Here is a 71149-nt window from a genome sequence, read left to right on the forward strand (position 1 = left end):
GCTGTCCCTGGGCGGGGCTTTGCAGGAAGGTCCTGCATAGAACATCTGGAGGGGTGAGGACAGGTCCACAGACAGCAGTGGGAGTGAGTCTCCATGCAGCCTCTGGCAACCAATCCCCACCAGAGGAAGAGGGCTCCTTAGGGAAATTGCTTATCTCATGTTGTAGATGAGCCTGGAGCAGCTTGTTGTAAAAATAGCAAGGAAGCTATCAAAGACCTCGAGGGTCATGTCAAAAGGACTCAGGAACCAGTGTGAAAAGGCTCTGACTGGCTAGAGGAGGGATACTTGAACATCCCTAAGAATAAGAGCTGTAATGGATTGAAACAATTCAAATATATTTAAACCCATGAATTCATTACAAAACCCAATAACTCTAGTCACTTTTGGGGCATGCAAAGCACCCAGGTTATTATTTTGAAAACTGATAGTGACTTCCTTGGCAGTCCCAGTGGTTAGGACTCGGTGCTTTCATTGCAGGGGGCATGGGTTCGATCCCTGGTCAGGGAACTAAGGTCCCACAAGCCTCGTGGCACGGCCAAAAAAGAAAAGAAAACTGATAAGGGGAAACAATCCAGGATTTGTCCTGCTGTTCCCATGAACTGCGCCTCAGTGTAGCCAAGGAGTCGGCGAGAAGTGTCTCCTTATAAAAGAGCTCTGGATGAAAAATGAAGAAGGAATGATAGAATTAGAATATTACCTGTTGAAACTGCCCATGAAGTAACTTTTCTAGTCATGGGTCATCCACAGCTGCTAACATCACAAAAGGAGACACTACCGAGTAGACGACATGCCTGCTGATATTTACAACACCGATTCTGGAAAAGCAAAACTGGACCCGGTCAAGGCTCTCTACCTTATAGCCAGTTCATAGGGGACAGAGGAACACGTAGTTCAAGGACACCATGGGGATGTCATCAGTACAATCCAGACCGGGGAAACTCAGTTCCTTCTACACACAAGGAACCAAAGTTCTTATTGTACAAACCTGTACAATAAAAGAGACTTAAGAGGTGGGTGGACCGATGGCAGCCCACAGGCCTTGTTTGGGTTTGCCGTGACCCCTCATGGCCTTGTGCTCCTCAGGACATCCTTTCAGCTGGGCTCCAGCTGTCAGTGCCAGGCCTTTCTTTCCCTCCTCTTGGCGTTCCCGAGAGAACTGGGTTGGCCCAGGTCCTCTCTTTGTTCCAGGCCAGGCCACAGGTCAGAGACCAGGCAGTGGACCACCTGCTGGGATCATCTGTCCATCTTTGACTTACTCAAGTGGAGGTGCAGGGCCATGGGGGACTCTCGTAGGGAGGGGTGATGTGTGCTGGTGTTTAGCACCTGGAAGGCAACTTGAGGACCCAGAGAGAGGTTTGATCAACTTCTGACCCAAAGCACTGATTTTCTTCTCATTTTTCCTAGAAAGTCTGAGTGCTAAAGAGACATTTCTGAGTCTGTTTAGCCAGTGATTTGGGAAGGGGGAGGGGAAAGAGGAGGGCCTGCAGGAGAGGTGGGAGCTAGGGGTCCGGGCAGTCCCCCCATGGATTTCGAGTGGGACCTCACGATGAATTGATGCAGATAGTTGCCTGGGCTTCCCCTTCTCGGTGGCGTATGTTCTGGAGTCTGTTCTCATACTTACAGAGTGTGTGTCCACGGAAAACTCACTCACTGTCTCTGTGCCTCAGTGTCTTCACTTGTCAAGCTAAAGTAGTAGAACCTACCTGTTAGGCCGTGGAGGAGATTTTGAACGTCAGATCGGTGAGTGTGTGGGAAGTTGAGGACAGTCCCCGGCACGGGGTGTGTGTACGGGTGACCCGAAGCCAGCTCCTGACCCCCGGGTGCCCTAACTCATTGTGCCGTCAGTGAAGGGAAGGGCTGGGCTCAGCACCTGCTGAGGCCGGTCGGGTTCACCAGGGACCCTGGAAGCCCTGGGGCGTCTGACACTGCCTCGGCTGGTCCCTCTGAGGTGATAGCAGTCGGGGGATAAGCCCAGAGGCACAGCGTGCTGACTCTCGGGGAATTTGCTGCCCACAGAGGAGGGAAGAATGCACCTCTCCAAAGCCGACAATCAAAGGCCCAGCAGGCCCTGTAGGAGGAAAATAACTCGGGCCATGGATTTTCTCTGTGAGATTTGGAGCCTCGCCATGAACGACATAGACGCGGGTGTGGTTAGCATCATGGCCTCCCCTGTGTGCTGGCAGGTGGTGGGGCTGATGTCACTCCCCAAAGGCTCTTTAACTGGTCGGTCCAGGGACCTGGCTCCCAGCTGGGCCCTGGGCCCTGTCACCTGCAGCGTTAGTCCTGTGAAGAGCTCAAAGAGCCACTTCAAGCTGTGGAAGGCTTTATGGGTTGTGTCTGTGGAAGTTCTTGTGAAACCGTGGTCACCTGCCACCCCCAACACTGCAAACCTACCGCTGCCCCTGGCCTTTGCACACGAAGGTGTCCACAGTCTCCCTAGACCCGCCGGGAGAGAGGGTGGAACTTCTCCGAACTCATCTCCTTCCTTGCCCGTGCAGACCCCACAGTGTGCCCGCACAGCCAGGCCCTGCAGGCTCCATCTCTTATTAATGCCCTTCATGGTGCCCGAGGAGAGGTGACAGGCAGGCCCCACTGACTCGGGGTCCTAGCAGGGGGAAGGATGCCCAGGGAGAGGGACGGGACGTGAAGAACTAGAATCTGGAGAGAGGATGGATAGAGGAAGGCTTTCAGAGAAGGACAGCAACCAGGCTTTGGCTCGTGGGCAGGAGGAAACGTGGGTCTGTGCCGCAGAACACTTGGGTGTGTGTTTTCCTGCCACTAAGTGATGAGGCTGTGACACAGAGAGACACGTCTGCCTCCTGGTCCTGGGCTTTCCCCAGCACGCGCCAGAGAACCCTGGAGACAGTGGGACATTGCTGACCATCGTGAGGGAGATGAAGTGCTTGCTTGGGTGCAGAGAGGCCAGAGGACGCTGGATTCCTGGCTGGGCAGGTTGCAGGCAGGGACAGAGCCATGGGGGGATGGAGAAGAGTGGATACTGGGAGAGGCATCTGGGAGGGACGACCTGGGGCGTGATGACTCTGCAGCAGAAAAGTCCAGCCCGGCTCTCAGGTGGGTCCCAAGCTGACACCCACAATTACACTGCCCTGTGCTGGGTCCTCCTGGAATCGTGGGGAACTTTTCCAGAGTTGAGGTCTCAGGTGAGGTTGGAATTTACACGTTGAACATTCCTTACAGAAACATGGACATGTCACTGGAGTGGAGGAGATGGGCTGATTCCCATCAGCTTCTGGTGACAGCAATTCTCTGCTGTTCATCCAAAGAGCATCTTATTTCCAGAGAAATAGGCTTATTTCCGCTGAAAGGAGCTTGTTGGGGAGGTGAATTCTTGGGCCTCACCCCAGATCTACTGAATCAGAAACTCTGGGGTGGGACCCGGCAAACCGAGTCTCAATAGACCTTCCAGGTGACCACACGGAGGCAGGCGACCACTGCTCTCCATCTGGCTGGGTCTGGCGCAGAGTAAGGTTTTGTATTTGCTCCTCTGGGGGCAGAGACCCAAGTGAGGTCGTGCACACAGTACCTGGGCTAACCCTGGAGCTGGCTGAGCTCCCTGGGGAAGAAGAGAAAAGGGCAGAAGTCTCCAGGGCAGGGAGCATGGCAAGTGCTGATGTCACAATGCCCCATTTACTCTGATTCCAGGCTCCTGGACCACCTGGGGGCAGCAGAGAGAGGATGGCTGGTGGCAGCAAATAGAGGACCGAGGGGAAGTGGGATCCAGGACTGGGGGACGTTTGCGGGGGAGAAGTAAGGCCTGGGCAGGAGAACCACCAGGAAACTGAAGGAAGTATGGGGAACCGCAGAAGCATCTCAGGTAACAGTTGGGTGTGTGTGGGGGTCCTATCTCACACCTTGGAACTACAGGTGTCCCGGAGAGGAGAGTCAGGGATGAATGTGAAAAAAGCACAGACCCAACCGGCCCGAGGCCGAGCCCTTCACAGCAGGAGCCGTCCTGGAGCCTCCGCATTCCTTGCCGGTTCCCGATTGGTCTGGTCGCACTCTGCCCGCCGCCCCCGGACTCTTGTAACCCTACTGAGGTCCGGAGTCTGATTAACTTTGCAGAGGACTCGGGCATGTTTTTAAAAACGGTCAGGTGACTCCACAGTGCAGTCAAGGCGACAAGTCTACTTGAGCAGCAAAACAAACCAAAACAAACACACAAAACATACCCACGTTTCCTGCTGGCGGTGTGGGGCGGGGCTCCTATCACGTTCCCTCAGAGCTCAGGACCCAGAAGATGCTCGGCCAGGACTGGGAAAGCATCTCCTTAACTCTGACGGTTAAGAACCTGTAGGAACCCATAGGGGAGAAGGTCGTTACAGCCATCCGGACAGTAAGGTTTTTAAAAAACTGGTGATGAATATTGCAGTTGCTTACTTAAAAATAATTAAGAACAGGAGGAAAAAGGGTCAGTAAATAAACACAACAGTCTGTAAACCTTGAGATCAGTGAGGCCACAGTGTAGACGGGCGAGGGGAAGGGGAGCGAGGACTCCTTTCCACGGGAGAGGGGGGCCTGGGCCCACAACCCAGACGCCCCCAGAGGCCACTGTCTCTATGCCGGCGGCAGCTCTGCTTCTGCTCTTGCTGAGCTGCGTGCAGTTGGTGAGAGAGAAGCAGGAAGGTGAGGGGCAAGAACGCAGGGAGCCAGAGCCCGGGGTTCAGTTCGGATTCTGCCCCGTGTCTGGGAGATGGTCACTGACCAGCCTGGGGTCAGGGAGCTGGTCCTGCACGCTTGACCCTCTGGGTCCCAAGGTCACAGTCTTCCTCCAGGCCTCCACCAGCACTTCGCTCCCTCCTTTTCAGCTGACATTATTTCAGGGGTGTCTTCTGAGCGCTCACAGCTGGGACTTGTGCAGGGTATAAAGATGCTTCCTCCCCAGTTGTGGATGGTCAGGCCCATATGGCCTGGGTCTGCCTGCAGGGCAGCGATTCCAGCGGCCTCTCTTTGCACTCTTGGTGCTTCCATGAGGGGTCTGGAGCCTTCAGGCTGAGCAAGAGATGGCCCCGGGGGTCCCTCCTCCTCTCTCTGGTCAGAGTGCAAGCCCTCGGCTGTCGTATTGGAATGGATTAGTGTGTGTGTGTCTTTGTGTCTGTGTGTGTCTTTGTGTCTGTGTGTGTGTGACTGTGAGTATCTGTGTATGTGCCTGTGTGTTTACATGTTTGTGTGTGTGTTTCTTTGTGTTTGTGTGTCTTTGTGCCTGTGTATTTCTGTCTGTAGTTCTGTGTGCCTCTATGCGCTTGTGTGTGTATGTGTATGTCTCTGTGTGTGTGTGTGTCTCCGTGTATGTGTATGCATGTGTTTGTGTGTGTACATCTGTATTTCTGTGTGCATGCCTGTGTGTACATGTTTGTGTGCGTGTGTGTCTGTGTGTGCATGTGTGTGCGCCTGTGTGTGCATCCCTGTATGGGTGTGTGCCCACCCTCCCACTTTCGAGCCCCTCCGAGGCTGTGCATTCTTTTTTTTTTTTTTTTGCGGTACGCGTGCCTCTCACTACTGCGGCCCCTCCCGCTGCAGAGCACAGGCTCCGGATGCACAGGCCCAGCGGCCATGGCTCACGGGCCTAGCCGCTCCACGGCATGTGGGATCTTCCCGGACCGGGGCACGAACCCGTGTCCCCTGCATCGGCAGGCGGGCTCCCAACCACTGCGCCACCAAGGAAGCCCCGAGGCTGTGCATTCTGTCCTTCCCGCCCGGAGGCTGTCAGTGGGCGCCAGGCTGCTGGGCCTTGGGGAGTGAGGAAGGAGTGGCAGCTGGTACAGGATGCTCCCTGGGGAGTTTTGGCAGAGAAAAGGAGGAAAATAGAAGTCAGGGAAGCTTGGGGTCAAGAGAAGAATTCTCTAGGGGAGGGGAGACTTGGGGATGTTTGAAAGCAGAAAGGGAGGGACATTTGGAAAATGCTGGTGATGAGAGCAGGGAGTAGGGCCAATGGGCGGGGCGTGCGGAGGGGACGGACCGTGGAAAGTGGATGTCAGCACAGCTGCTCTCCGTCCCGGGCTGGTCACCAAGCACCCAGATTGCTCACACGCCCAGACACTGTGCTGGTGCTGTTGGGAATGAGCCCTGACTAGCAAAAGGGGCAGGTAGAAGGTGCCAAGCACCAAGCCCAGGCCAGGAGCTGCTCTCTGCCTTTAACAGGCTCAGCATCTCATGCGACAAGGATGTATCAGCCTCTCACACCTGAAGGCTTGCCTGGCATATGGATCTTCACCCCTCCCCTCCCCACCTCCACCCCCTCCCCCTCCCCACCTCCATCCCCACCCCTCCCCTCCCCACCCCATCCCACCCCTCCCCCTCCCCCTCCATCCCCACTCCTCCCCCATCCCCCTCCCCTCCCCACCTCCATCCTCACCCCATCCTCACCTCTGTACCCCTCCCCCACCCCACCCCATCCCCATCTCCATCCCCACCCCAGTCCCCACCCCCATCCCCATCCCTGTCTCCATCCCCATCCACATCCCCATCCCCATGCCCATCCACATCCTCACTTCACTAGAGAAAAATGAGGCCAAGAGAGGTTGGTAACTTGCCCAAAGTTACACAGCTGGTAAATGACAGAACCAGGACTGGAGCCCAGCGCCATCTGACTCCAGTGTTCAAGCTCTGGATGCCTCTGTAGCATTGGGTTCCTGGTCCCTGGTCCCCCTCTGACCTCTGGCTCTGTTGCCTGCTTGATCTTCTAATATTGCTTTGCCTGCTCCTGAGTTGGCCCTTCACTGTTGAAACCTCAGCCAGCCTGTGTGCCAGTTCAGATTTTCCCACCAGCTAGTGGCTCCTGTTTCTTCCCCAGGACCTCATGCGGGAAGACAGGAGGGTGCTGATGACAAGGCATTTCCAGTTGGATCGGGCCAGTGTCATGCGTCATGGCCGCTGGTAAATGCGTGGTGGGGAGTGGGCTGCAGAGAGAGAAAATGGGGAGCCGAACCCAGAGCTCACAGGGCTTGGCGCTGTGGGGAATGTGCCGGTAAATCAAGGAGAAAGGAAGGACGGGTTGCCAAGTGGCGGGGAGCACGTGGTTGAAACCAGACATCAGGAATGTGTAGCAGGTCAGGCCGGCTGCCTGGCAAATACTTGGCCCACTTTGATTTTCAATTTTCATTGTTTATTTCTAGCATAAATGTTTATTTCACCTTTGTAATTCTCAAGGCTTTTAGGAACATGGGAAAGAATGACTTTGTTCTGTTTTTTGACACTTAGTTTTGGCTGTGGAGAGACAAGACCTAATTAGCTAATTACAGCCTAAAAGTCACTGGCTGGTGGCCAGGGCTTCTCTGAGGGGGAGGCTGCCTACAGGACGTCTCCAGGCTCTGCGTTCTTCTCCAGCCGCCCCGGCTCACCGAGACCCTGACCCTCCCCGACCCCGTGGCCCTCTGGTTTTTCGACCACACCTGATCCTTTCTTTCTTCATCCCACACCCTTCTTCCCAAGTCTCCTCTCTGATGCTAAAGAGACTCCCTCCCCCACATCCAGACCCACCCCAGACTGGTGGCCCTACCACCAGTGGCGGGGTTGTGGGTGACACCCAGTTAGCCTCCACAATCCTCCGTTTCCCCTTTCCCTTCCAACTTTTGCTCCAGTCCTGCCCACCCTCCCTACTCCTTTTTCTAGCCCTGCCATCCTTATATCTTTAAAGCATTTTTTAAAAATTGAGATATATCAATACATCAAGTGCACTGAGGCATACATTTCATATCTTTGTGATTTTTCAAAAGTGGACGCCTGACAACAACCATCCACGTCAGGAAGTAGGACAGTGCTACCCCCAGGAGCTCCCCTCCAGCCCCCTCCCATCACTTCCCTCTTCTTTAATCCTTAGAGGTAACTGCTCTCTTGAATTTATGGTAATCAATTATACCCGTGCTTTACGCTGAGGAAATGTATTCCTAAACACTATTTTGCCTGCTTTTTTTAAAAAATTGAAGTATAGTTCATTTATAATGTTGTGTTAATTTCTGCTGTACAGCAAAGTGATTCAGTTATACACATATAGACATTCTTTTTCATATTCTTTTTTTTTTTTTTTTTTGCATGTACAAAGCTGTTGGTTTATTCAGCTGGGAAGCGGAGGAAAGGCTTCTTTTGGGAATGAACAGCAAAAATGTGTTCATGAACAAGGCACTTTTACACACACACACACACACACAGGAACATATTATCGTTACATAACGATCAACATATTTTAATTTTTAGACCCCTCTACCTCTTCCCACCTTCCCCTAAAAAAAAGAAAGGAAGAAAGAAAGAAAGAAAAAGAAAGAAAGAGGTTTTTGTAACATTTTAAAAACTAACTTCATAGGACATCTACAAAGGAACAGTTACTGATACATTCAGTTACACTAACATTATATGGTTTCAGTTCAGTAACAATTTTCCATTAACAAATAGTTTTTTCTACCTACTACAATTCCCTCCTTTTTCCTCAAGAGGAGACCACTAAGGTTCAGCAGAAACTACTCATTAGGTTATAAACATTCTTCTCTCTCCTTAAAGTTGCTATACATTTATAGAATTTGTGATTCCATTAATGCTTCCATTTTTTGATGCCACAGTGTATACAGCACTTAATTATGGAGAATAGGAAAAAGCAAAACTAAAATAAGGAAGGATATATGATATATCTTTAACAATCTGTTTTCTGATTCCCTTTAGATGCCCAGTTAACCAGGATCACACAAAGGTTCACTCTTTATTGTAGGTGTGTAAAAAGACTTACTGGTCTCATGCATTTTATGTATGTTGATCTCTATGTTTTGACTCATCCAAATAAACACAGCAAGACTCATTTACAAGGATACATATGCTTTCTATTCAGCCAGAAAAAAAAATGTACAGCTAGATGTAGAAAAACAATGATGCTAAAAAAACTCTTCAACTTCAGACTGTATTAGGCTGAGATTTTCTGTAGTAAGTTTCTTTAAAGTTAGAAGTGTTCCTGAAAAGTTTGCAATGGATGTGGAAAGTGCATGAAGTACTGCTCCAGGAAACATCATACAGATGAAATACTTTAATCCACTAGCATAAATGCTCTCTTAGTTTTTTCCCATTGGTATTTGGAATGGGTTTTATTTGCTCTTGACTAAGGTCTGGATGCCAAGATGCAGGAAATATATTCCCTACAGAACAGGTGTCTGTTTAATCTCCAGGTATGATCTTATAAACCAGGTTAGCTAGAGACAGCCTGGTGGGAGCCTATAAAATGTTTATGCTATAACTGCAGGTCCCATAATAGGTCTGGGGCAGTGTAGGCTACTACTGCACTACTGCACTCCCTCCCCCCAAAATAGGAACTCCTAAAAGGTGCCTGCCATATGTAGGTCTACCAATATAAAAACTGGGAGATAAATCCATATTCCCACCATTTTTTAAATCTAGTTATTCAATTTAATTCAACTACCTCCCTAGAAATGAATATCAGAGAAAAGTATGCTCAGAAAGGTATTACTGGGAGTAGCTAACTTATCACTTTCCACAATGACTGTTCTGAAGGTTGGGTAACAAATAGGGTAGTGGCCTCCTTTTCCTTCCCATTAATAATTAGGTATCTAGTTAAGTCCATTAGATAGGCAGAGTAAATTGTGGGGAGAACTGAGCGTGGAGAATAGTCAACTTATCTCTTGTAATAAGGTCCCTTTTGACTAATTCTCTACTGAAGTTCTCATTTTAGGTCTTTCAAAGGGAATTCTCACAATGCACATCTTCTGTAGTTGAATTACAGGACTCTTGGGTATTACATTCAGTACTTGATCGTATTTTCGCCTATCAGGACAGGGCATAGTTTGGTGGAGAAGACGTTAGTTTCTCGACTGTGGGCTGTGGAACTGTATTCCTTTCTCAACTGGCAACACGAGAGATATGAGAAGGAACGGTGGATCTTTATAGTGATGCAGTTAGGAGTTTGTTAACTGCCTTTTGGAAGTCAGTGTAGGAGTGAGTAGTGTTGATGGGTTCAGTGCGGGTTGTTTCCTTAACTGTTTTAGTTAATCAGCCACAGCAACAACCAGAAACACACGAATTAGGAATTTGTTTTAGGTACTCAGGTATGGGAGTGGCTCTACTCAATGTTCGGCTTAACTGTTTGGTGGCAAAGTGCAGTGCTCCGTTTAGAGTGGCATGATCTCTAGAAAGCCGGCTGGGACTCAGAAGGGGCTTTTGAAAAGGTGGGACTCCACAAGAGTCTAGAGGAGGCCATTCAGGAACTGGTTCCATTTTGGGTACACAATGTCTTAGTCCAGTCTCTCGAAGTATATGGACTGGTGTGCTAGCATCCAAGAGTTTAGTTTAGCATGATACAACCAGGAATTAGGATTTAAAGGTTTCCAAGTTGTAGAATATTTTAAAAGGCACTTAACCTTCCAGGCAAGACTCTCAAGAGGTGTTAGATTGGGCACCACAGGGTCCTCTTCTTCAGAGGAATCCCACTCTTCCCCAGAACTCTCATTTAGGTAGTTAGTGTTTTCTTCTTCCTCACTTTCTGATTCTGATAAGGGTTCAGGAGAGGGATTTCTAGGACCTGTTAGAATTGAACAATGGTATAGAAAAAAAAGTACCAGAAAAAGTTACCAGTATAAGCCAGTAAAACTCTAACACTGGCAAACAGAAGCAGAAGATGAGAAATCCTTTCAATAGGATTCATTTGTCTGTTTCTCAGTCTGTTACACACACACAGTATGCCTCTGGCTCGCACCACTGTGCAGTTCTTCAAGATTATGTTGTATGTTCTTCACTTACAAAGAAGACAGCTTAGTTCTCAGGACCAGTTCAGTGTGTAAAAGTTAGTCACTTACCAGTGGCACAGGTCAGAGTCTCTCCTTCAAATCCTGGCTACCCAAGAAGAGAAGGGGTCCTCATCTAGGCAAGCTGATTTTCTTAGCATGGTCTCAACTGGTTGTGAAATTATGAAGAGACACTTTGTGTACTCTTTTTTGTTGGCAGGGATATTATATCTATTTGGTAATGAAAAGAAACTCAGTGGCCGCCTTCTTTGTCTGCTGGTGCAGAAACTTTTGTGCAGGGGGATGGTGGGACGAGTTGTCAAGGATCTGTCTGGTGTGCACAGATCCAGTGTTTTCCATAGGTAGTACAAATGCCCTTGGAAACTGGTGACTTAATTGTTGGACTATCTGGAAAGGTAGGCTTAACCTGTGAATGAGAAGACCAAGGAGGATCCTTTCTTCTTCCTTGCCTCATTCCCAGCTGCAAGACCTGACTAAGCCTAGCGCCACCAGCTCTGTTCCAACAGTCACTCCTCCTCAAGGCTCGCGTTCCCCATATTCTTTTCCATTTTGGTTTATCACAGGATATTGAATATAGTTCTCTGTGCTATACAATAAGACCTCGTTGTTTATCCATCCTATATATAATAGTTTGCATCTGCTAATCCCATACTCCTGATCCATCCCTCCCCACCCTGTCCTCTCCCTTGGCAACCACAGGTCTGTTCCCTATGTCTGTGAGTCTGTTTCCATTCTGTAGATAAGCTCATTTGTGTCATATTTTAGATTCCACATATAAGTGATATCATATGGTATTTGCCTTTCTCTTTCTGGCTTACTTCGCTTTGTATGATAATCTGGGTCCATCCATGTTGCTGCAAAGGACATTATTTCATTCTTTTTTATGGCTGAGTAGTATTCCATTATATATATATATATATATATATATATATATATATATACACACACACCACATCGTCTTTATCCATTCTTCTGTCGATGCACATTTAGGTTGCTTCCATGTCTTGGCTATTGTAAATAGTGCTGCAATAAACATTGGGGTGTATGTATCTTTTTGAATTAGAGTCTTCTCCAGGTTTATGCCCAGGAGTGGGATTGCTGGATCATATGTATTTGGCCTGCTTTTTGAACTGGATGTAAATGGACTTATACTACGTATACTCATTGGTGCCTGGCTTCTTTCAGTATTTTGTTTGTGAGATTCTGTCGTGTGGTTGCACACAGGTGTAGCGTATTTATTTCCATTGCTACGCAGTGTTCCATTGAATGAATGCACTGCTGTGTATTTTATCCATTTCACCCTAGATGGATATTTGGTTTATTCCCAGTTTTGGGGTATATTATAAGTAATGCAGTTATAAATCTTCTTGACTGTGTGTTTTCATGTTACACAGTTCTGAACTTGGGTGTGGAATTGCCGGGTCAAAGAGTGGGTGTATGTTTGTGTTCAGTAGATGAGGTCCAACTGTTTTCAAATTCATTCCCACTGGCAGTTATGAGCTTTTTCATTGTGCTACGTCTTCTTTCTACTTGTCAGCTTAAAAAGTTTTAGCCATTCATATGGTGGGGTATAGAGCTATCTCATTGTGGTTTTAATGTGAATTTACCAGAGGTTGAGTACCTTTTTCTTTGTTTATTTTGCCATTTGGAATATCATCTTTTGTGATATACCTAAAGTCTCTTGACCAATTTTCTATTTTTTTGTCTTTTTTTGGGGGTTGATTATAGGGATTTAAAAAATTTTTAAATATACTCTGTGTATAAACCCTCTTCTGTCATATGGACTACAAAAGTCTTCTTCCACACCGAGGTTTGCCTTTTTATTTTCTTAATGGTATCTTTCAGTGAACAGAAATTCTTAACTTTAAGAAATCTTTTCCTACATTGAGGGCATGAAGATAGCTTCCCATTTTACCTTCTAGAAGTTTTATGTCTTACTTCTAACATACAGACGGACAACCCACCCGGGACTGATTTTTGGGTACTGGGAGAGGGTAGGAGTTAAATGTAATGATTTTTCCACATGATTATTCAAGTGATCTAGCAGCATTTTTGAAAATAATGTTCTTCACTCGCTGCTCTGCAGAGCCATAGAGAAGTGGGTCTTTTCTGAGCTTTCTATTCTATGCCATTTGTCTATTTATCAATTGTGTACCAGTTCTAAACTGTCCTAATTATTCTGGCTTTATAAGTTTTGAAACTCAAGCATAATGCATTCTTCAGGTTTGTCCACCTTTAAGATTACCTTCTCTATTCTTAGCTTGCCCTATGTCCATATATTCAACACATTTTAGAATCAGCTTGTGAGTTTCTGCAGACACTCTTAGACGGGTTGAGATGACATCAAATCTACAGCCCAATTTAGAAGAACTGTCATTTTTACAGTGAACATGACATATCCCTCTATCTATTTAGATGTCTAAACATGTTTTTTCAATAATGTATAATTTTCTACAGAGAGGACTTGCACATCTTTTGTTGGATTTATTCCTGGATTTGGCATTTCTGAAGCAATTGTAAACAGTATCCTTTTAGTCATTTGTTTCTGGCTGGTATATAGAAACGCAGATGATTTTGGTATGTTGTCCTTGCCTCCAACAAGCTTGCTAAACTCACTAATTCTAATAGTTTATTTGTAGATTCACCCGGGTGTCTACACGTGCAGTCAGAGTCTTCCCTCCGTGTGTGCGGGGGATTGTTCTAGGACCCCTCGTGGTTATCAAAATCCATGGATGCTCAAGTTCCCTATGGCTGGCCCGGTGTCTGTGGGTTCAGCATCCATGGAGAGTGGGTGGGAGGCAACCGTACACCAGTTAAGAGCACTGGCTTTAGAGTCAGATTGAATCCTAACCTCAGCATTTGACAAATGTAAGGCTTTGAGAGGGTTGCTTGATGTTTCTGAGGCTCATTTCTCCCTCTACAGAACAGGGACACTATGTCATAGGTGTACAGCAATGAGGAGTGAATGACATGGAGCATGTCCCTCTGGCGGCAGTGCTGGCACTCACGGGCCTCCCTTTCCATTTGTTACTCCAGTCCTTGTCCCCATGCCCACCTTTCCCATGAGCTCCACAGCTCTCAAAATTCTGGCTTTCACCCTGTCCTCTTATGGAATTGCCCTCAAACTTGCTCCTAGGGTCAACGTCAACAGGCTTATTTGGTCCTTGAGTTTCTTTTTTTTTGCGATACGCGGGCCTCTCACTGTTGTGGCCTCTCCCGTTGTGGAGCACAGGCTCCGGATGCGCAGGCTCAGCGGCCATGGCTCACGGGCCCAGCTGCTCCGCGGCATGTGGGATCGTCCCAGACCGGGGCACAAACCCGTGTCCCCTGCATCGGCAGGTGGACTCTCAACCACTGCGCCACCAGGGAAGCCCCCTTGAGTTTCTTGACGTTTCTGTGGCCTTGACATGTCCATCTCTGTGATGTCTTTTTTCTGACACCAAGTGTGTGAGGTTTTGCACACCAAACAATTCTTCCATCCTCCACCCCGAGCTGGGTGTCCTACAAGTGAATTCAATTCAGATGCTATCTACCTGGAGAGCATCACATCCCACAGATTGAGGGCTCAGCCCCACAAAACTGCTCCCACTTCAGTTCAAGGGGCTGCCTCTACTTCTGACTAACTGGCTATAAATTTGGGGGTTCCCATCACCTCTTCCTTTGGTTTGCTCACAGAACTCAGGAAATGCTTTACTGATGTTCAGCAGTTTATTGTAAAGCAGAGGTCCCCAACCCCTGGGCTGTGGACCGGTACCGGTCGGTGCCTTGTTAGGAACTGGCCCGCACATCAGGAGGTGAGCAGTGGGTGAGCGAGCAAAGCTTCATCTGCCACTCCCCACCGCTCCCCACTGCTCTCCACTGCTCCCCATCGCTCCCCACCGCTCCCCACCGCTCCCCACCGCTCCCCACCACTCCCCATCACTTACCATCGCTTGCATTACCACCTGAACCTTCCATCCGCCCCTGCCCCCGCCTCTGGTGGAAAAATGATCTTCCACGAAACCGGTCCCCAGTGCCAAAAAGGTTGGGGACCGCTGTTGTAAAGGATACAGGTCAGATACAGCCAAATGGAAGAGATGGGGGTGACACAGGGTTTCCATGCCCTCTCCAGGGGTGCCATCCCCAGCACATGGATTGTTCACAAACCTGGACACTCCCTGAACCCCATCGTTGAGGGATTTTTATGGTTTTCTTTATGTAGCCACCATCGATTAGCTCATTGGCCATTGGTGATTGAACTCAATCTCCAGTCCCTCTCCCTGCTCCAGGGGCTGGTGGGGTGGTGGGTACCAAAAGTCCTAACCTTCTAATGACCACCTTTCTTGCCACCAGCCCCCATCCTGAAGCTATCAAGGGCTCCCCCACTGGCAATCGTATTAGCACACAAAAGGCAATAAGCTCCAAAGGTTTTAGGATCTCTGTGCCAGGAACAGGGGACAAAGACCACATATTTTTTTATTTTACCACAGTCTCCTTGGCAGGTAATTTCCCTTGACTTCCTGAGACGGCTCCTCCAGTTCTTCTGCCTGGTCCCCTCTCAGGCTCCTCTTCACCTCTCATGATTTAAATGCTGATTTTTTTCATGGTTCCGTTCTCATGCCTCTTCTCAACTCACCCTATGAAAATGAGACATATGACAATCTTTGGCCTCATCTTTTACCAAATCTCTGTGCCTATAACCATGGCTGCCATCTTGGATTCCAGGGTCATCTGGACAACCGTCCAGTGGGCACGACTACCTGCTTTTTCTATGATGCCCCCCATAAAGATAAGCACCCTTTCCCCAAACCTGCTCTCTTTCTCTTTTGCTTGTCTCCATCGCCCAAGTCAGAGGCCCGAGCATCTTCCTAGACTCCACTCTCTCCTTCATCCTTATAGTTAGTTGTGGTCACCTTCTGTCGCCTTCTGTTCATTCTCACTGCCACTAACTTGCTTCAGTTTCTCCTAATTTTTCCCCCAGTTGCTAAACAGCTTATTTACTGATCTCCCTCTGCCAGTCCTGTTGGCCTCCAGTTCATTATCATAGCAAAGCCATAGGAATCTATCATGATATCCCGAGATGTTATATGTGTATAACTCTCCACGTATCAGGGACTTAACACAGTAGATGTTCATTTCTCATTCCTGTAGAATTCAGTTGGGTGTTTTGTGGTCAACTGCCATGTGGTGGTCCAAGGATTCCTTCTATCTTGTGGATACAAGGTGGGGGAAATAGAGTTCTTGGCTGGGCAACTGATTCCCAGCATCCATGCCCTGAGCTGTTATCCTCCTCCTCCTCATCACCGGGAGGGACAGTAGCAGCAGCAGCTGCAGCAGCACCTATCATCAGAGTAGAAAGGAGAGGAAGTGACGGATTCAGGATACTTCTACAGGCTGAGTTAACATGACTTGATAAATTGAATCTTGAGGATGAAGGAAAGAGAAAAAAAAGACTCATTTTCTGTGAAAATGGTTTGTGGGTGGTGCCCTTAAATGAAATGGGGAAGACCAATGAAGGAGCAGGTTTTGGGGTGTGTGTGTGTGTGTGTGTGTGTGTGTGTGTGTGTGTGTGTATCAGAGCAGGGTAGCTCTGAGCAGTTTTGAACAGGGTAGTTGTGAGGCACCTATAAAACATCTGGGAAGGGTGGGGTAGGACGTCTGAGCCTGGCATTCAGGGAAGAGCCCAGGGCTGGAGACACACAGGTGGGAGCCACAGCACAGTGATGGGGTCACCCTGGGAGAGGGTGCTGACGGGGAAAGGAAGGGGAGCCCAGGATAGAGCCCCGGGCCTCTCGCTTTAAAGGTGGAGCAGGGGGACGGGATCTGACCAGGAGCCGGTGAAACTGGGAGAGAGTGGAGGGATGGGGCTGAGGGAAGAGGAAGTTTCAGGAGAGGCCGCGGGTTCCATTGCTGCCAGCAGACAAGCCAAGCACCAAATTACAGCGTAGATGATGGATTTTGGCCGCATGGAGGTCATTTTCCAGCAGGACGAATGAAATTTTACTCTATCCGTTGGTAATTCAATGTACAGATCAGCTCAGTTAGAGAATCTGGTTGTATCCTCTCCTTGCTGCCTGTCAAGCATTGGGTGAGGTGGGAGCCCCGGGGGCAGCAGGGCCTCCAGCCCCTCAGAGTGGCCTCCAGAGGGGCCGGCTGTGGCCCAGGGCTGGTGGTTGCTCCAAGTGAGAAGAAATCCCATTGTTTTCTTGCTCCTGCCTCAGCTTCAGAATAAAGTTTTAGAAACCACCCGTAAAGGGGGATCAAACTGAGGTGGAAAGAGTGTTTCTAAAACCGGAATCAGAATTTCCACTGACCCCAGAGTTTGGTGCAGCAGTTTTGAATCTAGACACACATTCACACACCATTTCTCCGACTTCCCGGAAGCAAATATTAACCTTTCGGTCTTTCTCTGTTACCCAGCGGGAGGGAGGTGGCAGATGAGCACTTTCTTGTGTGCCAGCATCACCAGGCAGGCTTGTTGAACTACAGGTCCCCGGGCCCCATGCCAGAGGTTCCAATGCGCCTGGCCAGGGTGGACCAGGAACATGCATTTCTAACAAGCTTCCAGGTGCTGCTGCTGCTGGTGCTTGGACCACCCTTGGTGACCTCTGGGCTGGGTCATACACTCATTGAGAGCTGGGAAGGCATCAGTGGGAGGCATCAGTAAGTACATTTAAGTATGCCTTCTGTGGATCCCTCGGGGCTGAAGAGTGGGGTGAGGGCTGTGGTGAGGCTCAGGGACGCGTAGGGCGGCCGTCACCAGCTTTGCTGCCGCCCCTGAGCTCCCTGGCAGCCCCACCAGAGCTTCCTGCGACAAAGCAGCCGTCCTCGGACTCTGCACCACCTTCTTGAAGCCTTCCCAACTCGCAGCTTTCCTCCTTCACCTTGACTGTCAGAAACGTTAGCAGTTCAGGTGAGGCCTGCATGTTCGTGGGTGGACTTTAGGCAGAATTTTAGGCAGAGGGACGTGGTGACACAGTGCCCTCTTCCTGGGACCCCCATGTAGCCCTGGGGAAAGCCAGTCCCTCGTCTCCCCACTCCAGGGCCAGAGGAAATGGGGTGGGGCCCGGCCTGTGGCTTTTGAGAGATGGAGTCCGTCAAGGCTCCATCAAAGCCAGATGGATACCGGCGTCCACAGCTCGCCCGGCACACGCGGCTCCAGGTTGCGGGCATTGCGCCCTCGCCGTGCACACAGAGCCTCCTTTCTTCCTCGAGGAAAAGTGACTCTTTCACGGCCTGCGCAGCTGAAGGAAATGGAAAGTCCCAGAGCATCCTGAGCCCCTCTGGGTTCCACGAGGTCCCCCCTTTGCCTCTTCCAGCCTCCTCCCAAGTTCACAGACGTGCAGGCCTCTGCAGGCAGGCAGGGTCCTGCCGGCAAACGGGGGTTCTGGAACCGAGGCCCAGGTTGGAGGGAGGGAAGGGAGAAGCCCCCCAGCCCGGGCTCTAGGCTGGACCACAGCCCCTCCTGGCCCGCCCGCCGTGGCAGCCCTAGCAGAGCCGCGCTGAGAAGCTGCTGATCCCTCCCCACTGGCTCTGCATTCCTGGGTGATGAGGGAGGGATTCCAGTGTTTACTCTGAACAATGTTTTCCTCTGTCTGAACCGACTGGGTGTTAAATTCTTCCAGATTTCTGGCTTCATGTCGCAACTCCAATGGGACAGAAACAGGTTTACGGCAGTTGGCAAGGGCGTGAAAGCAGGCTCGTCCGGGGCACCTTCTGCGTCTAGAATTTCCATGGGCGGATGGAAAGACCGCCAGCCACCCTGTGGGCGCTGCGCCTGCCTGCGAGGGGCTGGTGGCGGCCTCGCCCCAGCTTTGCGCCCTGCCTTTCGCATTTCCCGCCCTAGAGGGCAAAGTGAGCTTTCTCTTCTGAAACGCGGCGGGAAGGGAGAACCAGCTGGGTATTGAAGGCCAGGGCTTGCTGTGTCTTCTCAGCTAAGATAAACCCAGAAGTTGGGCTCATAAGGAATTCATCTGGTAGGATGTTGGGAAACTGGCCTGCTGTGTGGGGAAGAGGTCAGCACTCGGTGGTGGGGGAGGCAGGGAACCCTTATTTTCACAGAGAAGTCTAGTGAGGTGAGGCCTAGAGAGCTGGGCTGGAAAGACCCCAACACAGCTGGTTGGGTCTCAGGACCGAGCTGGTAAGTGCCTGTGATAACCTGTGGCTATTACGGTCGTTTATTACCGAGCAGGACGACCACACAACTACACAGGGCCGTGGAGACGCTCTTCTCTTTAGTCAAGATACAAGAGACTTTCGGGAAACCAATGGGGTCAATTCAGAGATAAAGGCGCTCTTCCCTCCGAGCACAGTGACCCGTTCCTTCATTCTTCATCGACGATGACTTGCTCTCTGTGGGGTCCTGGGTGAAGCTCCCGCCTCGGGGCAGCTGCCCTTCAGCCTCTTGAACTGGAACAGCCCAAATCCACGTCAGGCAGGGGGCAGGTAGTGGCCTTGAAGCCCGCGGCATTCTCACCCTGCGCTCTCAAACCCTGGAATCCTACTCTTGAATCCCTTTTATGGTGTGTGTACGTGTGTGTGTGTGTATGTGAGTGGGTGGGTGCGTGCATGCACACACATGCGCTCATGCACGCACAAGTAGGAGAGAAAGATGGGTGGCCATCCACCCAGGTCCACGGCCCAAAGAGTATTTATGTAGGGGTGGATAAAATAGTTGCTTGATAGAACTTGACTTTATAATCTGGCTGCTTTCACAAAGCCATTTTGATGCCAAAGTCATTTTTCCTTGGTCTTAAAAACAAACCACTAAAAGCTCTGCTTCCTGAACCTCTCAAGAATGTGCGGGAAAAGCACCCTGGCACCATCTCTGAGCCCCCGCTTCCCAGCCTACCCCGTCCCTCACTCCGACCCTGATCCGTCCGGCCTCGGCAGTGTGTCCACAGTATTGAGGTGGCCTTGTTGAAACTGGCTTTGTTGGAGGATGGCTTCATTTCCGTGGTGTTTGATAGCCATGAATCCTTGACGTGCATGTGTTCCCTTGTAGCAGGAATTGCACTGTCCCCCCCGAGACGGGGGCAGAGCGGAAGAGGGAACCATGCAGAGGAATTGCTCCCATGGCTGGCAGATTCCACGTCTCTGTTCAGTCTCAGGACTAGGATCCTTCCTGGAAAGTCTGATAAGGGCCTTGTACTGGTTACCTCTTGCTGTGTAACAAATTACCCCCAAACTTAGTTCCTTAAAACAGACGTGTTATCTCACAGTGTCTGTGGGTTGAGAATCTGAGTGAGACTTAACTGCGCCTGTATCTCCAGGTCTCTCCATAGGGGTGGGCGCAGTCGTGGTTTTGCCCAGGGCTGTGGTCCCATCCAAAGGGCTAACTTGGGAGGGTCCCCACACAAGCTCACTCGTGTGGTTATTGGAGAGATTAAGTTCCTCACAGGTTGTTGAACTAAGGGCCTCAGTTCTTTGCTGGCTGTTGGCTGGAAATGCCCCTCACTTCCTTGCCTCTGGCTTCTCTGTAGGGCAGCTCATAATAGGGCAGCTGGCTTCCCTCAGATGAACAGAGACAGAGACACAGAGACACAGAGACAGAGACAGAAAGAGAGAGAGAGAGAGAGAGAGAGAGAGACAGAGAGCAAGCTCAAGATGGAAGCCAAGGTTTTTGTGTAACCTCATCTGCGATGTGATGTCCCATCACTTGACCACATTCTATTTGTTAAGTGAGTCGCTAGATGCAGGGGGAGGGGGTTTCAGAGGATGTGAATTCCAGGAGGGGGGATCCTTGGGGGCCATCTGGGAGGCTGCCTACCGAGGCCTGTGGGCCCAGTTGCGGTTGAGTCTGTTCAGCCCATGGGCTCTGCCACCCCACACTTATTCTGATAAGCCCGTGGCTGTGAGGGGCAGAGGGAAACGAGTTCCATGGTCACCCTTGCTCCTCCTGGGGGTAAGACACAGCATTCTAAAGACTTCTCAGGGGCCAGTGATTCTGCGCTTCTAAACTGGCTACACTTACACTCCACTCTCCCCTCCCATCCCACCTCCACCCCAAGGAAAGCGAATGAGCCTCAGGCAGCATCCACAACAGCGACCCCTGCTGTGGTCTCTTCCACTCTCTGGATAAAGCTCTGCGACACTGCTACTCTCTCTGGAACTTATCTAGTTCTTGCCTTGGGTTCGAATGTTACATCATATTCTTGTTACCAACACGAGAATGTAACATCGTATTCTCGTTACCAACACGAGCCCGGGTCACACGCCCGAGAGGGAAGTTTATACCATTAGTTCAGGATTCCTGGTCTTCTCTACAAAAGCAGATGGTTAGAGAGAGCTTACTAGTCATGAAATCCTTCCACCTGACTTAATTGGATCTGAGTAACATCCCCTGAGGCAGGGTGTTTCTCACAGAGAAACGGAAGTTCGGAAGAATCAAGTAACCTGCTCAAGATTGGACAGAAGAAGTGATGTTGGTATTTGTTGTTCTCTTTCTGGCTTACTTTGCTTAGTATGATAATCTCTAGGTCCATTCAATATTCCGTGAATGGACAACCATAATGGAAAAGAATATGAAAAAGAATATATATGTATAACTGAGTCACTTTTCTGTTCAGAAGAAATTAACACCACACTGTAAATCAACTATACTCCAGTAAAATTAAAACAAACACTCCACGTCCCCTTTAAGCTGCTTGCATACCCAGTTCTCTAGATTCTTCCCAACAGGAATCTGGCGAGACTCCTTGGCCCCGGTTTGCTCATTAAGTCATTCTAGGCCGGAGCTGCGGTGGCCCGAGAAGAGAAACGGGGCTCCGCTGGGACCAAGGGTGTCAAAGCTGAGGGTCACCTGGCGGGCACACCCAGGGATGTCACAGACTTAACATGGGGCGTGTGTGTGTGTAGGTCATAGACCCCTCCTTGCCCCCGGGGCTCAGGGCCGTGCACCTGTCTGTGCACCTGAACACACGTGGCTGCAGGTGGACCCCGATGCCTCAGAGCTGCCGGCCTCAGGGATCACCTCCAGAGGGTGTCCTTTCCATCAGCAGATGGTATAAGCGGAGCTGATGGGAGTGGGGCGGATATGGGGGTTGAGTGAGACTTTGGGACAGAAGTGTGGCAGCAGCTGTGTTGGGCGCCCCCCACCCTGAGCCCATTCTGCCCCCTCGCCCTGCTCCAGCCTCTTCGCGGATGTCACAGTCCTGCGTGTTAATGAGGGTGAGAACAGTCCAACCAGTCACCCTCACATGCGCCCGGGCCCCGGGCACTGTGCTTTACATGACACACCTCATGACAGCGTCCTTGTGGCAGGAGAGTTCCTGTCATTGACCCTATTTTACGGATGAGATCGTTGAGTCTTAGGAAGTTTAGCTATCCCGTTTTGGGTCACACAGCTGAGCAGCAGCTGCCTGTCCTGCACTCTTGCTCTTAATTCTATGCTTTACTCCAAACAATGATTTCATAGGCAGCCTTGTCCCGTTAGGAACTTTGGCTAATTCTTGTATGTCGCCTTCTGGAGATTTTGAAATACATACACAATAAGATCACAGAAACACGAAAGCAGCAAGGAGAGAGCTGGTTTTCCTGCAAGGCTGCACGAGGGCGGGTTGGCAGGGCCAGGCCTTCACTGGGAGAGAGTATCCACCCAGCACACGCCGTGGAGGACCCGTTCCCGGATTGTAAAAGTATTCCATGCATCCCTCCGCTGTGCCAAAGACACACATTAAAGCCCTTGTTTAACTGGATTTCTGACTCAACAAAAACTCCTTTTGTCAGTACCTCAGAATTTCCTGGCATGTTACCCACACATATTTTCTATGTGGATGGCAGTTATGGGTCGCTGTGCTCTATTTGTGTATATTTGTGCCTAGAAAGATTCATTTGAAACTAGTAGCACAATATTTCTCCCTGATTTCAAAAGACCTCTTTCTTGATCTCTGGGGAACTGATCATTGCTATTTTCTCTTTTAACCATAGGCAACAGTTTCCTGTGTATTCAACTGTCCATGTTCCCTCAAACCATCCACGGTAGTTACATGATAGTATATTTTGCCAGTTTGCCTTCCTCAAACTGTTTATCCAGAAACCTTGTGAAATGAGCCACGCCAGGGACTTTCAGAAGCTTCCATGCGGGAGAAGTGGGGACCAGAGGCAATCAGAACGATGTGAGCAAGCCCAGGGAGAGAGACACCTATACCAAGTCACGCACAATGGGATAAATGGCTCTGGTAGATGAGGCACAGATAGGACACTTGGGAGGACAGAGGAGGGGCAGGCGTAAGCCCACCTAGGGGGCTGGTCAGCCTCCCAAAAGAAGTGTCATTGGAACAGTCCCGGAAGGAGAGACAAAGGGACTAGAGAGGGGGGCCACACATCTAAATGTATAATCATTCTGAGGGAAGAAAAGGCCATTTCACCCACTAAGAGAAGATGGCCGACCCCCCAGTTGCCGCGTCTGGCGGTGGTGACATCTGACATGTCTGGTAGGTGCACAGGGGTTGGAGCACGTGTTGGACCAGGTGGGAAAGGAAATGGAGGTTCTGAGGAAAATCGGAGTAGGGCCTGAGTTGGAATTTGGTCCGTTCAGGCCCTGTGGACTTTCCGTGTTAGACAGGGTTTCAGTGAAGCCTGAATCCTGGCCTTGGTGGCCCCAAGCTACTGCCTTGCTGCTCTTTTCTGGGCACTTCCCATGCAGTGTCTCATTCAGTCTTCACAATAATCCTACAAAGGAGAGGGCTGTCATTCCCACTTTGCCTATGGAAAAACCTAAAGCTCCGAGAGGGGGGGAAGTGATTTGCCCAGTTAAAGGCAGTAAGTGACAGCGCTGGGAAGTAAACCGAGGCCTTTCCATGCACCATGTCTGTTCCTCGTATTTATTAGGTCATGTTCCATGTTTTGCCATCTGACCTCTTGTCGTGGCTGTTATCAAGTCAGCCAGCTCATGCTTTCCTCTGGGTCCTGTACAAGGGGAGCTGCCTGGTGTTTGGATTCCTAATAATCCTTAGAGATTCTGGGGAAATTGCTGTGGCAACTGCAGTGACATCCTTTAATTTAATGATCCAAGTGCCTGGGGACAGAGCAGTGGATGCGATGGGTGAGATCCCTGTTCTGTGGAAATTGCCTTCTAGTTGGTTCAGAGAAAATAAACAAATGAGTAAATCATGAGACCTGTCGGTCAGGGGTAGAGCTACACAGAGGATTAGAATGGGAGCCAGAGTTGTGACTGCGGGCTGTTTCATGCTGTCCTGAAGTCGTCACTGAAGAATTCACACTTAGCTGCATCCTGACTCCTAGGAAGGAAAAACCATGCGAAAATCAGGGAAAGTGCCTCCCAGGCAGGGCGAGCAGCTGGAGAAGGACCTCGACATGGGAAGCTTGGTGTGTCTGAGGCGAGAAGGAGGCCCCTGTGGTCGGGGGCAGTGAAGGCTGTCAGGGTGGGTGGGGCTAGACCAAAGGGAGCTTTGTAGGTCAAGGGAAGGGATTTGCCTTGTGCCCTAAATGGGACAGGAAGCCATTGGAGTGTTGGCAGCGGGATAATCTAATCTGATTTATGTTTACAAGTGATCACTCTGTGTCCCCCGGGGAGAAGGCCTAGCAGGGAACAAGAGTAGAAGAGAAGCAGGGAGACCAGTCAGCCGGTAGGCAGCTGTTGATTCTTGGCTAAGGATGGAGAGGTCGGGAAGTCAGGTAATGGGAGAGGGTGATGGTGGGGGCAGTGGGTAGGGGGCAGGATGATGGATTGCGTGTATTCAGTGAAGCAGCAAGAGGAATCAGGCAACCCTGATTTTTTTTTTTGGCCGCACCCTGCAGCACGTGGGATCTTAGTTCCCCGACCAGGGATCGAACCCACACCCCTTGTGTTGGAAGTGTGGAATCTTACCATTGGACCCCAGGGGAGTCCCAACCCCAATTTTTGAACTGGGCAATTCGGTGAATGGTGGTGCCTCTCTCTGAGATGGAAAAGACCAGAGAGGAATGTTTTTGCGGTACACAGGCCTCTCACTGCCGCGGCCTCTCCTGTTGCGGAGCACAGGCTCCGGACGTGCAGGCCCAGAGGCCACGGCCCACGGGCCCAGCCGCTCTGCGGCATGTGGGATCTTCCCGGACCAGGGCACGAACCCGCGTCCCCTGCATCGGCAGGAGGACTCTCAACCACTGCGCCACCAGGGAAGCCCGAGAGTTCCTTTTGAGCCATGAAAACGTTGAGATCCTATTAGACACACCAGTGAAAATGTAAAGACAGCAGCTAGGACGTTTAGGTGTGGACTTTGGGGAGGGGGTCAGGCTGGAGTGAAGACTCGGCAGATAGATGAGATGCCAAGCCACAGAACCGATGGATGTCACCTTGGCACCTGAATTTGGGGTGAAAGAGGAAGGAGGAGTTGAGTTTCTACTCTGAGCATCGGGAAGGATGCTGATACTATTGACAGGAACAGGGTGTGGAGACAGAGGAGGCGTCTGTGGACCTGTTGGGTGGTAACCGCTACTGACTTTGGTCTTGAACAACTTTGAATTTGATGGAAATACAAGTGCTTAGAGGAAGTTGTTTAATAAGCAGTTAGAGACAAGGGTCTAGTCTCAGGGAAGAGATGGGTCCCAGGAGCATGTTCTGGTTCATTGTTAAGGTCCCTGTGGAAGTGAGGATACAGAGTGATAAGGCTCAGGTGGAAAGATTAATTTTGACCAAATTCAAAAGAAAATGAATCATCATTCAGGATGCCAACAGCTTAATTTATAATGGGACCTGTACCTATGAGTTAGTTGGGTTATTGATTTTTAGAAGATTGCTGAGAGCACAAGAGCAAAAGGGGCCCCTTTAATCAACTCAGATAGCCAACGAGCCCCCGTTGTGTTCCATCACTTCTCAGAGAACCAGCCCTGCCTTCCCAAGTCCCTGCTCCCCCGCACAGCGTGGAGGAAACGTGCAAACTGTGGAAGGATCTGTCCCACACGTCCTTGCTTTCTTAATAGAAAATATGGGACACAATTCGACAACTTCTTGATGGCGCAGGGACCTCACTGAGGACCTCTGTGCTTTTTATTGGCTGTGGTCATGCTGGGACAGCCTCGTCACGGTGGGGGGCTGGGACGGGGAGTTGAGGCTGGTGGCCCTTCACTAAGTGGCCTGCGCTCCTTGTGCTTTTATAGGAACTTGGTTTCCTTTTCGAAGTTCTTTCATTCCCTCCCTGGTCGCACGGTGTCTGGACCATCGGCTGGAGTATTTCATCCCTCCTGGTTGGGAGAGGCTCCTATGCTTGGAGCCCTAGGGACCCACCCCTTGAAAGTTTAGACAGTATTTTTCATTGATCCCATTGCTGTTTCCCTGCTAGCACATCCAGTCTTAACAAAGCATCACACAGCACAGGAACTCAATATTTTGTAATAACGTGTGTGTGTGTGTGTGTGTATGTATATGTGTACATACATACATACATATATACACATGAGTATACACATGCATACACACATACACATACATGTATACACGCAGACATATATACATGTATGTATGCATATACATGTATACATATTTACACACATATACATACATATATGTATATACACATACACATATACACATACATATATATTCTGTTATATATATAAAACTGTTATGTTCAGTTGTATGTATATATACATATATATAAAACGGAATCACTTTGTTGTATACCTGAAACTAGCACAACATTGTAAACCAACTATACTTCAATTAAAGGAAAAACCTAAATATCTGTGCAAAAATAAAACCCCCCCAAAACAAAGCCTCACAGAGCATAGCGTGCTTCTTGGGCGATATCCCTGTGCACAGCTGGTCTTGGCCTCAGGGAGCTGATTCTCTCTAACTTCTTCCCTGACCTTCTGTGACGGTGGCATCTGGGGCTTTAGCTGTGGTTCTCCTGCCTGAAGTCGGCTTCACTTTGCCAGTTGCCCACAGACTCTGTTTTAGCTTCTGGCCTCATCAGTGTGGAATGTGCTGCAGTAAACGATGGGCCTTGGAGCTGGTAGGAACCCCAGAGACCGTGGTGGCAAATATCCTGCCGCTCAGGGAGGATAGGGGATCAGGGAGGACACTACCCACCTCCCAGGACTGAGAGGGGAGAGGCTCTGGTGGTACCGAGAACTCTGGGGGACCAGAAACCTTCAGTGGCCAACATTTTCTGAGCGCCTTGCGACACACAGGTTTATAAAAGCAGAAGGGCACCAGGGAGCGCTTCATCTTTCACAGTCACTGCTCAGCACTCATAGCGGCTAAAGTTAAAAACACGAACGGAGGAATGATTAATAATATGATTAATAATGGTTCATTCATTTGATGGATGACTAAGCAGAGGAATCTCTGAGACCACAAGGGTAGATAGTTTAATGTTAGAGCAAAAATGGTGGATTCAAAGACGAAAGTACGTTTCGTGCCCATAACCATGTTAGAGCTAGGTGAGGGCACATAGGTCAGAGTCGTGTGATGGTAATGGGATTGTGAGATTAAAACATAACATTTCCAAACTTTCTCTAATGCTGATTTATAATGCCCGTTATGGGAAGACATGCAAATAGGGACTTCCTTAGTGGGCCAGTGGTTAGGACTTTGCTCCTCCACTGCAGGGGCCTGGGTTCCATCCCTGGCTGGGGAACTAAGATCCCGAAAACCTCTCGGCCAAAAAAAAAAGAAAAGAAATACAGCAAAATGCAGCTGACCGTCATTGACACGACATATGCCTTGAGTTGCTTTTCTGGGAAAGGGGATGATTTGCTCTATTTCCTGCTTACAATCTGCTAGTGAACGGGGGGCTGGTGACGTGGGAAGGAGTGTGGGACTCCAGTTATTGAACAGGGTCGTCTTTGCACAGCTTTGATTTCAGCCTCCTTCACTCCATCTTCCAACTTTAACGGTGCCGCATATCTATCTACGCAGCTTTCCTTCCTTTGCTTCATCCCCAAACGTCGCATCTTCCTTTTGTTTCATTTCCATTTTGTAAGCTGTTTTGGACTGAAATCATTGCTGAGTATGAATGAAGAGATTCAGGGCAAGATACAGCCAAAGTCAAACCCTTAATTTTCACAAGGGTGGTTTATCTCGATTGTGGTTCAGCTGCGGACAACTCACCCCAGACAGTTGGGAGTTTGATTTCATTGCAATTTGTGTTTACGGGTGACCCAAGAGTTGGGTGCTAAGTGTGATGCCTGGGATTGTCTCACATCCTGGCATGAACTGGAATAAAGCCTGACACTGAGGCCAAGCTGTCAGTGTGTTGATGGGATAATTGAACCCTGCAGAAGGCAGCCACTTTAGTACTTTGCTTCTAGGCAGAGTCTCAAATGAAAGTCACTTCTTTTTTTTTTTTTTTTAACAAGATAAAGGATTTTAATATGTTTAAAGCAAAGTTTAAAAAAATAATCAGGTGGAACAAGGCCTTATGAAAAATTCCCCAATTATGAAAAATAAGTACAGGTAAACAGGCAGAAAAATCAAATTAATACAAGGATAAAAAGATAATATTTTGCTCCTAATTATTACCTGCAATATTGTTTTGTAAAAGAAAGCATTGTTTCTAGGATTTGCTTGAGATTTCTTTTATATTTTTTCTTAAAGATATTTTAAATGTAAGTAATATATGCCATGTTAAAAATTCACACTTTTCATTAAGGGATAAAATGAAATTTGAATTCCCTCCTTCGCTCTCTGGTCCCCTGATCCCTGACCTGACAGTAACCAGTGTTAGCAGTTAGCAAGTCACCTTCCTCAAAGCAAACACTGGCCCGGGTTGCTAGTGCTTTGAGCATCGTAAAAGGGGGTGGCGGGGCCCACTGGTTGCGGCCAGCCCTGGGAGATGCCTGTCTGTTTCCCTCATTGTTCCAGAGAAGCAGGACTTCCTCTTTCTGACTGATTACACATTGTGAAGCCACACATTTTCATGGTCCCTTTACTCCTGAGCCAGCTGTCCGGCAGAGACAGGGTCTCCGAGCACAAACTGCTTGAAGCCTTTCATGTCTGGTTTCCTGAGTACGAAAATGCAGGGCTAGTTCTTGCTGCCTGTTTTTTCATCTCTTTCCTAGCGGTCTAACCTATCAGTGTACCCGGCTGCCCCAAAACGGCCACGGAAGGAAAAGGCTGAAAAGCTCTCCTCTGATCAGGCCTGTTGGGCTTGTTTTGGAAATTACATTAAAAAATTTGAAACTTGATCTCTAGACACTTACGGCCATGGGTGCTTTTAGCCTAACGGGTCTTTGTATTACATCTTAAAGTGGGAATTTTTTTTTTAATAAATTTATTTATGTAATTTATTTTTGGCTCTGTTGGGTCTTCATTTCTGTGCGAGGGCTTTCTCTAGTTGCGGCAAGCGGGGGCCACTCTTCATCGCGGTGCGCAGGCCTCTCACTGTCGCGGCCTCTCTTCTTGCGGAGTACAGGCTCCAGACGCGCAGGCTCAGTAGTTGTGGCTCACAGGACCAGTTGCTCCGCGGCATGTGGGACCTTCCCGGACCAGGGCTCGAACCCGTGTCCCCTGCATTGGCAGGCAGATTCTCAACCACTGCGCCATCAGGGAAGCCCTAAAGTGGGAATTTTAATATTTATATTTGAACATTCCTCAGATAAATATAAAATTCAGATTCGTAGTTTTACCCAGTGCCCAGTGCTTCTTCCTGTAATGCGTTTGTCAAGCGTTTATTCAGCCAACTCAGCATCACGGTTCCTATGCAGAATCCATGCCGCTTGGAAACAGCCTGTGTGATCCTCACACAGAGAAGAATGTGGGCTCCAAGCAGAGACACAGTTCACTCAGAATTTTAGACCCTCGAGGCCTGCCGTCCACCACGCCCCCCCGGTCCTTCAAGACTCAGCAGGATCATCTTCTCTTCTTGAACCTGTTTCTTGCCATCCCTCCCCACCCAGGCTGAGTTAGGAAGCTTGTGGTCTGTCTCCTCACTGAGCAGGGAGCCCCTTGAACCAAGGCTCGGTCTCCTTCTGCTTTGGGCCTGGTACGTGCAGGCACTGGACACCCATCTGCAGAGTGGCCGAGGGGACTTGTTCTGGTCTGTACAGGAATTTCTCTGCTTTTGTTTCTGATGACTCAGATGGCATGGATTAGTCTTGTTTGATCTGTTATCAGCATGGGAAACAAACGTGCCTTGTGGACCCTTGACACTGAGAAGGGTAGACCCCCCCAAGGCAAGAGGTGAACATGGAGCATCCACAACGGGTGCTGGGTGAGCGCGGGACCCGCACCTCTTAGAAGTGCGGTGTTTGGAGATCGGCGTAGATTTGCGGAACGCCTGCGTGCATGAGTGAACTGATGTTGCGTGGCCGTGGGTACTTGAACTCTGTTTCCGCTTTTGTGTCCCTCAAAGTCCGTGCATAATCACTAGAGAATATGGAGGGTACAGAAGGGTTCTCGAGAAGCGGCGTGTCCCCTCCCTCCCGCCACAACGGTGAATGGGTGGCGCCAGGTCTGTGTTAGAAGACCATCCCATCTCATGAGACTCCCATCTCCCACCGCCCACCACCATGGTGCGCTTGGAGATCGTTGCCCGCCCCCAGGAAGAGGCGTGGTCTGTATCAGCTACCAAAGCTGCCCGTCATGTGCAACTTGGCTTTTTAACAGAGCTCAGTAATGGGCTTGTTCCCCCTCTCCTTGGAGTGTGTGTGTTTGCGGAAGAGAAGGTGGCCAGCATGTTGTCCCATAGTGAGGAGTGAGGGGACACCAACTTGCCTCTCCCCATCCCACTTCCCTCTGTGTTAACAGCTCTGGAATTCTCAGGGCTCCCTAGCATCAAATCATATCTCATGGAGGTCCCCTGGAGCCCATCAGTTCCATGGTCTTGGGGGGACGGGGCAGGGTGAAGAGGTGGAGAGAGTTGTGATGGGGGTGGCGCTCACAGGAGGTCTGTGGGGGACACTGGGCTTCCCCCGGTCTCAAGTGCGGGGAGGGGGTCAAAGCATACACTCGGCCTGTAAGATGGGGGCGCCGCGCGGGATGAAGATCAGCACAGACACCCCATGTGGCACCAAGTTGATTCATGCCCAGCTCTTAGAGATAAGCCTCCCAAGGCACTTCTGGCCTAAGTGGAAGCTTCCTCTTCACCCCAAATAAATGAGTAGTAGCCCGAGGGCAGATAAGGAAAGAGCGGGCAGGGGAGGAAACAGGAGGTTGAGGAGGGTAACACGCAGAGGTGAAAAGAAACTCTGCATCAGCTTCCTGTCGGGGAAAATGTGGTTCTCCCTCGGGGGCCAGACAAGCTCCCCGGATGGTTCAGGGAGAAAAGTGAGAGGAGACGCAAGCACGACAAGATGCCTGCAGGTTAGAGCAGAGCAGAGAGGACAGAGGGAAGTGGGTCTGGTTTCCAGGCAGTGCTGGGCCCTCGCATTGGCTTGGCTCTTCTGGGTATGGGCACCTTCGTGAGGCCAACCTTCTGAGGCTGATTCTGCAGGAAGTGAGTCATTAAAGACCCAGCTATACCCTGAGCAAGTTTGTCCCTCTGTCCACTTATGGCAGAACATTCTCTGATGCTCAGGGTTCCAAAACAAGGGCTGGCGAGGACATCGCTTCAGAGTTCTCTCAACCATTTCCCTGGTTACTAGTTCCCTGAGATGCCCTTCCCAGTGAGAGAATGAATGAATGATTCCCTGGTCACATGAGGTTAGGGGATGCTGCATCCCAGTCTCCCTTTGGAGAGTTACAGAACAGGTTAGCCTATCACAGGCTCTGAAATTCCTGCACTAAAGGAATTTAACACGTCATCTTTCAAGCCAACTGGACTGCGGACGGGCTTGCTGTATTTCTATTGCAAAACCACACAGACTATGTGGACGGGTCCCCCTGGATTAAACAGTATATGCAGCCCTTAGAGGGTGGTCTTTGCCATGGACTTTCCCCCTCCTTTAAGTAACACCTCTTAACATCTTGAGAGATGCCTGCATTCTCTGGGGGCACAGCTCAGGAGACACTGGAGCAAGATACTGTCCTGCCCATCAGGGGTGTGCAAACGGCACTACTTTTACAGCATTTTGGGGGGGGAAACAGTCTGAGTGGGGTGGACTTGTGCCCGCTCATCCAATCAGTCCTGCCTGGAACCCACAAAATCCTTTTGCAGGATGGTTTTCCAAGATAAGGATGCAGCTTGTGGCCACAGATAGAGCGTGAATTAGTTCTGCACCAAAGCACCATCCTCAGCCCCAGTGTTCTTAGCTCAGCACTTTAAAGACACTGGTTCTTTGGTCTTAGTGATTCCCGTATTGGCAGGTGGTGGTGGGAATGCTCCAGGGTCCTTTAAAATGTTTAAAGGCCACTGATATGCAGTCCCGAACATACCTAACAAAGAATCCTTGAATATACGTCTGAATTGAATGTGTAAATTCTTAAGTCTGTGTCTCAGAACTTAAAAAGGACTGAAGTGACCTCCTGGACCTGTCTCCTATCTCTGAAGTAGTTAAAACCCTATAAATCTTCAGTGTTTTTTGGGGGTTTAGACTCTACGATATTGGTTCCCAAACCTTGCTGCACATTAGTATCCAGCTTTTAATTCCGCTGCCTGTGTTGTATCCTATTCCAATTAGACCACAATGTGGTGGGGTGGGGGCAGGGCGGAGCCAGGTATTTGAATTTTTTTAAAGATCCCCAGTAATCCCAACATGCAACGAAACTGGGGGCACTGATGTAGAAGCACTTTATTTTTATTATAACACTTTATTATAACGACCACGCCTCTGTGAGAGAAGCAGGACAGGAGCTCGTCCTCATCTCGTAAGTGAGATAGCAAAGGTCGTACGGAGTGAAGAGACATGATCCAGGTCACAGATCAGGTTCCAGACAGGTGTCATTCCTTACTTGGGCCAAACCTGGCCAATCAGACTAGATTCTGGGGATGTTGGGATATGAGACCGGAGGGTGGTTGGGAGGAACTGGGCTTGAAAACCCAGAGGATTGAACACGGGCCTTCGTGCCTGAAGGAGAAACAAGAAAACCCCTTCAGTGTCATGCCTCCTGCCCCGGCAATGCTGCCTCTGTCTGGGGACCACTGGTCTGCGTTTCATTTCTAGGGACGCAGAATGGACCCTGCGTGCCAGAGTCGGAGGAAATTATCAGAGCCCACAGCTTGTCTTCAGACTAAACGTCGACTATTTCTCTCCTTTTATTTTTTATTTTTTTAATAAAGTTATTTATTTTATGAATTTACTTTTGGCTGCGTTGGGTCTTTGTCGCTGCGTGTGGGCTTTCTCTAGTTGTGGCAAGCGGGGGCTACTCTTTGTTGCGGTGCGTGGGCTTCTCACTGTGGTGGCTTCTCTTGTTGTGGAGCACAGGATCTAGGCACACGGGCTTCAGTAGTTGCGGCGTGTGGGCTCAGTAGTTGTGGCTCACGGGCTCTAGAGTGCAGGCTCAGTAGTTGTGGTGCACAGGCTTAGTGGCGCTGCGGCATGTGGGATCTTCCCGGACTAGAGCTCCAACCCATGTCCCCTGCATTGGCAGGTGGATTCTTAACCACTGCACCACCAGGGAAGCCCCTTTCCTTTGATTTTTAAACAAGTCCTCCCCGTGAGTTTTGAGGCTGTCTTGGACATTCCCACCCTTGATTTTACAGTATCCTAGTCTCTGCATCGGCAGGCGTGAGAACACCTACCAGTCTGTGGAATTGTCCTGTCAGCCATGGAGGCTGTTATGGGGGCAGCAGAATGGGGCAAGGGGCTCTGAGGGGGATGCTGTTGAAACAAACGATTCCCTAGTAACTGGGCTTCTTTGAAGCTTCAGGGCTCATAAACTAGAGGCTTAGAAGCAAGGATGAATGATCCCACATCCCCCAGATATCGCCGGCTCAGAGCATTTTTCCACCGTCTGACATGATTGATTAATCCTATTGTATGTATGGGGAGAAGTACTCACATTTCTTTCTTTTTTAAAAAAAATACACTTATTTTTATTGTATAATTCAATGTTTTTTTGTTTGTTTGTTTTTGTTTTGTTTTGTTTTTGCTGCACTGCATGACTTGTGGGATCTCAGTTCTCTGACCAGGGATTGAACCCGGGCCACGGCAGTGAAAGCGCCGAATCCTAACCACTAGGCCGCCAGGGGACTCCTGGTACTCACGTTTCTAATAGCCCTACAAATGTGGAGGATAAGCCAGGAATTCCCTTTGGTTGGAGGTGGGCAAGCAAGGACGGTGACCCCTTGGATGACATACTCTGTGTTGCTGGGGACTTGTAATGGATGGCCTGACATTCTGAGATTCTAGGTCTTAGAAGGAGACATAAGATGCTTCAACTTCCATTTTATCATTATTATTATTACATGAAACTCTCTCTAGCTTAGAGGACTATTTGAGCATTATTTCTTCCCTAGCTTCAGAAAAATAATATTGTGAATTCTCCTAAGAACGTATTGTCATGAAAGATTGCCACTAAGGCTTAGCAGTAAGGAGTCCATGAGGCCTGGATCCTACTAAGTTTGACAAAAACTCGTTTTGTTTTGTTTTTTAAGAGTTTGAATGAATCTTTAGGATGCTATGCTTCGTGAGGTATATTATAATAAAACACTGACATTGGGAGTGATTTACTTATAAATGCAGTGGCGTTGAAGGTGACCCCTGTCAAGAGCTTGCTCCCTTGCCTTCCACAGTGGTTCCTCGATGAGGAGGGAAAAGGGGTGGAAAGTCTGGCAGTCGCTCACCTGAGGGCCGTGTTTCCCACCTGCACAAGCCGGTCCTCGTGTATGTTGCAGCCAAAAGAAAGATTTAGAGCTTATTCAGCCTCACCCAGGGCCACTCACAGTAGGTGCTCAAACCAGCAGCGGCGCCTGGGAGTGACTTAGAAATGCAAGTTCTCCAGTCCCCAGAGCAGCTCTGCGGAGGCTGCATCCTTGGGGCGGGACCCCGCGGTCGTGTTTTCCCAGGCTCTCCCGGGGTTTAGTGCTCACAGAGGTGGAGTGGCATGGCCCTGGACCAATGGTTCTCAAAGTGGGGGCTCCTGGCCACAGCTCCCCACCTCACCCGTGACCTTGTTAGAAGCCGCTCGATCTCTTAGTCCTTGGACGTTGGCAGGAGGCAGTGGACACACTCCCTGGGACTTTCCAGTGTTCATGGATGAACCTGTCAAGTAATCCATTCTCCGATAAGCACAGAGTCTTAACCACTGGACTGTCAGGAGAATCCATGTCTCCCAACTTTGGATTTGATTTTATTCCCACTGAATACAGGGGATGGAAGGGCTATCATGCATGATGGGGAGAAATCCAACATGTAGTTCCAATACCCTCTGAGCCTTGAAGAATGGAATCATTGGCCTCGAGTGCCTCTAAATTGCCTGTATTTCTCTTTGCCGGTAGAACTGACAGAAAACATCGGGCTTCCCGTGGATCTGATTGAGAAACATGACCCGTGGCCCGCCTATGTCGCATACACTTCCCCGCTGGTGAAAAGACTGATTGAGAAAAGCAAAGCCAGAGACATGGAACGCTTGCAAACGGCTGAGGAGAGCCGGCCGACATGCAGGCAGAGCAAGCCTCCCAGTGTCATCCAGCTGAAAAGGAGAAAGTCCTCCAAGTCCTCAGGCAACATGACGTTCCAGGATGTGAGGTCAGAGACCACGCTCTCGGGGTGGGGCCCTTTCTCCATGTCGGCCGTGGGTCCCCCCGTGGTTCCAGAGCACACCCACTTCCACGCGGATGCTAGGGCAAGTCCCACCGCCGACTACAACAAGATCATCTTCCCCCAGAAGCCGAGGATGAGGATGCTTCCATACCGATCACTGCTGGCCGGCGAGGAGAAACACCCCGACGTTTAACAGGGAGTCCCTGCAGCTGCCCCCCAAGCTTGTACAGCAGTTAAGGGCCATTTGCCACATATTTCGTGACGGCCTCTGCATTGGGACTTGCCCCTGCTCAGGCAGAGGTCGGCTGAGATCAACCAGATGGAATGTGGGCCATGGAGGGGGTGAGGGCACCCCACCTGGCAGTGCAGTCATGTGCAGGTGGGAAGCCCCAGGCTCTAGATCCTGCCAGAGATGCTTAGGACCCAGCTGGGGGTGAATCAGTCCTAGTCCAGGCAGGAGACAGCAATCACACCAGAGATCCTTTGATAGAAAGAATTTCTAGCCAGGTAGCTGCAAAGTCAGGAAGAGGGCACAGAGATGTGGATGGAGGGGGCGCCCGCAGGAAGCAGGCTGGGGGGACAAAGAGAAGATGTGAGCTCATTAAGAGTTAGACACTTGGAGAAGGGGCAGGTGGGCTGCATCTCAGTTCCCGGACGCTGGTGTCCTGAGCTCGCAGGAGACCCCTTTGGGGGTGGCAGCCCCGCCTCTGAGGAGGGGGAGCTGTTTGGCTGACGGACACCCCGAAGTTGGTTCTGAGAGTGTTGGGAAAACCAAAATGGGGACTCAAATATTTGTTTCTGGAAGGAATTGACACCGGTCTGAGTGAATGAGAATTGCTGGGGGAAACAGAAAGGGACAGGAAACCAACAAAGGTAAACAGGAAGCAAATCAGGAGCGAGTTCCTTCTTCTTCCTCCAGCCTCCGGACTCCCTCTGGCTCTTTTCTGATGGGCAGAGCCTCACGTGATTTGCAGGATCCCAAGCCCTGCATCTCAAAGCAGAGTGCAAAAGGATGGGCTTGGAGGCAAGGGAAGATGAGCTTACTACCTGCCCGGTGGGGTTCTGGGCGATCCCACCTTGCTGCCCCCCTTGGCACCTGGACCTGGTATTGGGATATTTGTTCCTTGGAGGGTTTACAAAGTGGCAGTGCCGACCCGGGCGTCCCCTGCTGAGATATGGAGGATTTCTCTCCCCTGTAGTTCTTTAAGACTTGTGGAGCTCAGTTGGCTGGGGGAGAGGTTCCCGGCTGGACCCCAGCTATGCTTTGTCAGACGCAGCTGGCATTGGTCCACCCATGCTCTGAGCTGTTCCCACTTGGCCTCAAAGCAAACGATGCTGTACTCAGTCTGGATGCAGAAGACTTTGTCTTTAGACAGAAAGAGGATCTAGTTATGACAGGCAGACCACACGGTCTCGGGCTTGGGGCTTGTCTGCTGAGCATGGCCTCACTGGTAGCATCTCTCTTCTTCGCCCTCACCTGAGCTTCTCTGCTTATATTTGTGAAGCAGTTCATACTCACCCTGTTTCCCTCACGGAGACACAGAAGATGCAATGTGCTCGTTGCTGGAAGAGGCTGAATTTGCCCTACGAGCGCGTTCGCTGCATCCAGGAGTCTTGCAGAAACGTTTGGGCTCCACGCTGGCTGCTGTGAGCTGTGTAGGAGCTGCACGAATTAGGAGCTCCAGACCCATTCCTGGGTTCCCAGCTCTTGGCCAGAATGAATTTTTGCAAAAAGAATAGGTGATTTCCAGTGAATCTGAATGACTGTATTTGGGTCCACGGAACATTTATAGACATGGAGGCTGGTGATAAATCCCCAACGAGAATTCTTCTCTCTTCTATCCTTTTATGGGGGTTTATAGCCAGGGTATATTTGGGCAGCTATGGATTATAGATCCTCATTGTGTTAGTGTTTGCAGGGATTTGGGGTGATTTCTTTCAATTCCTTTGAAGGCATAGTAGTTACAGAGTTTTTTGGTGTTTTGTTGTTTCTGTTTTTTTAAAATCTAGGTGTTTGATAGTTGTTACACGCATATACTCTCTAAGTTAAAATGGTTGTTTTATAGATAGTATTGTTTAGATTAGTTTAATTCTCAGCCTGTTAAAACCACACAAGCAGAGGCCAAGGACATACGCACTCTGTGCTGTGATGAAAATGGCTTGTGTCTGTGACTGCGGTCCAGACGCATTGTCTCCTGAGGCCATTTTTGAGAGAGAAACAGTCTAATTCCTTGGAAAGGAGGGAGTCCCTTCAAGGCCAAGTTGGGTTCGCAGGTCCCTGGGGGGTGACTGTGTAAACAAGGCTTCAGTGCTGGTGGGTGTGGGCTGGGTGCTTGGTGGTGGCCTGGGAACCCTCCACCTGGCAAGGGAGGCGGGGGTGGGGGCGGGGGGAAGACCTAAACCCAGGGGCCTAGGGGAGCCATGGACTTGATTGACAGCAAATCCTCCTCTTCCTTTCGTGGGCCGGAGGACCTTACTGTAGGAGGCGCGACTGCCCCACAGTCCCCTTAATCTTTTCTTAGGACATGGATAAAAGCTGGATACCCCGAGGTAGGGATTTTGACCCCTGGGATTTGGTGGGGGTCCTGGGAGGTGGAGGAGAAGTCCCACGTAGCCCAGGGACCCCAACCAGGGACTGGCTCCGTGTCCCTGGAGGCGGAGACCCGCAGCAGAGTCCCAGCCCCGTAGCCTCGCTCCGCGTGTCAGCAGAGGTGGTAAAAAAAGATCGTAAAAGTGCTTTGTGAGATGTGGGCTGGCCAGGGTGCCCGTCAGGACGGAGCGGCTCTTTTCAGCTTTAGCTGAGTCGTTCGTTCCTAGAAGCTTCTTGGAAGCCCCTCCCTTCTGGAGTGACGGCCAGGGGCGGCAGGTTATCGGGGCCACAGATAAGACAGGATGCGAGCTGGAGGGGGGAAGTAAACAGGGGCCTGGGGTTTACTGTGAGCTGATGTCGTCAGAGCCCGGACTGAAGCTCAGGCCTGGGTTTGTGTTTGTCAAATACTCAGGAAACCCTCCCTCTTCCTCCTTCACTAACCCCTCCCCACCCGCATCTCTTCCCAGGGACCCAGTGCCTCAGCCAGCTACCTGGGCACTTGAAAATCACACTGCAGTGCCCTAAACCAGCGGGCCGTGTGCATGAGGGATCCTCTGGGGCAGTAGGGGTGGGGGTAAGGGCAGGCAGGGCTGGCAGGGGATGCGGGAACACCCCAGCTTTAGGTGGAGCCCGCTGCCACCCCATATTCTGTGCCTTGGTCCTGACCATGATCCGATATCCATATAGGACAGGGCGGGATAAACAGTGTCATGAAAATGACCTTGGGCTTAGTGCTGAGACCCCCATCTCTTCTCCCAGGCTCTCTATTCCAGGGCAAATAAAAATTCCCACTCCACCTGAGGCCTTTCTAGGACGTTTCTACTGCTGGGGGCCCGGCAGAGCTCGTGGCACCAATCCAGTTCCTCTTCAGATCTAACTGTTCAGCCACCCAGGACCCTCCAATGCTTTTGGTAGACAAGGCAGGTGAGAAGCACAACGCTTCCGGCAAGTCAGCATGGTTTCTGCGGACCGCCAGTTGGGAGGGGTTTGTGGAGAGAGGAGTTGGTTCCAGAGAAAGTGGCGGCTAGAAGGAAGTTCGCCCCGCCTGCCACGCGTGCGCCAGCACCCGTGCGCACACTTTTGTGTGTTGCAGCGCGTCTACGTCCATTCACTGTCCAGGGGCTTCTGTCTGCTTTCCTAGCTGACCCTGAAGGAAGTGAGCCCCTCTGGGACTGGAACCCAGGCCCTCAAGCCCAAGTCCAGGCTGCCTCCCCTGTACCCGGGTCCCCTCCCCCTCCTCCCCCTCTTTCCCCTCCTCCTCCGTTTCATCACCGGCAGTCCTGCTGGCACGTCCTCAAGAGGGCAGGTGTGTCCGGCCTGTGGCTGCTGACCCTCAGGTTCAGCCATGACTCCATCTGTCAGGCAGTGGCTTCACTAGAAGCCCGTGTGTGACCCATCAACCAGAGCTAACCCACCGTCTGCCGCTGGACCAGCAGAGCTAGGAAGGAGGGTCTGGAAGTGCCGTGAGATCTGGACAAGGTCATCCCTGCTCACGGTCATCTTCCCAGAGCTCGGCCCACAGCCTGGCACACGGTTGGGGCTCAATTACTTACTGAGCGAATGATTTACAACACGAGGTCCTGACACCCGAAACAGAATGCATGGCGAAGCGGTGGTTTCTTTTGTAATATCCAGAGGCTGGAGAAGCCACTTGGCCGAGTTGTGTAGAAACTTTGAGGCAAGCAGCAGGCACCTTTGCTGTAAAGTTCCTTCTGGTCCTGATAGTGTGATTCAAACAAAGGACCCAGTTGGTACCTTGGACGTGCCCTTCCTTGTAGGACGTGGGAGGGATAGAGGAGCAGGACACACGGTCTCCTAAAATTTAACATCTAGTTATTCTGTCCTTTTAAACGACCAATCCATGCCTGTCTGATGGAATTCCAAGTTAATTTTACATATTTCTTCTGGGCTTTATCAGAAGGGAAAAAATTTCATAGACCTAACAGTTTCTCCCTTTCCCACGTTTGCAGCCATGCTGATCGAGGGCACCCGACAAACATGCGCTGGGTGCTGGCTCGTGCCAGGTACCCTGCTGGGGGCCCAGCCGTGAGCAGTGCAGACACTCAGGCTTCCGTCTGGCGGTGCAGACACTGGACAATCACTTTATCCCATCGCAGTTGCGAGGGGTGTTACAGAGAAGCACAGGATTCTGTGAGAGTGTTCTTGCTTTGAGCTCCTGATGTGCCCTCCCCAGGCTCATGAGGAAGGGATTAGAGAAGGAAGCAGGCTTAGTATCAGGACAGCTGCTCCTGAAAAGGGGTGAGGTCATGGCGAAATTTTGGCCAAACTGAAGTTTAGTGACCTGCTGAATTTTTTGAACTTTGCAAAGCTGCCTTCAGTGTATGCTTGCCCGGCTGTCTTGTTTGTTTCTGTAGCACCATGGAGTTGTCCCCTGGCTGGGCCGAGGTTCAGGGCATGGCCTCTCCCTCCCGGCCCCACGAAGCAACACAGAGGCGGCGCCCACATCTGCACGCTGCTCACCCCAGGCCACTCACTTCCTGCCTTTTTGGCTGGAGGGCTGGCGAGGCAGCTTCAAGGCAGGCCTCTAGGCCCTGTGTTTCCCTGACCAGACCCCGGGCGGGAACCAGGCCCAAGCCCTCAGCATCTGGCCTCTGGCCCACTGAGCCTCACCTCAACTTCCCCAGGTCTCGGAGCAAAGAGACCAGTTCTGGCCTTCCATGCTTCCTACCAGCATTTCCGGGTTTGTGGAGGTCCCTCAGTAGACCGGGGCAAAGGGTGCGTTTCAACCCAGGGGAAGGCAGGGTCCCTGCTCTTTCTGCCCTTGTCTGCAGAGCCTCTCCCTCCTTCTTTTTCCCCCTCCTTCCTTTCCATTTGAAGTTCATTGTTATTTTTTTTTTTTTTGCCATTGCAAAATTAAATGACGCTTGTTTTAAGTGACTCAGGCTCCTTGCGGTAGAAGTGAACTGAGATGGCCCAGGCTCCACAAACTTTAGGAGAAGCAGGTCCCTTTAATGCTCGGATCCTGGGTCTGAGCCTCCCTCCAGAGGCCCATGGGGAGTGCCCCGATGCTCTCTGGGAAGCTCTGAGGAATGCCTGCGTAGCTCACAAAACCGCCGCCCCTCGGGGCCCCTATCACCCTGGCCATCGTCTCACTCCAGAGCAGTTGCCCCAAGGTCCCAGGTCACTGCTGTCCCACTTCTCCCCAGCCCAGCCATTGGGTCCCCCTGTGGTTTCTCAAAGCACGGCTCTCCCAGGTTGTCGCATCAGCAAGTCTACCCTGAAGGCCTGGGGGTGGCAGAAGCACAACAGAGTAAACAGGCAGGTGGTGTTTGCATCCACACCCCCGTTCCGGGATGATCCCCGTCTCTCGTGCTCCAGGACACTTGGGTTTTTCGAAACATCTCCAAGCCCACCCCGTTCCCTTCTATCGATTCCATCTTCACGTGTAATGAATTAAAGAGCAGCATCCTTTATGAAAGGCAGGGTGAAAAGTGCTGGAGGGACAAACCATCGCCAGGGCTTTAAAAAGGCAAAATGGGCTCTGTGGCAGCTGGTCCACATCCCCTCCCCTGCCCACATCCCAGGCACCAGTCACTCTCCACCTGGAGTTTTCTCCTGATGCCCTGCCGCAGACGGACAGGGCGTTAAGGTCCCTGGAGCTGCCCTCAGTATGGCCAACAGGAGGTGGAGGACAAATAGCCCAGCTTCCTCACCCCTAAGTTGGGTGGATAAGTGAGCAAGTCCCACGCTGTCTCTGAGTCCCCAGCGGGACAGAGCCTCGGGTACCCGAGTAGCCACGCACTCAAGGATGCCCTGAGCATCGGCCTCCTTTCCTCCTCTGCCCTGCTTTTCCACTCCTCTGCTGCGCCTCCCGGGTTCCTGTCCCCAGCAGACTCCTTGTTCTTGAATCCTCATCTCAGAGTCTGCTTTTGGGGAACGCAACCCAAGACATCATGCAGGCAATCCCTGGATTATCCAGCCACCCGGGAATAAAGGAGTCCCTTTCCAGGGGAAGTTCCTTATTTTGTGTTTCACTCAGGGCAAAAGGGCTCTTTAAAAAACGGAAAAAGCAACGCGCCTGTACATGGTCAAGAAACCAAAAAGATGTCCGTGGAATATGATGAAAAACAATTCTCTGTCCCCACCTCCCTGCCTGCCTCCCCCTGTCCCTCTCCCGAGAGGTGACCACCCCTAACCAGTAGATGTGTGTCCCTTTGGAAATGTTATCCTCTGAAAACCTGAAGTCACATCACGTCATATCCCCTCGTAGTAAGAAGCCAGAGTCCTTCAAACAGCCAGCAAGCTCTTCTAGTCTCTTCTCTGGACCTCTTCTCCACGTTCTCCTTCACCCTGGCAGCTCCAGCCTCCTGGACCCCATCCCGCCAGCCATCAGGCTCCCTTCTCAGGCTTCTGTACCTGCCACCCTCCTGCCTGGAAGGCTCCTTCCCATCCATGTGCATCGCTCTCTCCCTCACGTCCTAAGAGTCTTGGCTCAAGTACCCCCTTCTCGGTAGAGCTTTTCTCTGAGAAGATTATTTAAAGCTGCAGCCCATTCCCTGCACTCCTCACACGTCTCTTCGGTTTTCTCCGTATCACTTTCCGCCTGCTGGACCACCCCACCATCTACTTATTGTTTGTCGCTGTAGGATATCAGCTCAGGAAAGCAGAGGGTCTGTCTCTTTTGTTCACCACTGTGTCCCCAGTGCTTGGAACAGTTCCTGGTACAAGGTAGCTGCTTGGGAAAGCTTTGTTGAATGAATGTACACACACGTCATACGATACACATTGTCCTACCCGGTGCTTTTCCCATGTAGCCATATTGGAGGTTGTTTCTCTTGGAACACATAGGATCACTGCATCCTTTTAAGCAGCTGCAGGGTGTAAGGTCCTGTGAGTGTCGGTCATGAACTTAGCTATTTAGCTGGCCTTCCCTTGATGGACGTTTGGGTGGTTTCTGGTCTTTAGCCAGAAACAGAGCTGATGTGTCCCACGTCTCTGCTTACACGGGGACACATCAGCACACGAGGAGTTCCTGGGGTGTGGTAGCCACTTTTCATTCTCGTCTGGACAGAAACTACCAAATTGCCTTCGGAAAAGGCCACATCTATTCACATCCCCCCACAGTGGTGAGAAGGCCTGTTTCCCCCCATCCTAATCAACACGTGTGTTAGCAAACTTTTTGGTCTTTGCCAACCTAATCAGTAAAAATTTTTACAGATTTTCATCTGTTTCTTCTTTCTTCTTTGCATTTGTTTATATGTCATTTCTATTTTTTCCTCTCTCTCTCTCTCTCTCTCTGTGAACCACTTGTTTATATGTTTTCCTAATTAAAAAAAATTGGTTTGTTGGTCTTTAACCTGAAGTTTGCAAGTCCTATTTTTATCTTAAGCCCTTCAGTCCTTTGTTCATAACCCATCTTTCAGATATTTTCCCACCTTTTCATTTGTATTTTGATGTCATTTTAGTATTTTTGGTATGGATAAAATTTAAATACTTATACAGTCAGCCTCATCAATATTTTTATTTATGGCTTCTGAATTTTGTCTTAATTAGAAAAGCTTTTTCCTCTCCCAAGAGTACATGAAAAAATTACCTCATGTTCCTTTTTGGTACTTTTACAGCTTTTCTGTTTCTTAAATATGTATTTTTACCTTTAGTTGATTTTAGCATAAAGACACGAAGGAGGATTCAGTTGAACTTGTCCCCTCTGGGTTGGCCAGTTTTTCCAACAGCATTTATTGAATAATCCATCTTTCCCTCAGTGATTGGGAATTTCCCTTTCTTATACCTTAAATCGTTCTATGTTTTCCAATCTCTTTGAGGACTTTCTATTTCAGCTCGTTGATCTGTCTATGTGCCAGAATCAAACTGTTTTCATTACTGCAGCTTTAAAAATCTCGTTTACTGTCTGATAAGAGTGTAAGCCCCGAGGGCCTTTCTGAAATTTTTTTCTGGTGGCCACGGAGCCTTTTGGCGAGAATGAAAGTGATTTTCAGGTAGTAAAATTGCCCTCTTGTCTCTTAGGTGACCAGACTGGTGAGTGGAAGGCAGGCTCCTTGATCCTTCTAACTGATAAGCCCCGTTTCCTGGTAAAAGGTCGAACTCCATAACAAGGTGACAGCATAATAAAAGCTACCTGTATCCCTTCACTTCCTGGAGGTGATAACGTGCCTGCCACCTGAGGTGCTGAAGGTGGGCTGGGGCTGGGGAGCCTCCCTCAGATGTGAGGGGAAGCGTCCGAACTTGAACTTGCCAGTCAGCCTGAGGGCACGCCCTTTCCACTTAGAAAAATGATACCAAAATAGAAGGAAAACGCAAAGCAGAAAGAAATTCCTCCCTTGTCACCCTTGGAATACGACTGGTGCCGACGATTCTGTCAAGCGTTCCAGGAAACCGAAAGCCTGGAGCACGGGGCCAAGGCCGTGAGGCTGACGCAGGGCCAGAGCTGGGCAGAACGGCCTTCCTCCGCCCGGGCTGCTTGAGTCGCTGGTCCCCGGTTCAGTGGGAGCTTGGTATGAAGTCAATGTTTGCAGTGGGTGAGGCGTGGGAAGCAAAACCAGATACGTAGACATTTTTTCCTTCCCGGCTTCTTTCTCTTAGAATATTCCTGGTTCCCCAGGAACAGGCCTCCATTGTACACGCCCGCCCTGGACAGCTTGGCCGGGGGGCCGTCGGCCGCCCCAGGAGAGAGTGTGCGGGGCCCCGGGGAGCAGCTGCAAGAGCACCCAGACCTCCCCGCAAGCATCTGTCCTGCACAATCGCCCAAACCTCAGGAGGTGCCCAGAGCTTGGCACTCGCAGGCCCAGAGGATGGATCCCACCTGGTCCTCCCACCCAGGCTGATGGGCACCACGCCCAGCTGGGCTCACCCCTTTCTCGAGGGCCACGTGGACGTGTGTCTGAGATGGAGAGGGCGGGAGGGATAATGGGGCTGGGGGGAGGAGGCGAAGGAGCTGCGAGTACAGGTCAGGTGAGGGGGGCCCCCTGCCTCCAGGCCAGTGCCCCCCACAACCGCCCCCCAACTTCAGTGAGGGCCCGGCTCAACTGACAGTTGTGAGAGACTTATTATAGGCCTTGGCTCACGGCGTGATGGAGGCCACGAAGGCCCACGGTCGGCTGTCCGCAAGCTGAAGAATCAGGAACGCCTGTGGTCTAAATGAGTCCGAGCTAAAGGCCTGGGAGTTTGGGAACCGATGGTGTAAGGGCTAGTCCGAGTCCAAAAGCCCAAGAAGCAGGAGCATCAGTGCCAGAGGGCAGGGGAAGATGCGTGTCTCAGCTCAAGCAGAGAGAGAGAGGGAGAGAGAATTTGCCCTTTCTCTACCTTTTTGTTCTATTCAGGCCCTCAGCCCATTGCATGAAGCCCACCTGCACAGGGGAGGGTGATCTTTATTCAGTCTATGGATTCAAATGCTAATCTCCTCCAGAAACACCCTCACTGACACCCAGAAATAATGTTTTACCAGCTATCTGGGCATCCCTTAGCCCAGCCCAACTGATATATAAAACTATCACAGTTCATCCCCAGGGAGGTCTGGTAAAATGGGAGTTGGAGTCAAAAGATAAACGCGTGGCATCCTCTTCTCAATAGATCAGCTGACTGTGCAGTGCTCTTAGCTCTCACCACACACGTGCTCACCGAGTCAGGCTCCTGCCCGCTACCTGACGGGCATCGGCGGCACACGGCTGTTGAAAAGAGTAACTGAGGGACTTCCCTGGCGGTCCAGTGGTTAGGACTCCACGCTTCCACTGCCGAGGGCCTGGCTTTGATCCGTGGCTGGGGAACTAAGATCCCACAAGCCACGTGGCACGGCCGAAAAAAAAAAAATAACTGAGATGATGTACATAGTAAGAAGGACAGTTACAGTTGTGTCTGTTTACTATGAGTGTCCTACGTGCCAGGCATGCTCTAAGTCATTTGTGTGACTTCAATCCTCACAAAGCCCGAGAGGAAGGTATTTTTAATTGTTCCTATTTTTGTATATAAATCACAGTGAAGTGCTAGGATTCAGTGAGCCTAAAGAAATGCCTAGCTCCTAGAAAAATCTCAGTAAATGTGGTGGCTGGAGCAGCTGCTCATGCAGGCTCATAAGAGCCAACTGTGCGTGTCTCTTTCCAATGCCAAGTACAGCTGGCATGTTGCCAACTCCACCACATTACGTTGGCAGCTTGAAATCGACCACGGTGGGAGTATTTACACCACAGAAATCAGCAGACACTACAAATCAGGACTCCTTTTCCTTTTTTTTTTTTCCTGAAGAGCCCACTTCACCACCATGACTACTAAGATTATACTCCTATTGACCTAGAAATCATCTCAGACTTGGCCCCTACTAAAATCAATACACCCTCCCAGAGGGGACCCTCCCAGATGTCTTAAATGGAGGAAACATCTTCACTGTACTGCTAATAAAGTTCAATCAGAGAAGAGTTTTACTCCTGTGGGCTTCAACCATGGGAGCAGGAGAACACCTGAGAGGGGTCTGTGCTCAGGGACAGGTGGTTTGGGGAACCTCCAGGTACAGGTGGGAAAGCCAGGGGTAATCTGTCACCGCCAGGTAAGGGGGTGTTACGGTGCCTGCCACAGTAGTTTTCTGAATAAGGCCTTGAAAACAAAGATGCTGCCTGGTAGCCCACACCCCTGCAGGAACTGGGGAAAGTCACTTGGAAAACCTGTTCTTTTCTGTAAAGTAAGGGGATTTGATCTAGAAAGAGTTCTAGAAACCATCTAGCCCGTCACTGCCACATGCAAACACTATGTTCACAGAAAGCTCTGAAGACTGCAAATCATCGCCCAAGTGCAATTACCGTGATTTTCATGATGACACGTCTCCGTATTTTAGCATAAACCCAAGGGTGCGTTGTAAGGAATAAAGCCGACTTGATGTTTGGATGCGATGGCTCACGAGAAGAAAGAGACAGATCGTGTGCACATCTTATCAAGCAATCAAACCGTCACCAAGGACCCTGGGGTGATTGACCCTGTGCTGCTGCCCGCCCCCCTGCCGGTTTGCAGTGACTTGTTATCGTTTCCCTGGCCACACGCCCCCCCCACCCCATAGATTATGAGGTTATTTGAGGACAGGGCTCAAACTGTATTCATTTCTTCATTGAACAAACATTCGTTGAAACCTATGATGTGCTTCAAAGGGGATTAAAGGGGGATGAGACAAAATTATTCTGTTAGGGGCTCACTGGGAGAGGACGACAGAGAGAAAATCGGTGGGAAGTAGCAGGAGAGAGGATGCCGTGGGGTCCTGGCTGGGCAGGTGTAGTACGAAAGTGCCATGGAAGTTGAGAAAAGGCGGGGTTAGTAGGGGGTGGCTTTGGGGGGGATGGAAGATTCACTGGGTTGGGGGGACTTGGGACTGACGGTGGCAGTGATGTGACTTTACAGGAGAGACAGAGCCCCTGTGCTCACAGGAACTCTGATGCACTTGGAATAGTGAAGGGGACCCCCCGGGCCACAGCAGAAACGAAAGATGTGAGATTAGAGCTCTCCAAAGCTAAGACTGGGATTGACACATAGACACTATTATATATAAACTAGATACCTAATAGGGACCTGCTGTATAGCACAGGGAGCTCTACTCAATACTCTGTAATCACCTATATGGGAAAAGAATCTAAAAAAGAGGGCATCTATGTAGATATATAACTGATTCACTTTGCTGTACACCCAAAACTAACCCAACATTGTAAATCAACTCTACTCCAATAAAATTTTAAAAAAAGAACTCTCCAAAGCCAGGCGAGCAGCACATCCAAGTAGGGCCCAGGGCACTACGGGCTGAGCTGAACTGACGGCCAGGCCAGGCGGAGCTTAGGTCACCGCAGGGCCTGTGGCCGAGCGGGAGGGACAGATGCAGGGGCACCATGTGCTTGCCCCGACCCTCTGGCTGGGCCGGCTGCCTTGAGAGGCACATGCCGTACCCTGAGGAGCTGGGTGCCTCCAGAAGGACCGCTGGCAGCTGGCCGCTCGGTTGCACCACTTTGGGATGTAACCCGAGGCCCCGGCATCCCGGAGCCTGGGGCCCTGGGCAAGCCGAGCAAGCCAGACACACAGCGAACATCATTCCTCAGCCTCACATGCCCCAAACAGGACGTAGGCTCTATAGACTAGGCACCTCTGAGTGGGTGCCCAGGTAGTCCCAGCCCCTGCCAGGTGGGAGTGAGCACCCTGTCCTGAGGGCAATCAAAACATGGCGATCCGTGAGGCTGTACTGGAGGGGCTTCCTGCATCAGACCAGTGCAGAGGTTAATGGAGATGGTGCTTGCTTTGAACGCTGAAATTCTATCCTTCTGTGCAAGGGCATTCGCCACAGCTGGAGGTATTTATAGACCCAGAGTCTATTAATTCCCGCAATGGGAGTGCAGGCGAGGTTGCCAGGAGCTCAGAAAGCCTTGCTGCGTTTCCAGACGGGCCCTGCCCCACCTCGGTGCCCTGGGACCAGAGTACAGCACCTTACACAGGACATTTCATCATCTGTGCATGGGGCCCCTCTCCCGACCACACAACAAGGACCCTTGTTCCCTACCCCTCGGGACCCCCAGCTCGGAGCGCAGGGCTTCTCGGACAGGAGGCCCCACTAAGGACTGGGAACAGAATTAAAGTGAGCCCAGCACAGGCAGCCACCCATATCTCTCCTTCCAGCTGCTCTGCTTGCTGCAGCCCAGGCCCACACGTGAGAACTTTAACTCAGGAAGATGGCCCCCGAACCTGCTTCTCAGGCAGTGCACCTTTGAGGCAGGACCATGCAGCTCGTGGGAAGGGGCGCAGCCCTGCGAGCTCAGCCCTTCCTTTCCCAGAAGGGGCTTCCACGGAGGCGATCAGATCTACAGAACATCTCGGCGTCCATGGCTTCTTTGGGGAAGAAGAGCTGGTCCTCTCAGCTGGCTTAACTTTGAAGCATTGATGTGGTACATACAGGACCGGCCAAGAGCATCCCAGCCAAAGACTGTCTCCATCCAAATATTTCTTGTTTTTGACAGCTGGAGCATCTTCCTTAGGGACAGATCTCCTCTCGAGTTAGAGTTTGTTTCCTGTTGTGTTGAAGATGCCCTTTCTCATTCAGAATGAATTACAGACACAGGTGTCGACTCCATGTAGCAAATGTGATTCAGAAAAGAGAGATCATAGGTATGTTGAATATGTATATATATATTAAACATTTTTTTTAATTTTATTGAAGTGTAGTTGATTTACAGTGTTGTGTTAATTTCTTCTGTACAGCAAAGTGACTCAGTTATACATACATGTGCATTCTTTTTCACATTCTTTTCCATTATGCTTTGTCACAGGATATTGAATATAGTTCCCTGTGCTCTGCAGTAGGACCTTGTTGTTGAATATTTATATTTTGAATGATTTTATATGCATGGAGAACTCGTTAGCTAAATCAGTGGCATATATATACATATGTATATATAATATATATTTTAATGTATGAAATAATACAGTGTAATATTGTAAATAATATATATTGATATTATATATAAAACAATATATGTTTATCTACTTTTTGTAATCACAGAGACCTTTGAAGTCATGCTGGGGTGAAGTCAAGGCAGGCGAAAGCTGGGTGGCCGGCCTGGAGGCCGGGAGGGGGCTGGGGCAGAGGGCGTGGGAGGGGCTCTGGAGGCTGGTCGGGCTCTTCCCCCACTTCCCTGCAGGAGGCTTAGCACACCCTCGGAGCTCAGCAGGCAAACCAGTAGTTTTAAGAAGGCCTACAATTAGGAATCCTCTAACACATGATTTAAAACCTTTCCCACATGTAAACTGCTCTCTTCAGGAACCACAGTCCCCAGTGTCACGCCAGGGGTTGGGGTTTTAGTGCAAATCTTTGGTTCCCCCTCTGTAGAAACCCATCATGTCTCTCTAAGCAGCACCCGCTGCCTCGCCCCGCCATCCAGCCCCTCCTCCCATCTTGTCTCAGGCCCCTTTCCTCCCTGTGCCCTTTGGCCAGTTGTCCACCCTAACCCCAGCCTTCACCCAAGTGATGCTGGGCGGCCCAATGTGCCCTTCGCTCCCCAGTCCCTCCAGCCGCAGACCCCCAGCTGGCATCTAGGGCAGAGGACCGAGGCGTTGAGGCGCAGACCTGTCCTCAAGAGGGCCCAGGAACCCCTGCAGCAATGAGGCCAAGTGTGTCCCAGGGCGGTGGCCAGGGCTGTCCGTCCAGCCCCCAGAAGGCCCCCCCAGGGACGAAGCTGTAATCGGCGGGCATCGTAACATGCGATCAACTTCAGCCTCACCCGGGCGGGATCTGAGCCCACCCGCGAGGTTCTCCCCTCTCCTCAGTCCCCACCCCCGCATCGACCAGGGAACCGGCAGCACAGGAAGAAACTCAGGACCCGGCTGAGGACCGGGAAGGGTGAGGTCACCACGCCAGGGTTCCAAGGAATTGACACTGAGGACAGGGAGGATGGGACAGCTTGGGGATGTGTAGCTGCAGGGTGAGCACGGCCGTGGAGCTGTCAGCAGGTGTCAGAGCCCACCCCCAAATCTGTATGTCCAAGTCCTAACCCCTGGTCCCTCGGGATGTGACCTTGTTTGGAAATCGGGTCTTTACAGAAGTAGTCAAGTTACAATAAGGTCATTAGGTTGGGCCCTGATCCAGTAAGACTGGTGCCCTTGTAATAGGGGAACTTGGGGCACAGAGGCAGACACAGAGGCTGAAGGCGCCCATTACAAGCCAGGAGGCGCCCAGGGAGCAGACCCTTCCCTCCCAGCGCTCCGAAGGAAGCAACTCTGATGCCACCTTGATCTTGGATTCCAGCCCCCAGGACAGTGAGACGGCAAGTTTCTGCTGTCGAAGCTGCCGGGTCCGCAGCACTTTGTGACAACAGCCCTCGGAAACCAGTTCGGTGGGTGCGTGGCTCGTGCTACGGTGGTGGGACCCTGGGGCGTGGGGACCTGACTCCAGCTGTCCGGGCTGCTCGGCAGAGATGGGCTGCTTCCCGATGCTTCTCGGGGCTCCGCCTCATCTTCTCAGCCACCTGGATTCCCACCCTAGCAGGACAAGGTGACTCCCAATCTGACAACAGACACATCCCAAAGAGACACACCCTTGAGCCCCAGACCTTGATGAGTAAAGTGACTCTTTACTGCAGGTTTCCTTGATGGGGAGCCAGTGTGTGTTGTGTCCACGTTTCCTGCAATTGCTGCTGTTGAGCCTTCTCTCCGCTTCCCACAAATCTCTTCTCTTTCCTCCCAGTTATTTTTTTAAATTAATTAATTAATTTATGTTTGGCTGCGTTGGGTCTTCGTTGCTGCCCGCGGGCTTTCTCTAGTTGCAGCCATCAGGGACTACTCTTGATTGCGGTGCGCAGGCTTCTCATGGCGGTGGCTTCTCTTGTTGCGGAACACGGGCTCTAGGCGTGTGGACTTCAGTAGTTGTGGAACGTGGGCTCAGTAGTTGTGGCGCACGGGCTTAGTTGCTCCGCGGCATGTGGGATCTTCCCGGACCAGGGCTCGAACCCGTGTCCTTTGCATTGGCAGGTGGATTCTTAACCACTGCAGCACCAGGGAAGCCCTCCTCCCAGCTTTTTCTCTAAAAAACCCCAGATGCACTGCTTCTACCCTCTTCCCCCTCCCTTCTCTGCTCAAACTCTCAACTTCCTTCCCCTATGGGGTATTGCCCCACTTTTTTGTTAGACTTTTTCTTACGTAGATCAATTTAACTTCTCTTAGCTTTTTCCTAATCTATTCTCAAAGCCTCAGCCTTTGACCCATCAGAGCAACCAAGGCAGGGCCAGGAACCAGCCTGAGCAGACGAGAGGAGATCCCGCCCTCATGGTCCGGGAGCAGGTTAATACGAATATGAACCTTAATATTTATGTGACGAATAGTGCTGATAATTGGATGATTGCTGAGGTTCTTCGTGGGAAGCTGCTTGTGCTACTGCTCCCAGGACACCTATTAAGGTGTATTTTGAGTGTGAAGCCCATCCTTCCAATCAGAGACTAGGATACACAGCTAAGCTTGATACAGCTGATCTAAACAATACACATACATTTATGTTAATTACTGGATATGGTATAGGTAACAGGATTCGTATCGTTAAGGCTAGTGCGAGGGCTAAGCTTGGTGCAGTAATAAATACAGATACTGACGATGTTAATGGTTGGAAAGGCTCCTTGATAAATAATTATGTATATAATAGACGTAGGGGATAAATAGGAAAATCACAAAATTTACATTTCTCTTTGTCCAGGCTTAACCTGTTTGTTCAGAGGTGCCCATAATCTCAGCCAGAACTCTGAATTCCCCAAACCACACACGTAAACCAATTTAAATGGCTACCAAATCTACTACCAATGCCAATGTTTCCTTTAAAACATATTTATTCTTTGATTTCACATGTAATGCATATTTACTCTAGGAAAAATATACAGAGAAGCGAAAAGAAAAGAAAATTCTACTACCCGGTGATCACTCTGAGCGTTTTTGTGCGTATCCTTTCAGATGTGTTTTACTGAAACATACACATGAATATCTCTCTATCTGTACGTACATGTTTACAAAGGTGTACTACTGAAGTGTTTATGAAGGCGGCTCGAAGGGCGTGCTACTTTGTCAGCCCCTCCTCCATCGTCTCCCTGTCGAGAGGCTGTTGACACCATCACTCTCAGTGGCTGCTTTGGTCACCGTGGAGGCATCTCAGACAAGTCATCCTCTGGGTGAGGAGGAGGGTGTGGGAGGGGAGGACAGGAGGGGGAATCGGGGTCGGTGGCATTGCCGCAGTCCCGTACACAGGTGCTCAGGAAAGGACTGTTGACGGATTAAAACATCAGAGAAAGACTTTTCAAAGAGTACTCTGTGAACTCAGGCTTGTAGGGTCATCTCAGTTTCAAGGTTAAAAGTGCTACATGCAACCACCAGCTGCCAGAACTCGCTAATGAGAGCCTCCACACACCCCAGGGGTCCCTTGAGGGGTGTTGGGGTGAAAGCGTCAGGCTTGTTTTATGGACACAGGATATTCAGTAAATCTGGACAGACTTGAGGAACCACCCACATTTGAGGGAACTTTTTAAACCAAACTTTCTGGGATTTTTGCATCACCACACAAAAATTTCCCATGATTTAGACAACCGAGAGGGAAAACAATACTGTTTTTCATGAAAAGTTGAATCTCTTGGCTCAGGGAGCAGGGGCCAGGGAACCATCATAAACGGAGCAGAATCATGCAGATGTGCCCACCTGCCTTTGCCAAGGTCAGATGCAAGACCACCCAAAGTGCTGCCTGGCACAGTGTCCGTGTGATGGCCAGCCGTGGTGGAGGCCAGGAGCGGGACGGCAGAGGCACTGTGTATCTTAATCAATGCCCCTGTGGCTGAAAATGAATGCTGAGACATCTGGCGTTTTTAATAAACATTCCAGGCCGTCCAGGGGCTCCTGGCCAGCCTGGGTGGATTTCAGAGGAAAGAAATAATTATCTTCTGGGATGCCCCCATTCCCAAAGATGGACCCTTGGTATCGTGTGTTCTTTGATGATTGGATAAGAAAGACACTCCAGTTGGGCAGCTCCCTCCTCCCCCGTTACCCTGAAGTCATCTCTGGGTGGCCACTAACCTCCCAGAGATGGGGTGGGGTGCAGAGACCCCCTCCCCTGCCCTGCCCCTCTCAGCGGGTTTGTTCACACCCTCCCTGTCCTAAGAAGCCCAGGCCTGCTTCAACTGCACAACTTGGGGTGGGGGGCTTATAAGGTCAACCCCTCCTTAGTTTGTACAGGAAAAACCTGGTACCTTTAGTGAGCTGGTATTAAGAACTACATCCCCAAATGCCGTTCCCGCCTCCCACGTTAAAGTAGATCCCATTTGCCTATTCAGGGTTCAGCCCTCGCCTTCCCAGCTGCTTCAAACTCCAGGCGTGCACGTTTCCACCTAGATTTTCAGTTCCCTGACCTCCACGGTTATGAACATTTTTGATCAAGGCCACCTCTGTAATAACAGGTTTAGTTCCACCTTTAGGTGGCATAAGAGATCCGGCTGGGGGTGGGACGTACTTGAGGTGAGGCCTGGCACTAGCTGGGCCTCACCTGTCCCAATGCCCACACGTTTGCCAAGCACACGCCCTGCTTGGCTTCTCTTAAAGGGTGATTGCCAGAAGTGGGCCGTCTGGTCCCTGCTTACGTGCCCGATAGCTTATTGGTTCTCCCTCTTTGAACAGGGTGACTTGTGAGAGAAAGTCATTCATCTTTAAGTCGAAAGGCCCTGATTTGTAAAAATTTTAAACACTGTGGTAAAATACACATACATAAAATTTACCATCTTAACCACGTGTAAGTGCACAGCTCAGGGGCATTAAGTACATTCACACTGTTGTGCAACAATTCCCACCATCATCTCCAGAACTTTCTCACCTTCCCCATTTGAAACTCTGTCCCCATGAAACACTAACTCCTCAGGCCCCCCTCCCCCAGCCCCTGGCAGTCACCATTCTACCTTCTGTCTCTACGGATCTGACTACTTTAGGGACCTCACATAAGTGGAATCATACAGTATTTACCCTTTTGTGATGGGTTTATTTCACTCAGCATAATATTTTCAAGTTTCGTCCGTGTGGTAACAGGTGTCGTCATCTCCTTCCTTTCTAAGGCTGAATGATATTCCATTGCATGTGTATCTACCACATTTTGTTTATCCATCATCTGTGGATGGACACTTCAGTTGCTTCTGGGACTTCCCTGGTGGTCCAATGGTTAGGACTCGGTGCTTTCACTGCCGTGGCCCGGGTTCAATCCCTGGTCCGGGAACTAAGATCCCGCAAGCTGCGTGTCATGGCCAAAAAAGAAAAAAACTGCTTCCACCTTCTGGCTATTGTGAATGATGCTGCTATGAACATGGGTGTGCAAACATGGCTTAGGTTTTTTAAAAAATTGAACACTTGGGGGCCTCCCTGGTGGCGCAGTGGTTGAGAGTCCGCCTGCCGATGCAGGGGATACGGGTTCGTGCCCCGATCTGGGAGGATCCCATATGCCGCGGAGCGGCTGGGCCCGTGAGCCATGGCCGCTGGGCCTGCGCATCCGGAGCCTGTGCTCCGCAACGGGAGAGGCCACAACAGTGAGAGGCCCGCATACCGCAAAAAGAAAAAAAAAAAAAAAAAATTGAACACTTGGGCTTCCCTGGTGGTGCAGTGGTTGAGCGTCCGCCTGCCGATGCAGGGGACACGGGTTTGTGCCCCAGTCTGGGAGGATCCCGCATGCTGTGGAGTGGCTGGGCCCGTGAGCCATGGCCGCAGAGCCTGCGCGTCCGGAGCCTGTGCTCCACAACGGGAGAGGCCACAACAGTGAGAGGCCCGCGTACCGCAAAAACAAACAAACAAACAAACAAAAAATTGAACACTTTTACTTGGAGATCATTGTAGATTCACATGCAGTGGTAAGAAATAATACAGGTGTGTATGTGTGTGTATGTACTTAATTCTGTGTAATTTTATCACTTGTGGAGGTTCATACATCCACCACCAAAATCAAGGTACAGGTCTGTTCCATCATCCCAAGGATCCCTGTGTTGACAAGGCCCTGATGTGCAGCCCTAGATTTTATGTTCCATTTCTAAAGGGTAAGAAGAAATCACATAACTCAGCCCTCACCTGGAGATGCCCTGGCTGACATCACAGGGCAGTGATGAGAAGCCTGGGTCTAGGTGACAGTTCTTCATCTGAAGTTTACGCCTCAGCCTCCAAGGTGGAGAAAGGGCCAGTGATGGGGGCGGTGACCCCTGGTGCCCAAACACTCTCATTTTCACACCCCTTGTCCTGGAATTAAATCCCAGGAAGTGATCTTGCAAATAAAATGCTGCCACTAGAACAGTGCTGTCCAGTAGGAATAAAATGCAGGCCACCTGTGTAATTTAAAAATTTAAAGTAATCACATCCAAAGTAAAAAGACACACAGGAACTTAATTATAACAGTACAGTGTATTTAATCCAATATATGCAAAATATGCTCATTTCAACATGGAAGCAACATACATATTTTCAGTGAGGTCTTCTACACCCTTTCTGCATACGAAGTCCTTGACCTCTGGTGTGTATTTTGCACTAACAGCATCTCAACTTGGATTAGCCACATTGCAAAGGCTCAGTGGCCATTTCAGTGTGAGTCTAAAGCAAACCCTGCAGGCAAACCCTGTAACGACCTGTTGTCTGAGGAGCTGGCTAATTCCACCCGTCGGAGCGCCCACCTTGCTTGGCACTCAGGAGAGCCACGCCTTGGGCCAGCTGGTGGTGGGCGATACACCAGCCTTGATCTTAGGGTTCTGTCACCTGGGAACCTGTCATTGGTCGGCAGCCCGCCCATTAAGTGACTCCCACAGAACTTGTCCGGAGGGCCAGGGAAGAAGCGCTTGGCCGGGGATGCACGAGGACACCTTCGGACAAGGTGGAAGCAGAGCCCGTGGCGGCAGCCGCTTTTAAAGGGCCTGATGTGGAATTCCAGGCTGTTGGAAAGGAGTGGAACTCTGGAAGCTGGTCTCGTTGCCTGGACCCAAGGGGCTGGGAATTCCGCGCTAGTCATCTGGGCTGACTCTTGGGCCTCCAGCACTAGGGCCAGCCGGTCCATCTCCCCAGGCCCTTCTGTCCCCGCATTCCTCCCAGGACTTGGCTGTGCCACCCACGGGCAGCCACCTCAGGAGATGGCTGGGATTCCAGTAGCCCACGGGCCTCCTGTGTCAGCTAAAAGCGCCCAGGAAATGGGTGGCTGGATAAAAAGTCCTCTGTGTGCCGTAGGCGGGGACAATGTCTACCACGGCCTACACTTTCATTATGGGGACATTTCTCGCTCTGCTTCAGGCTCCTGAGAGAAGTGCAGATTTTCTGCAGAATGTGTGGCTTAGTGGGCTTGCACGTTGACTGCTTTCCTTGGAGAGGCTGCTACTCAGAGCCTGACCCCCGCTCCCCGCCCTCCTTCCCGGCAAGTCCTAGCAGGTGCAGAGCGTGATTTGAGCTGGTGGAAGGAGAGGTGTGTAGAGATGGGGGTCTGGATACTTTGCATATCCTGGATGAAATATATTATTATGGTTCAGTTCACTTTTTATTTATTTATTTTTTGGCCACGCGGCATGCAGGATCTTAGTTCCCCGACCAGGAATCGAGCCTGTGCCCCCTGCAGTGGAAGCGTGGAGTCCTAACCACTGGACCACCAGGGAAGTCCCCATTTCACTTTTTCAATGTGGCTACTTGAAAGTTTAAAACACAGCTGTGGCTGTGGAGCAGTGCCTCCCCGTTGGGTGCTAGGAGTTATGACACACTGGACCAGGGGTCATGATGTCTGAGTTCCAGCATCATCTATGGGCACTCACGAACCGGAAGACCTTAAGCAAATCCTTTCTCTGGGCCTCAGTTTCCTCATCTGTAAAATAAGAGAGTTGAATTAGATAACATGTGAGCTACCTACCACTTTCCACTTCTCTGCTACCTGAATAACGTGGGTAAACCGGAAAGCGGTGCTGGTTTGCACAGCCCGTCTCTGTTCCTGCGGAAGGTCAGGGCTTATGTTCACCTTTCAGATCAAAGATTAAACAGCAGAGTGTTGGTAAAGGGTGGACGGGGCATCTCGGGCACTTTTATTTATTCATTAGCCAACGCTAGCTGAATTCCCCGAGGACTGTTCTCTCTTTGGAAACCTGACCTTCTGAGTCTCATCACAAACCCACCCAGAAGATGCAATGGGCCTGAGAAACGCCACTGGCAGCCAGCTCGCAGACGCGGGGCCCTGCTTCTCAGAAATCCATTTCGGGGCACGGAAGCAAAGGCATTAACTGTCTCTCCCAGGAATACTTCTCCAGGAATCTTTTACGAGCTGGAGGGCGGTGGCTGCCTCTGCGCTCTTGCTTATGCGTGCAAACGTTGAAATAAATATTTCAGATGAGCAGAGAGAAGAGACAGAAGAAGCCTGCGTCTCTCTCTCTCCGTTTTGCCGTTCTCCCTGCCGAGCCCTTTTCCACCCGCTGGTCAGCATTTCCTCTCTTGCTTGTTGCTTCCTTGTCTGACACACCTTGACCTGTTTCCTTCTTCTCGGGAGCAGAGTCTAGTCTGGTGTTCGCTGTTCCCGGGCTCTGGCCCCCTCCTCCCCCGCCGCAAGATCAGCCCAGCCTGGCCCACGGGGTCCCATCTGCTGGGAAGGCCTTTCCCTCCAGCTTCGAACCCTGTAATCCTACCTGTCTTTGTGTTCTCAGCTTTCATGGCCTGGGATTCCCCCACAATAGCTACCCTTTACTGTGGGCTTCCTCTGTGCCTGCTTTTTCTTACTTCATCCTTCAGAAAACCACGCCCGGTGGGACTGTCCCCCGGGGGAGGGCAGGTGAGGGAGTTTGAACACAGCCAGTCTGCCCTGGAACCCACACGAATGACCCCCGCACTGACTCCTTCCCCATCAGGCCTGATTTCTCTCTCCTCTGCATTCCCGAAGTCCAGTTTGCCTTTTCCTATCACAGCACCCATAGAGTCGGCTCGCAGACCAGGAGGTTGAAACCATGGAAATATATTTCCACCCAGTTCTGGAGGCTGGAGGTCCCAGATCAAGGCACCGCAGGGTTGGTTTTCTTTGAGGCCTCTCTCCTTGGCGTGTAGACGGCCGTCTTCTCTGTGTCCTCTGTACACGTCCCTCTGTACACATCTGTGTCCTGATCTCTTGTTAGAAGAACAGCAGTCATATTGGATGAGGGCTCATCCTCATGAGCTCATTTTAACTTAATTACCTCTTTAAAGGCTTCATCTCCAAATGCATCACATTCGTAGGTGGCAGGGGTGAGGATTTCAACATATGAATTTTGGGGGACACAGCTCAGCCCGCAGCAGCAGGGATTGGGGTCAACTCTAGACTGTAGTGATTTAGGTGACACGGAGACTGATTCAGCCCTGTGTCCTTCCCGGTGCTAAATCCCGCTCAGCACTTGTGAGAAGACACTTGCACTCTTGAGCAAGTCTGGACCTTGAGAGCCACGACAGCCAGAGGGTCACTGTGTGTGGCGGGAGGATGAGTGACATCAGTTTTTTGTGTGTGTGTGTGGTACGCGGGCCTCTCACTGCTGTGGCCTCTCCCGTTGTGGAGCACAGGCTCCGGATGTGCAGGCTCAGCGGCCATGGCTCATGGGCCCAGCCGCTCCACGGCATGTGGGATCTTCCCGGACTGGGGCACGAACCCATGTCCCCTGCATCGGCAGGCGGACTCTCAACCACTGCGCCACCGGGAAGCCCGTCAGTTTGCTTTTACCTGAATGTTTTGTGTGTGTCATCAAACAGATGGCCACAGTCCCCTGTTCTGCCTCCAGCTAGAAAGGGATCTCAGAAGGCCCGGGGATCCAGTGGGCTTTGAGGGAGGTTCCGGGGCTAGGGAGAGTGGTCCAGGCAGAGGGGAGAGCATGCACGCAGGTCTCAGAAGTAAAGGGGACGTGGTGGGTTTGCAGGCTGCTATGATGCCTGGGATGTGCTTGTGTGTAAGCACAGGGCAGTGAGGGGCTGCAGAGTGACAGCTGACATCCCCAGGTGTAGCTGGGGCTTAGCTTGGGGATGTTATGGAGTTTGACCCTAGGAGCTGGGTTTTTTTGGCTTCTCATTGATCAGAAGATCCAATTAGAGGCTGAGGTGAGGAGGTGGGCCATGAATGGGCACAGGGCGGTGCTGAGAAAGTGCGAATGACCTCAGGGTAGACCCGGCCCCTTGCTCAGGTTTGTGGAGTGAAGTTTCTGCGAAGGGGCATCTTTGGTCTTGATTGTTGCCTTTTTAAGTAAGAAAGATGCAGCACATCCTGCTGAACTGCCCCAGGGCTCCCTGTCTTGGTAAATGTCACCACACAGAGGCCCCCAGGGCTGTGGCCGGCAGGACCATCCAGAATAAGATGCTGGAGGATTCAGTGATTCCCAGGGCTCAGTCACCCATGACCAGCTCCACCCACCAAAGGCAGCAGAGGCTACTCAGGTCATCAGTCGAAAACCATGTCTGTGTCTGTCCAGAGAAGTACCTTCCACAGAGGCAGCCACAGCCACCAGGGTCTATAATGTAGCTGGGAGGCCAGATACATTCAGGGCAGAAAAACTCAGCAGCAAAGTGCAAACAGCCACTTGGGACTTCTAGTTAAAGAAGGTAGAAAATGGCATCAATCACAGAAGAGGGGTTGGGAAGAAAGGCAGATGAACAGAAGGATAAGGAAAATGAGAGAGGAGTTGATTGCAACCACATTTTGGAAGATAGAAACATATGGATACACAGTCAGTAATTTAGCAGATATGGGAAGCTCGTTGCTAACCCTGGGTGAGAGAGGTGAAGCCCAGTGTCCACCCTGGAACCCTCCAAAGCCTCAGGAACGGCAGCCCCACATGCCTTTAGAAGTGGACATCAAAAGAGTGTATTCCTGGGGCTTCCCTGGTGGCGCAGTGGTTGGGAGTCTGCCTGCTAATGCAGGGGACACGGATTCGAGCTCTGCTCTGGGAGGATCCCACATGCCGCGGAGCAACTACGCCCGTGAGCCACAACTACTGAGCTTGCGCGTCTGGATCCTGTGCTCTCCGCAGCGGGAGAGGCCGTGACAGTGAGAGGCCCGCGCACCACGATGAAGAGTGGCCCCTGCTTGCCACAACTAGAGAAAGCCCTCGCACAGAAACGAAGACCCAACACAGCAAAAATAAATAAATTAATTAATAAACTCCTACCCCCAACATCTTAAAAAAAAAAAAAAAGAGTGTCTTCCTTGGAAAGCTGTTTAAGAAGAAGTATGATACTCCTTCCCCTGCCCCCATCCCTTTCCTCCTCTGCTCTGCACAGCAGGTGACTGCCTGGCCCACAGCCTGATAGAAAACCAGACATTCTTCATTTTGGAGATGTTTCTGGACCCGAGGACACTGAACACAATGACGCAAAACTCAAATGGCCGTTTTGGAATACTTCCTGCAGGCAGTGAGCTGGGTCTCGCAGGAGCTGGTAGCCCTGAATTGATGAGGAGAAAGGAGCTTTTATGATGGGAGGGATGAGTCATGGCAAAGCACAGAGGCCAGGAAGGGCCAGTGTGGAGGAGATGGGCTCGACCAGAGCAAAGGGGGATGGTACGGGGTGGACAGGAATGGAAAGGGTGAAGCGGGCCCCCAGGGCTGTGATGATACCAAACTGGGGGCTCCTATTTGGGAAGAAAGATCCTTGCTGGCTTCGTAAGCAAGACATGGGATGATGGACCCGGGATTTCAGGAAGACTTTTCTGCAGCTGAAGGTCTAGGTTGGGGTCTGGGGAAGCTGGTGGCAGAGAACCCAAGATGCCTTTGACTGTAACCAAGGCGTAGAGGGTGCAGGCTAAGACAGGGGTGGGATGGAAGTGAGAAAAACCCTACAAACCCAAAAGGCAAAAGCTTGTCTATTCCCGTGACTCTGCTCACTGGCTCTCCTAGGACACTGCCACTCTTCATAAATGCAAAGAATTTTGGCAGGTAAGAACACTAGATTTATGAAAGCAAAGTCCCAGCTCTTTGAATTATTTGAAGGAATCCCAGCCAAAAAAAAAAAAAAAAAGCACTTGTCTTTAGACAGAAAAAAATATTCTCCTAGATTTAAAAAATCTGTTAGCAACCTTTGTCCACCCACAGAGCGCTGGATGTACTGTCCACCCAGGGGAAGCATCCAGAAAGGCAGTGAAGTCATGCTCACTGGTCATCAGGCCTGAAGCCTCCCCCAGGTGCTCTTTCCCACCCTTCCTTCCTTCTGGGCCCGCCTCTCTCCTCCCTACCGCTGACCCTGTGCATCTCTGCTCTAGTAAGGTAAGCGTGATGCGCCTCGCAGGTAGTAGGTGCCCAGTCAAGCCAGCTGTTATGTTTGATCATTACAACAAAACCTCATTGACCCTCCTGACACCTCTGATGGACCAGCCTCTGAATTGCAAGGGAAATGGGACTCAGAGTTGCCGGACGTCACAGGGCTGTTTACACAAGCACAGTGGGTGGGCAAAGACTGCTACTGACCAATTTTTGGTCATCCCTCCTCTTTATTTATTTATTTTAAGAATTTATTTATTTTATTTATTTTTGGCTGCTTTGGGTCTTCATTGCTGCGCGCGGGCTTTCTCTAGTTGTGGCGCGCGGGGGCTACTCTTCGTTGCAGTGCACGGGCTTCTCATTGCGGTGGCTTCTCTTGTTGCGGAGCACCGGCTCTAGGCGCATGGGCTTCAGGAGTTGTGGCACTCGGGCTCAGTAGTTGTGGCTCGCGGGCTTAGTTGCTCTGCGGCATGTGGGATCTCCCTGGACCAGGGCTTGAACCCGTGTCCCCTGCATTGGCAGGCAGATTCTTAACCACTGCGCCACCAGGGAAGTCCTCCTTCTTTATTTAAATTCCAAGACATGGCCAGTCTTGTAACAGAGAGGCTTCTTTTGTCCGAGTCTACAGGGCCATCGTCCTCTATAGTAACACTGGAAGCTTCCTTTGTTTGCACTGTTTTCAGTCTAGAAGTGGATCTGTCACTTTTTTTTCTTCTACTGACTTTTTTTTTTGTGTGTGTAAAATATACACGATGTAAAATTTACCATCTTGACCATTTTTAATGTACGGTTCAGTGACATTAAGTACATTCACACTGTTGTGCAACCTTCGTCAGGCATTTTAGGCCTGATCTCATGCCCACATTCTTCATAAGCAGCCTGCTCTGTCTGCCCGGATGAAGAACCCTCTTCTAGCTGCAGTCTTGAACTTGGTAGAGACTTAGAAACCATGTTTCAACCTCCAGCCAGATGTAACCTTCTCTGCAGCTTCCTGACATCTGGTCTCAAGACCTCTGCTCAAACGCGCCCCCGATGGGAAGTTCATCACTTAGGAAGCCAGACCATTTCCCTCCTAGGCCACTCCTGTGCCCCCGAGCCCCTCTGACCTCTCTGTACTGTTGCCCACTGACCCCCGCTCAGCCCACCTGAACACATTCCAAAGGCTCTTCCTGGTTCCACAGGAGAGTTCGTCAAATATCTGAAAAGTCATGCAGTAGCAGAAACCCCACAGGCTCTGTAGTCAGATCTGAGTTCCAATCTAAAATCTATTAATGGGCCCCAGGGCAAATCAGTTCTGTTCTCTGAGCCTCAATTTTCCCTTCTGTAAAGTGGGGTTCCTACCCTTAAGTTGTTATAGGCTAAGAAATAATGCACAGAAAGCATCCAACATCATTCACGAAACATGAGAGGCTCTGGACATCATTTTTGTTTAAAGACAGAAAAGACCTCTCTGCGGGCACATCCCCAGGGCCCCTTCCTTTCCCTCACCTGACAAAATGTCTATTTATCTACAACTAGTCTTTTCCACTATCACTAGCTTTACCTCCAGTTGAGACTCCATGGTTATCCATCTGTATTTCAAAAATAGTTCTGCACTTGAGCCCAACTAAATGATTCCTAGAGTCAGTAAATTGGAGGCAATAATCATCTACCCATCAAATGTTGATAACACTGTGTTTTTGCACAGAATTAGAGGCTCTGGGTATTGTTTATGTAACGGTCTATGATTATTTGTGTAACAGCTTAGGATTATGTAACAGCTTATGAGCCTGAGATGGAATTCAGACGTGTCTGCAGAAGAGGGATGGGGTGGACCCTGGACTGTGTGTATTCACAAGAGTCTGAGGGCATCCTGGGAGGAACCAAGTATGATAAGGGGTGAGTCTGTGTGGGTGTCACTCAAAGCCATTCCCATTACAGTACAGTATATACAGTGCAGTATATGGACATAATTCTGGGTTCAAGGAAAAGAGAGGATCTGAAAGTTTAAAAAAAAAAAGAGGTGTGCTTTTAAAAATGCTGATAGAGGAAGGAAATAATAGAGCTCAGAGTGGAAATAAATGAAACAGAGGCTAAAAAAAATAGAAAAGATCAATGAAACTAAGAGCTGGTTCTTTGAAAAGATAAGCAAAATCAACAAACTTTTAGCTACACTAATCAAGAAAAGAAGAGGGGGCTCACATGAATAAAGCAGAGTGAAAGAGGAGACATTACAGCTGATACCACAGAAATCATAAGAGACTACTACAAACAATTACATGCCAACAAATTAAACAAACTAGAAGAAATTGACAAATTCCTAGAAACATACACTCTTCTAAGACCGAATTGGGGAGAAATAGAAAATAGACTGATGACTAGTAAGGAGATTGAAACAGTAATAAAAAAAAATCTCCCACAAACAACACCCCAGGACAGAGAGCTTCACTGGCAAATTCTACCAAACATTCAAAGAAGATTAATACATTTCCTTCTCAAACTCTTCCAAAAAGTAGAAAAGGAGGGAAAACATCCAAACATTTTACAAAGCTAGTGTTATCCTGATACCAAAACCAGACAAAAACACTACAAAAGAAGAAAATTACAGGCCAATATCCTTGATAAACATAGATGCAAAAATTGTCAACAAAATATTAGCAAACAGAATCCAGCAATACATTAAGACGGTCATGCACCACGATAAAGTGGGATTTATTCCAGAGATGGAAGGAGGGTTTGATATTTGCGCATCAGTCAATGTGATGTACCACATTCACAAAAAGCAGGATAAAAACAACACGATCATCTCAATAGAAGCAGAAAAAGCATTTGACAAAATCCAACATCCGTTTATGATTAAAACTCTCAACAAAGTGAGTATAGAGGGAACATACCTCAACATAATGAAGACCATATACGACAAACCCACAGCTAACATCATACTCAACAGTGAAAAGCTGAAAGGTTTTCCTCTGAGATCAGGAACAAGACAAAGTTGCCCACTTTCACTACTTTTATTCAACATAAGTCGTAGCCACAGCAATTAGACAAAAAAAAAAAAAAAAAAAAAAGGAAAGGAAAGGAAAGAAAAGCCATCAAAAGTAGAAAGGAAGAAATAAAATTGTCACTATTTGCAGATGACATGATATTATATATATAAAAAACCCTAAAGACTCTGCCAAAAATCTGTTAGAAGTAATAAATAGTCAAGTTGCAGGATATAAAATAAATATACAGAAATCAATGATATTTCTATACACTACTAACGGATTATCAGGAAAAGAAAGAATCCATATGACCCAACTATTCCACTCCTGGGTGTTTATCCAAGGAACAGGAAAACACTAATTCGAAAAGATGTCTGCACCCCCATGTTCACTGCAGCATTATTTATAATAGCCAAGACACGGAAACAGCCTAAGTGTTTATTTGTTGGATGAATGGATTAAGAAGATGTGAGATACACACACACACACACACACACACACACACAAAATGGAATACTATTCAGCCATAAACATAATGAAATCCTGCCATTTGCAACAACATGGATGGACCTGGAGGGTCTTATGTTAAGTGAAATAAGTCAGATGGAGAAAGACAAATACTGTATGATTTCATTCATATGTGGAATCAAAAAAACAAACAAACAAAATAAAACAAACATGGAGGAGAAGGGGATTGGGGGCTGGGGAAAATAGGTGAAGGGGTCAACTCTTTGGTGATGGATGGTGGCTAGACTTGTGGTGATCACTTTGCAGTGTATGCAGATGTTGAATTATGATTCTGTACACCTGAAACATCACCATCATCATCATCATCATCATCATCGTCACCATGGAAACTGCTCACAGACACTGGGTCAGAATTTGGAGGTTGGCCAAGAGCCAGAGCACTGTAGATTACTGTGCTAAACATTGCCCCGTATGTACCCATTGCTGGTGAGGACAGGAGATGTTCAAGTGAGTTCAGCGCAGAATACTGCCCTATGGGTGACCAAAGTACAGCGGGGGATATAATAAAAGAACACAGAGGGCCATAAGAGAGTAGGAAGAGACATGTGCTGAGAGGGAAGGTCAGATAAACTAGGAGTTCAGGAAATGGAAAGGTGGCTTGTGGAGGAGGTGGGGGTGTGAGCAAAGACTGGGTAGAACAAGTAGTCCTGAACAAGGGGGCAGCAGATGTTCAGAGCTGTCGTCCAATATTAATTTTCCCCACCTCCTACAACAGAAACTCCCAATTTTTAAAAACTTATTTTATTGAAGTATGGTTGATTTACAATGTTGTGTTAATTTCTACTGTACAGCAGAGTGATTCAGTTATACATATATATATATATATATATATATATATACACATTCTTTTTCATATTCTTTTCCATTATGGTTTATCATAGAATACTGAATATAGTTCCCTGTACTCTACAGTAAGACCTTGTTGTTTATCCATTCTATATAATAGTTTGCATCTGCTAATCCCAAACTCCCAATCCATCCCTCCCCCACCCTCTCCCCCTTGGCAACCACAAGCCTAGAACTCCCAGTCTTTAATTGGGAATATGCTCATCCACAATAAAGGCATTTCCTAGCCTCCCTTGCAGCTAGCTAGATGTGACCAGGTGACTAAGTTCAAAGAGATGTATAGAATGAAAATATATTCTTCCTATTCTTTGCTGCCTAAGAGGGACTTAATTCTCTTTTCTCCCCCAGGCAGTACAACTATTCCCTCTAGTCACTGGGGATGTTAGAAGAGAGTGTGAAGAGATCAGGCAGGTTGGAGCACAGACCTGGCCCAGGTAACTCTCTTGGTTACCCAGCCCCCAATCTCCAGTCCCCAAGGCCAGTGGTTGCCCACCTGGCACCTGTCTTGTTCTCATGGACTGATTACTGTGTGTTGGGCATCTTCCAATGAAGAAGTGCCCAGCCCCAGTCTCCCTGCTTCAGAGATGCTCTGGTGATTGAGACAGCCCATGATCTGCCATGTACTATTCTCTAAAAGCGAGACCTACTGGAAATGAGAGAGCAGGGTGGGATGGGCAACACAGGCATGGGAGTTAGGGAAGGTGGAGGTCAATACGGGTCAGCATAAAGTGGGGAGGGATGGTTGGACAGTGTAAAATGAAGGGCCAGCATCTCCCCTGGCTCAGCCTCTCTGCTGAGGGAGATGCTCCCTCCACCCATAGCTTCTTCTCCCAGGTAAGATAATATCCAAGACAAGTAGAAGTGATGGGGTGATTTCTGTCTCAAATGTATCTACCATGTACTTGCATAAAGTCAAAACCAGCACCCCCAAATTCAGTGGGCACTGAGCCCTGCTGTTTCCAAGACCTTAACCTCTCTCAGAGCCCTACCCACCATCCCCCACTTGGAGTATCACGATGGCTGCCTGCTCTGGGCTTCACCCCTGTGTGTTCTCCATACTCCTGCCAGGGAGATCGTTCTAAAGTTGGACACCATCATGGAGATGACTCTACAGCACAGATCCCTTCCATATCTCTCCAGTGCCTGCAGGTGATGGTCCAAACTGGGATACGATGCTTTCTGAGCCCTGCTTGGTCTAACCCATGCCCACCCATCCAGCCTCACCTCTGACCACCTGCCATAGCACGATCTGCCTCATTCCTCACATGCACCCATGCCATCTAGAATATTTCTCACTCAACTCACATTTGCACAAAATACTTGCCCACTCTGCTCTTCTGCTGACCTCCTGATGGTCCTTCAAGGATCTCCCAGCCACCATGGTCTCCATGAAGCTTCTTCCAACTGCCTTGGAAAAACTGAGGTGGTCCTTCCTCAAGGCAACCACTGTGTTTGGCACCCCCATTACAGCAATTGCCAAGTTGTGTTTTGTTGTTTACACCTAGTGGCCAAACCCAACTTGTAATCAAAGCTATCTTCATATTCCCCGAACCTTGCACAGTGTTTAGCATTTATGAATGCCCAACAAATATTTTTAAAGGTAATTCATTTACAGAAAAAAAGGAGCGTAGTAAATAAGGAGATAGGAATGTTGGACATGCCGCAGATAGAAGGGTAGATGTGGGGGGGGCAGTTTTCAATAACTGGGTAGAAATCTGAGACAGAGAAAAATATACTAAAACAGTGTTTGGATATTTTAAATAAATGTTGGCTTGGATATACAAGGAGTAATGGTAAAATTGTTTTTTTCTCCATTCCTGAAGGTTTGGGGTCTGAGAGGTCAGAAATGTAACACTGTACTTTGCCTAAACAAAGCCTCCGTTTTGTCATCAGCGAGAGAGGAGGAAGATGCCGGGGGAGCTAACAATGGCTTTTTTTACACCCATTCTTCTGGTCTCCAGCGAGTTGAGTTTGCCAGGGAGGGAAGCCCTGGGGCCAGACATCATGAGTCACCTAGAGGAGCAGGGGTTACCCCAGGGGCAAAGATTATAGAGCTCCCCACCTTCAGACAGCTTTTGAATTTCATCTTGGAAATTCATTCCTTCAAATATTTAAAAATATTCCCCAGGTACCTGCTGCATGCTCGACGTGGGGGTGGGGGTGGGTACCAGGCATCTGGAGACTACTAAAATACGGTCCGTGCTCTTACCAGATACAGTCTAGTGGAGAGATGTGAACATCGGGTGATAATCCCAGTAGAATTCAATAAGCCATCAAAGTGCTGTGGACACAGAGACAGAAGACAAACTACATTGGTTAGATCAGGATCCAATGTATAGAATAGAAACCCTCAAAATAACAGTGGCTTCCACAGGATAGAAGTGTATTTCTCTTGCACATAAAAACTGTCCAGAAATGGGCAATTCAGAGCTGGTATGAGGCTCTCGGGCATCAGGAAACCAGGTTTTCGTCTCCTGCTCTACCATCGTCAAAGTGTGGCTTCCTCGTCCCCTGGTCCTCCGAGGCTGATGGAACTTCCACCAGGGCATCTGCCCTCCAGGCAGCAAAGACGAGCCCCTTGCATCTCAGGCAGCTCTTTTAAGCAGCCTTCCTTCCAGAAAGTTCCATGCAGCATTCCTGTTCCTGTCTCAGTGGTCAGACCTTAGTCTCCTGGCCATACCTAACTGTGAGGGTGGCTGGAAATCGGTTTTTTTTCCTTTTCCGATCAGCAATGTTCCCAACTACTAGTTAGGGTTCTATTACCAAGGAGGAAGCGGGGAATGGATGTTAATTCGGTTAGCCTGCAGTTTTTGCCACACTAATCTCATTTCATGGGTTCTGGGGAGTCCTTTTGGATCGTAAAATTAATGTTGCTTAAGATTCTATGTGCCTGCCTCATAAAGGAAGGAATGCATGAGTTGTAGGTGTCAAGAGTGGGCTTTTGGAGGAGGTGGGAGGTGGCAGAGTGATGGAGATTAGAGTTAGGGATTTACAAACTGGTTTTGATGCATGAATTCTGATGCATACCCCTTCTCCCCTCTGAGACAGAGTGAAAGGCCCAGGAACATGGCAGATATGCCCCAGTCCCAGGGCAGAGCTCCCTGGGAAAGCTGAATGGGTGGCTGTAGCTTTGGTCAGGAGGCCACACGGACTCTAGGAATCTAGGGTGGTCCATGCAGAGCGGAAAGGACTGGACTTACCCAGGCTGGGATGCAGAGGGTTGGGAACAGGGAGACCCCGTGCATGGATGTACTCCACCTCCCCCATCAAACAAGACCCAGTGAATTTCACAGACTCCCCCACATCAGATCATCAACCCCAGCTCCTGTGGAAATCACAGGTTGTAAACTGGAAGTTTCAATGATTCTTTGACCTCTGGGCTGAGGCTGAAGTGTGGGGACAAAGGGAAAAATATTTTCCCTTCTTGTCAGCATTTGAGTGAGTAAGAGGGTGGATGGCATGAGGTGTAGTAGAAACGGCACTCGACCAGGATCTTACACAGGTGATTGAATTGCTCTGAACTGAGTGTCCTTCTCCATAATGGGTGATAGTCACTTCTGCTCTCCCCGCCTTGCATTTGTTGCGATGATCTTACTGTTATTTCCAGGTTTTTTTCTTGGTTCAAATTCATAAGAGAGAGAAGCTGATGGAAAAATATAGGAACATGAAGAAAATTCATGCAGTGAATATTTAAATATTCAAACAACAAATAAAGAAGTACAAACAACTGTAAAAGAATGGAAGCCCCAGGCCTCCCTCGTGGCGCAAGTGGTTGGGAGTCCGCCTGCCGATGCAGGGGATGCGGGTTCGTGCCCCGGTCTGGGAGGATCCCGTATGCCGCGGAGCGGCTGGGCCCGTGAGCCGTGGCCGCTGGGCCTGCGCGTCCGGAGCCTGTGCTCCGCAACGGGAGAGGCCGCGGCAGTGAGAGGCCCACATACCGCAAAAAGAAAAAAAAAAAAAAAAAAAAAAGAATGGAAGCCCCAAGAAAGAGGGCAGGAGAAACTAGAAATCACAGGGAAACACGAGGTAGATGGCTATGGAGGGGAGAACAAGGCAAGTTATGGTGTTGTTTAGTAGCTAGCCTTTGTTTAATGGAGGTATGATTGACAGAAACAAATTAAAAATTTTTTTTAATTTAATTTTTTAAATGGAGGTATAGCTGATTTACAATGTGCTAATCTCTGCTGAACAGCAAAGTGACTCAGTTATACACATATAGACATTCTTTTTTTATATTCTTTTGCATTATGGTTTATCACAGGATATTGAATATAGTTCCTTGTGCTCTACAGTAGGACCTTGTTTATCCATCCTATATATAATAGCTTGCATCTACTAATCCCACACTCCCAGTCCTTCCCTCCTCCTTCCCCCTCCCCCTTGACAACCACAAGTCTGTTCTCTACGTCTGTGAGTCTGTTTCTGTTTTGTAGATAGGTTCATTTGTGCCATAATTTAGATTCCACATATAAGTGATATCATATGGTATTTGTCTTTCTCTTAGTATGATAATCTCAGTTGCATCCATGTTGCTGCAAATGGCATTATTTTGTTCTTTTTTATGGCTGAGTAATGTTCCATTGCATTATGTATATGTACCACATCTTTATTTAGGTTATTTCCATGTTTTGGCTATTGTGAATAGTGCTGCTGTGAACATAGGGGTGCATGTGTCTTTTTGAATTATAATTTTGTCTGGGTATGACATAAGGAATTTTTAAGTTCTTACACATACATACATACCTACATACATATAGTATATTCATGAAACAATCACCACAATCAAGGTAATGAACATATTCACCACCCACTAAAATTTCCTTGCCCCTCCCTCTCATTTCGCCCTGCCCCTACCCTGTCCCTGGGGAACTACTGATCTACTTTTTAATCACTATAGATTTGTTTGCATTATCTGAAATATTATACAAAGGGAATCATACAGTATAGTTTGTAGTCTTTTTTCATCTGACGTAACTATTTTAAGATTCATCCATGTTGCTGCATGTAATAATAGTTCATTCCTTTGTATTGCTAAGTAGTATTCTGTCAGATGGATAGACCACATTTAGTTTATTCACCCACCCGTTGATGGGCATTTGGGTTGTTTTTTATTTGGGGGTATTAGAAATAAAGCTGTTATACACATTTAGGTATATGTTTTTGTATAAACATATGCTTCCATTGCTCTGGGATAAATACTTAGACACTGACTGGCTGGGCCATATGCTAAGTATATGTTTAACTTTAAAAAAAATTGTTCAGTTAGTA

The 71149-nt window shown here is 49.6% G+C and overlaps 1 protein-coding gene and 1 pseudogene across 1 annotated transcript; one reads left to right on the top strand and one right to left on the bottom strand.

The window, feature by feature from the left end:
• Positions 1-9894: 9894 nt before the first annotated feature.
• LOC132479225 (DDB1- and CUL4-associated factor 16-like) lies at positions 9895-17659 on the bottom strand (annotated as a pseudogene).
• A 161-nt stretch (positions 17660-17820) lies between these two features.
• Positions 17821-35451, top strand: CDRT4 (CMT1A duplicated region transcript 4). The gene is made up of 3 exons (XM_060082786.1): positions 17821-17895; positions 18053-18137; positions 34994-35451. The coding sequence occupies exons 1-3, from the start codon at positions 17821-17823 to the stop codon at positions 35449-35451; spliced, it is 618 nt and encodes a 205-aa protein (XP_059938769.1).
• Positions 35452-71149: the final 35698 nt, after the last annotated feature.

The sequence above is a fragment of the Mesoplodon densirostris genome, chromosome 18 (genome assembly GCF_025265405.1).
Source record: "Mesoplodon densirostris isolate mMesDen1 chromosome 18, mMesDen1 primary haplotype, whole genome shotgun sequence".
NCBI classification, from domain to species: Eukaryota; Metazoa; Chordata; class Mammalia; order Artiodactyla; family Ziphiidae; genus Mesoplodon; species Mesoplodon densirostris.

What these genes read in the sequence shown, in the direction of transcription:
- CDRT4 (XM_060082786.1), top strand. Translation starts at nt 17,821, where the DNA reads ATGGAGTCCGTCAAGGCTCCATCAAAGCCAGATGGATACCGGCGTCCA. An exon ending in CCCGGCACACGCGGCTCCAG is followed by an intron (nt 17,896 to 18,052) that starts GTTGCGGGCATT and finishes TGCCTCTTCCAG; the next exon opens with CCTCCTCCCAAGTTCACAGA. An exon ending in GTTCTGGAACCGAGGCCCAG is followed by an intron (nt 18,138 to 34,993) that starts GTTGGAGGGAGG and finishes CTTTGCCGGTAG; the next exon opens with AACTGACAGAAAACATCGGG.